Source organism: Puma concolor, chromosome D1, assembly GCF_028749965.1.
Source record: "Puma concolor isolate L17-30 chromosome D1, mPumCon1.1.hap2, whole genome shotgun sequence".
NCBI classification, from domain to species: Eukaryota; Metazoa; Chordata; class Mammalia; order Carnivora; family Felidae; genus Puma; species Puma concolor.
The window spans coordinates 58,676,828-58,748,738 of NC_141676.1; the positions used below are offsets into that span (position 1 = coordinate 58,676,828).

A 71,911-nucleotide genomic window follows, 5' to 3' on the forward strand; every position below is an offset into this window, starting at 1 on the left:
TTACAGTATCTTTGATCTATTTAAGTCAAATAATTTTTATTAAATAAACCATCTTTTTGTTACTACTTGAAATGTCATTTTATCAGATACTTAATTTCTGTATATATTTCCATTTCATTGATCTTTTTGTCCATTCATGTGTCTGTACCAACATGCTTAGAATACTGTATCTTTATAATATGCTGGGTTTTTTGGGGTGTGTGTGTAGTTCTATGCAGTTTTATGTGTATATTTGTGTAACCACCACCACATTCAACATACAAAACTGTTCCATAACCACAAAGGAACTCCCTAATGTTACTCCTTTATATTTCTGCGCCCACCCTGCTACCCTCTTGGCATCCACATCTTATAGTTTTGTCATCTTGAGAATATTATTAAATGGAGTCATGCAGTGAGTAGCCTTCTAAAATTAGCTTTTTTTCACTAAGCAAAATGTCCTTGGTATTCATCCAGATTATTGTGGGATTTTTGTTTTGTTTATTTACTTATTTTGAGAGAGAGAGAGCACATGCACACGAGGAGGGGAGGGGAGAGAGAGAGAATCTCGAGCAGCCTCTGTGCTGTCAGCTCAGAGTCCTACATGGGGCTCAAGCCCATGAATCCTGAGATAGATCATGACCTGAGACGAAATCAAGAGTCGGACACTTACCTGACTGAGCCACCCAGGTGCTCCAGATTATTGTGCTTAATATGAGTTTGTATCTTTTCATTGCTGACTAGTATTCCACTATATGGATGTGCCAATTTTGTTTAATCATTCACCAACTTCAGTTGGTGTTTTGGGGTTAGACATTTGCATTATTTTCAGTTTTTTGCTTTTACAAATGAAAAATTTTAATAATGTTATGAACATTATTCTTGGTGAAGAACATTGTTTTTCCTAAGTAGAGAGTATTGGATTAAATATAATCATCAGTTTATGATAGATACACTGTCATCATTGGTCCAGCGAAGAACCTTAGTTGTATTCATTTATTTTTCTGTACTAATAAAATGAAGATCATGAACCTACCACCTAAATTAAAAACAGATAACTTACATTTCCTAAGTTCTCCATCCCTATCCCATCCCCTTGCCTCCCCCTCAAAGACACCCACCCTCTCAAATTTTGTTTTTATGTTTGCTTTTGGGGAGGAGGTGTTTTATCACTTATATTGTTTTATTTACTTTTTATTTTTATAAAAAGATTTTAATGTCTATATTATCTTGTGGGATTTTCTGTGTTACCAAAATTTTGTTGGCACTATTTTCATTCCTGGTTAATATTCCATTGTGAGAACGTAAGAAAATTTAAGTTGTTTTTAGTTTTTACTGTTATGACCAAAAGTCCTTCTTCTAACCATTAAGCTACAGTTAGTAATAACAATTATAATAATACTTTGTTTTAGCAGTAATAAAAATACTGCCATAACCTAATAATAATAATAATAATAATAATAACAATAACAATAATAATGTGATTGCCCACCATAACACTGCTACACTGATCCGAGATGCTTATGTTAGTCCTAGGCTTGTATTTAACTTGCATCAATTAAAAAGGTCAGTGGAAAACCATGTAAGACCTGAATATTCTGCTCATTCATGGTGATATTTATGTTTTATAATAAACCTCTCCCTGATACACTCTTCCACAGAGTGTTTGTTGGGGGTAAGGAATTATTTATATGTTTACACAATTAATTCAAGAAGTTAGCCACTCTCCCAAGAAGGGCCAGACTCCTTTCACTGGTATTGACATTTAGATAACGTAAATAACTGCTCTGAGGACACCTGGTTGGCTTAGTTAGTAGGGCATGGGACTTGGGATCATGAATTTGAGCCCCACATTCGGCATAGAGATTACTTAATTTTAAAAAATGCTGTCATTCTGTAGAGGTTGCTAACTTTGTTGTACCGGATGTCTTCCATATGCCCCTCCAAGTCTGCCTTCCACCCTTCTACAGCCCACTGTGCCTCAGGAGGCTGACCTATATGGAGTGCCTCCACAGGCTTCTTTTCTTCTGCTTCTAGTCTGGTTGGCCAATGAGGAACACCAGCAGGTAACTGAAAGAAGGAGGAGATTGAAATTGGAATGCAATCTGACTTATCCTTTGATATAATTGATGTCAGGTGATTCTCTCCGCAAGCCCTTTTGATTTCTTTTTTTTTTTAATTTTTTAAAAAGGTTTATTCATTTTGAGAAAGACAGAGAGAGGGCGTGGGGGAGGGGCAGAGAGAGCAGGAGAGAGAATCCCAAGCAAGCTCCTCACTGTCAGCTTGAAGCCCAATGCGGGGCTTAAACTCACGAAACATAGGATCATGACCTGAGCTGAAACCGAGAGTCGGATGCTTAATGGACTAAGCCACCCAGGCACCTCTTGTTTCTGATTCCAGAAACTGCTACCTCCCTCATCCCTATAGGTTTTGCAGAAGTGACATCTCCTCATCAAGCAATTTCTAACTCTGGGGCCCTACGTTATCCTTTGTGGTATTTCTATCCATATCTTTGTGTATAATCTCTTCAATAGACTCTGCTCAGAGTATTCAATCTGAAAGGCCTCTCTTTCCTGTCAGCACACACACTCATATGCTGAGGTGACAGATTTACTTGCCACAGAGTGGAAGAGGCATGTCTGCAGTAGAGGAGAATGAGAGAGAAGGAGAATGCAAGATGAAGAGGAAAAGTCCTGGTGCCATGGAAATATCAATTCCAGTCCCCAAAGCCCTCATTTCTCAAACCCCTCCTTCCATTCTTTCAGTTACATTAATGTACTGCGTGGCAAACAGGCAAGTATCAGGAAGCCCATTCGTGTCTAGACCAATTTGAGTTGAGTTTTCTGTTACTTGCCATGAAGTATACTAAGGTAGCTCATGGCTTATGAAACTGCAAAGTCCAGAGATAGGTTGTGCTTCAGAATTAGTGTTTTTTTTTTTTTAATGTTTTACTATTTATTTTTGAGGGAGACAGAGACAGAGCATGAGTGTGAAAGGGGCAGAGAGAAAGGAGGACAGAGAATGTGAAGCAGGCTCCAGGCTGTGAGCTGTCAGCGCAGAGCCTGATGCAGGGCTCAAACTCGCGAGCAGTGAGATCATGACCTAAGCTGAAGTCAGACACTCAACCAGCTGAGCCACCCAGGCGCCCCTGGAATCAGTTGATCTAGTAGTTTAACAATGTACCATAGACCTTGTTTGCCATCCACAGTGCCATCCATATTCTAGGGTCTGAATATCTACATAGTTGTAAAAAGGCTTGTATCCATTCCCCTCACATCTGGTGGGAGGCAATTGCTTCCAAATACTTTCTTAGAAAATTCAGCAAATTCTTTTTCTGAAAACTCTCAACAAACCTCTCCTTGCTTCTCATTGGTCCACACAATATCACAGGCCCATCCTTGAACCAGTAACTATGGCCAGGAAGTGGGATTGTGCTGAGTGTAAACCTGAGCATAAATTTTTCTCTTCCAATCAAGAGTAGGTCAGTTTCCCCCAAAGCACATGGGTGCCACAGTAGGGATGGAGGGGGAGCATGGATAATGAAAACAAATAGGGGAGATACCGAGAGAAAAGGGAACAGATCTTGGGGGGAGATCATCGAAATATCTTCTATGCCTTCCTAACTATTATAAGCCAAAAGTTTATTTCCTTCTTAAACTGTTTTATGTCAAGTTTCTTTCCTGTCTTGAAAAGGCCCTGATTAATTCAACTAGGAATATCTTGGTACCTGTTCTAGCTGTGCCATTTCCTAGCTGTGTGACTTTGGGCATGTCATATAAGCCACCTATGCCCTAGCATCTGCTTCTGTAAAATTAAGATAAATAACATCTGCCTGATAAGGTTGCCAGGGGCTCAAGTGAGACGAGAGATATGAAAACATCTTGTAACCAATAAAGGGCTAAATAAATGTGAGGGCTATGTATTAGTATAGCTTTGTTGTTGCCACGCCCTGGAGCTGAAGTTGCTCTCTTTACTGAGCAAATTAGATGCTCCCACCTGACTCAGAAATGCTAAATTGCTAACAACTTCCCTAAGGTTTAATCCTCTTTCTTTTTCATAAGAGACTTCCCTCTGGGCGCCTAAGAGCCACAGTTGGATTAAATTCTCAGGTTTTCTCCACTGCTTCGGAAAAGAACCAAGATGTACAGGTCATTCTAGACAATCCAAAAGCACTTATTAAGCACCTTCTGGTGTCTCCTACTGTGGTAGATATAAATATAACCATAACAAACTGTTAGTGTGAATTATCACAGAGAGAGCAGTCCTTGATGCACTTGGAGATTAGTTAAGCAGCAAACGTTTTGCTATCTTCCAGGCATTCTGCAAACTCATATCATCGTAAGGACTTTTATGAGTTGATGGTGATAAGGAAGAAAAGCATTGAAGGAAATGATTACACGGTTAGGAAATTGGCAAGGTGGGTTTTTCAAATAGACTGTAGAGAGCTTATAATCCCTATGAATGTCTATATTTCCCTCTCCAGTCCCCTGGAGATGAGAAATCTACTTTGTGAAAACAGTAACTTGGTTCAATTTAATAAAAATAGCTCTCAGTAATCAGAATAATTGTGGAGATATAGAGAAAGGCTCTGTCTCCCTGCAACTGCACAAAGCTATTAAGATTTAACTACGCTGAATAAACTCAAAGTCTGGTGCTGTTGCAGTTCTCACCAAGAGAATGTAGTCCAAATTTATCTTTCTCTCTTGCCTTCCCATTCTAGGGTATATCAGTGAGTAAGAGAAGAGAAGGATCAGGCCTGTTCAGTTTGATAAAAAGTAACCTCCACACACACTTAGGACTCACTGGCCTAAGATATAATGAGTTTTGAGTACCCAAGGGCCCTCACTCTCTTCATCCAGTGTTTTCTGCCATTATACCAGAGAAGTTCAAGGGATAAGGGAGTAACTTCTTGGTCCAGAGCCCGAGAACTGGCACATAAACTTTGGAACCTGTGCTTGTACATCCAGTTTTTTTTCCCACTGTTCTAAGCCTCTTCCTGCTCATTGTTGACACAAACCTCAACAGCGAGTATATGACAAATATGCATTGCCCTTCTTTTATGTTTAATGCACTATGATAGAACTACAAGATAAATTAAGTATAAATGCATCTATTTATATGTGTGAATGTATATAAATCAAAGTCTTTGGTTTTATTACTGTTTTAAATCTAGTCAGGAAAACAGGATGTATCCTTTAAAAGATTTAAAAACAAAGGGTCATGTGCTTAGGGTCAAATGAGTGATTTAGACCAGTGAACCATTGCAAGTAATTTGTTTCTAATAATGAAGCAAATTTTATAAATTATTTGCCTTTATAAAATAAATTAGAGCAGATTATAAGGACAATAAAGACATCACATTTCGGTATGCTTCCTTAAGTTGGGGAAAAAAGGGTAGAATTATATCCAGCTAGCCAGAAATGATACATTGTGCATAACAATAAATCATTTCACATATAACTTTATTGTTTCTATGGGGATATGAAAAAAAGGCTGAGAACCGTTAATTTATGCACAGAACTTCGGAATTTACTAATATAGACAGTTATTGAAGGCTACTGATTTTGTAAATTTTTCTAAAGAAAGTTTGAGTAGCATTTAATTTTGATTGAACTATAGGATTTAAGCAGACTGGAAAGAGATTATGGGGAATGGGAGGAAGGCATGGGTTCACTCCATGCCCTAGAAATGTCAAATAACTAATGATTTAGAGCAAGGGAAACTAACATTGAATAAATAGTTGTTATATGGCAAGGAGTTTGTTAGGTACTTGACATGTATTATTTCATTTAATACTTAGGAGAACCTGAGACACCTGGGGTTAACTTTCACAGTTTCACAGATAAGGAAATTGATCTCAGGAGAGAAAAAGTAAATTGCCCAAGGTCAACCAACTAGGAAGTGAGGTAAATTAAATACGGCCACAAATTGTTTTCAGCTCCTGTCACCAAGACCACCATACATCTGGAGTGCGAGAGGCCATGTGGAAGGTGCCCAAGCAAACCCAGACATGTAAGTGAGATCATGACAAGCCTTCTAACCCCACAGACACTCCTGCTGAACGCAGGCCCATGAGTGAGCTCAGGTGCACCCAGCAGAGGAACTGCCCAGCTGACTCACATAACTGTGAGAAGTAGTAAATTGCTATTATGAAGTGATTTATTATATAGCCACAGATGACTGAGACAGCCAGGCTTTGGCTTTAGGTCCTCCTTGTTCCAATGCTGGTAATCTTTCTATGACACATACTACGACTTTGCTATTGATAACATAGGAGTATTTGATAAGATAATCTATCTTGAATTCTTAATAGAAGGATATTCTAGATGCATGGAGTTGGAAAGTCCAAGGTGTGTTTGGATAACAGGAACAGACCAGTGTAAATTAGGTTGTTGTCAGGAGGGTAAACAGTACAAAGAAAATCTTATAGCATAGTGATTAAGAGCAAAAGCTGGGTTTGAATCTTAGACCACTTTATAGCTTTGGGCAAGTCACAGAACCTTCCTGTGTCTTGAAATTCCCATTGTTAAAAGGTAATGAAAATAGAACCTTCTTCCTAGGGTTGTTATAAGAATTAAATGAGATGATACATGTAAAAAGTTAGAACAGGGACTGACTCATAGCAAGCACTCCATTTGTGGACACCAAGTAGACTAAGGAAGACACCAGAGGCAGGATGTCCTGACTACTCTTGAGGTGAGGGTAATGTCAAAAAGGTGGTTTTTGACTCTGGTGATGATGTTTGCCTGTAGCAATAGCAAACATTTTAAGAATCTTGGGAAGTTTTGTGCATGGACTGCTGATTTTTTTTTTCATTTCCATGTTATAAACAGAAAATTTTTATTATAGTGATAGCTGGTACAAAGGGTTCTTTTAACATAAGTCCTTGACATACACATAATGTGTTCAACTATGAAGTATTCACATCTTTTTGTCATTTGATCACTACTATGCAAATAATTAGGAACCATGGAGTCAGAGTTCTAGTCATTCATTCAGTAAATATTTATGCAGCATTTTCATGTGCTAGGCCCTTCGATGGGTCCTGGGGAAAATAATAGTATAGGGAAACTAGAATGGTTTCTGTTCTCATAGAATTACAATGGAGTGGGGAATTAGAGAGAAAGTAAGTAGGAAGTTACTGTCCAGGGAGATGAATGTTTTGTTGAGGGAAGTTTGGGATACAATGCTTATAGGAGGTACTTCTGATCCAGACTGAGGAGACAGACCAAATAAGATATATTTCACTTCCTGAAACAAAGTGATCTAAATGGATACCTGAGAGATAACTAAGAGTTTGCCAAGATGATGCCTGAAAATTTGCCACAAGGCAAGACTAGTTTGTTTAAATGGTGGGTTCACATTGAGGAATAGTGTAGAGAATACTGCATAATTAGGGGGGTGAAGGGTTCCCTCTGCTATTGGAATTTCCTTCCCGACAGTTAAGGATAAGACAACAGCAGTTGACTGGGACCTAGAGGTGACTGAATAGTAATATAGTAAAACTGACCTAGAGAAAGCATTGAATAGGTGACCCAGAGAGACAAAAGAATGGAAAAAGGGTGAGATTAAGGGATAGCTCATATTTCAGGTCATAAATGTTCAGAAAAACAAAAGGTGGTATATTGGGAAAAACAAAGGCTCCTGGGTGGCTCATTCGGTTGAACGTCTCTGACTCTTGATTTTGGCTCAGGTCATCATCTTGCAGTCGTGAGATCAAGCCCTGTGTTGGGTTCCGTGCTGAGTGTGGAGGCTGCTTGGGATTCTCTGTCTCTCCCTCTGCCCCTCTTTCTGGCTTGTGTATGCTCTCTCTCTCTTTCAAATTAATTAATTAAATAAATAAATATTTTATGTGAAAAGCAAGTGTCAGATGACATGGAGTCTGATCTTGGTTTGGCCATTAACTGCCTTGGTATATGGTGTTTGGTAAGAAATACCCCTCTCTGAGATGATTTCTCCATCTCCAGCCTGTGTGTGTTAGACTACAGTTGACTTGAACAGCACAGGTTTGAACAGCAAGGGTACAACTTATGTGCAGATTTTTTTCAGTAAATACAGTACAGTACTGCAAATGTAATTTTTCTTCCTTCCAATTTTCTTAATAATATATATTTTTGGGGGCGCCTGGGTGGCTCAGTCGGTTAAGCGTCTGACTTCAGCTCAGGTCATGATCTCACAGTTCGTGGGTTCAAGCCCCACATCGGGCTCTGTGCTGACAGCTCAGAGCCTGGAGCCTGTTTCAGATTCTGTGTCTCCCTCTCTCTCTGCCCCTCCCCCACTCGTGCTCTGTCTCCCTCTGTCTCAAAAATAAACATTAAAAAATATATATATATTTTTTTTCTGTAGCTTATTGTAAGAATAGAGTATATAATACATATAATGTACAAAAAATGTGTTAATTAATTGTTTATGTTATCAGTAAGGCTTCTGGTCAACAGTAGGCTTTTAGTAGTTAGAGATTTGGGGGGAGTCAAAGTTATACTCAGATCTTTGTGTAGAGAATGTCAGTGCCCCTAACTCCTGTGTTGTTCAAGGGTCAACTGTATTTGAAAAGAAACAAGAAAGGAATGCTGCAGAACAGAAAGTGAAAGTGGTCTGTGTGGCTGAATAGTATTCCATTTCAGTAACATTGTCATTTGAGCCCCAACCTGACCAAAGCACAGAGGATTTTAGGATCTGATGTTGAGCAGGTGAACTGAGTAGGATCAGTTCTATAAAGGGAACTAAGCTTGCTCCTCTGATTATTTATTGAATGTTTGTGAGGAGAGTGGACTCTAACTTTTCACTTAGTTGCCTGTCTCCCTGCTCTTGTCACCCTTCTGGTCTCCTTCTGTTGTAAGGAACTTGGAGAAGGTATATGAAAAAATAAGCCTAGAGGAGCAGAACCCAAACCAAAGCTAAGTGATTGCAAATGGTCACATTTCAGGTCTCAGGATGGGAATGATCTTTAGAAAACTGCAGTGGACATCTATTGTTTTGTCTGGCTGGCACCCACCTTCTCTTCTTGGAACGGTAGCCTCCCTTCTGCTTGAACACTGATTCCCCCACTCTAATCATGTGGTTCCCATAGGTGTGGAAATCATAGTACCCCTCACCCTTGGCACAGAGGCAATGTGTCACTCAAGCCAGGGCAAAGGGAGATTTTGCAAATTGGGATGAAGAGGAGGGGTTTATCCTTCTCAGAAAGTGTCCTTCTCAGATGTCAAAGCTGTGAGATGGAGTCAGGAGCTAGTGGTAGCCATGTCCTTTGCTGTACCCCTAAGGCTGACAAGAAAGAAAGGCAAAGGGCTGGGAGAGTAGGAGGGTAGGATGGGCAGAAGCGGGAGGAGAATGAGAATGCAGAGCACTTTGTGGCATTATTGTGCCTGTTTCCATTTGTCCTGAAAACCCAGTTACAACTTTCCCCTTGTATGAGGGAATAAATTTGCCTTTTGACATTTTTGGGTTTCTGTCCCCAGCAACCAAAAAAGTATTGCTTGACCCAGAAACTCTTGTTTTCTGTTGAAGGTGACTCCTTACTGTGTTCAGAGATAAGGCTACTCCTGGTCCTGAGCCCCTCATAGATCCAGCTTTCCTGAAACAGCCCCTTACTTCTCCTGCTTAGTATTTTTTTTTTATTTTATTTATTTATTTATTTATTTATTTTTTCCAACGTTTATTTATTTTTGGGACAGAGAGAGACAGAGCATGAACGGGGGAGGGGCAGAGAGAGAGGGAGACACAGAATCGGAAACGGGCTCCAGGCTCTGAGCCATCAGCCCAGAGCCTGACGCGGGGCTTGAACTCACGGACCGCGAGATCGTGACCTGGCTGAAGTCGGACGCTTAACCGACTGCGCCACCCAGGCGCCCCTCCTGCTTAGTATTTTTACAATTTACCAGGTGGTAATTTCAAATTGCTTCTCACAGTAATCCTCCATGGTGGAGAGGGTAGGGTTATCCCTGTTTTGCATTAAGGCTACCGGGGTGCAGTGACCTGCTGAAAGTCACATGGTTTGTAAGAGGTAGAGCAAGGTCTTGAATCCAGGATGTGGCTAGTACGGTTTCTGTTATGCCACACTTTCTGTGCACTGGGGCAAGAGCACTGGACTGGCTCAGAATATGTTGCTCATTAGTTCAATAAATACCACTAAGAGGCACCTGGGTGGCTCAGTCAGTTGAGTGTCCACCTTCAGCTCAGGTCATGATCTTACAGGTCATGAGTTCAAGCCCCACATTGGGCTTACTGCTGTCAACCTGTCAGCACAGAGCCCACTTCAGATCCTCTTCCCCCTCTCTTTGCCCCTCCCTTGTTTGCACTCTCCCCAGAATAAATAAATATAAGACAAACAAATACCATTGAGCCTGTGCTCGAGCCAAGCACCATTCTTAGGTCCAGGGTACAGTGTTGAACAAGACATAGTCTCTTCTCTCAGGAAGCTGATAAAACAGTGTGAATATAGACCAGTAAACAGGTAATTATAATAAAGTATGGTAAATGTGAACATAGAGAGAGTACAGGGTCCTTCTGAAGCAGGTAAGAGTGGCATTAAACCCGATCTGAGTTAGTAAAAGCTCCACAGAAGGGTCACTGACAGCTTATATGGTTACCTGTTTGGGACTCAGAAAAAAAAGGTGCCCTTTCCTCAAAATACTTAGCTGCCAACTGCCAGAAAATTGTAATAAAAATATATAAATCTGTAATAGCTATGCTGTAATTGGCATACCCTAAGTATGTGCAGTTTGCAACCTGCACAACTGTGTGTGGCACCCTGCTTCCCAGAAGAAATAATGTTTAAGCTGAGATCTAAAGGGCAAAAGTGAGTTAGCAGACTCCCTACCTGTAGGCCCCAGCATGTCCTAGAATTGGGTCTGCTGCCAAACAGGCCATTATTTATTTAGGCTGCATGGCCCTCCTGTGGCTGCTCTTGTATCCTCGTGGACAATATACCCTTTCCCTTCACTTTAGCCTGGTCTCTCAGGGAACCTAGAGCACTCTCTCCCTGCAGGTCATACAATCTCCCTAGACCTGTTTATCTTGCTGGAGACTAGGTTAAGAGTTTGTGTTTCTGGACTGTAGCCCTCAGTGGTGCTTAATTCAAAAAGGAAGAAACCCCAAGAGAAAACCCGATCCTCTCCGGGAGAAGCTAGTCTGGAAGGTACTATATCTGAAGGCCTGCGGATTATGGAGCCTTCTCCTGATTGGCTGCTAATTATGCCATTCCCTTGCCTGCAATTTTTTGTTTTTTATTTTAAACTGTGGTACTTAGCTCAGTAGGAGAAATAAATGAGAAGGGCACCTGGAACCCTGTTGCTCTTAGAATCCTAAAATACTGGACCTGAAAGAAATCCCACACTATGCTTTCCTCTCCCAGCATTCTTATCTAGGTGAAAATAAACAGCAAATGCAGACTTAAAGGGGAGTAGCATGGCTTGTTTTTATAAGAGAAAACTGAAGGTTCAGTAAAGGACAGGGACAGTTCCATCTCCTTGGCTTTGGCAACATTGGGGGTTTGTGTATTGTTGAAATGTACGGGAATATTAGATCTTTTAGAGCCAGCTGACTGGAGAACTATTTTCCTTCCCAGATCATCTGCACCTCTATATAAAGATAGAACAGAGTCACATTTCGATGCCCTGGATGTCTCGATCATGAATTTAGCTCCACTTTAGAGATGTTACTGGTCCTCTTTCCTACACTCTACTGCCTATCATAATGCTTGTTATGTTGTGTTGTTATAATAATTATTATATCATATCGTATCGTATCGTATCGTATCGTATCGTATCGTATCGTATCGTATCATATCATATCATATCATATCATTCTTGGCTTCGCTGGAAATTCTTTTCACTCTGTACCCCTTCTCTTTCATGCCTTTCTGCAGACTCTTCCAAGATTAATTTAGGGAAGCTGTTGGAATCTTAGACTGTTCAAATGGAAGAACATTAAAGAATGCCTGGCCTAGTTCTGCAGATTACAGCTAAGGAGCACAGGCCCAGAGGGGCATTGAATGACAAAGGTCAGCCAGGGAGTTAGAAACTGAGCTTAGATGTCAGGCCCAGTACTCTTCCCACCCCGACACTATCTGTTTTGCCAGGTGATTAGTTTGGGATGAGTTCTGGCATGGTTCTGAAAAGCCCCCCCCCCCCCCCCCCCGTCTTATCTTTCTAGCTATAATTTCCTCTTTCCCAGTTCTTTCCTCTTCCCTACCTTGTGTCTCTCAAATTTTGACTCTAATCCAGGAGCCACAACAGGTGTTGGGCCTGCCTTTCAGCAAATCCTGAATCTTGGCTGGCAGGGTCCTGAGGGTGGAGCATGCCCTTGTGCCACCTGGTAGGCTGCCAGATCAGTTTCAAGGTCTCTCTGGTAACCTCCAAGGCCAGTTCTACTAAAAGGATCCTTTGTCCTTGGAGCATCCAGTCATTAGCACGAGGAAAGTCTTCAAAAGGCTCCTCTGAGCTCCCCAGGGGTGAGGGATATTTGATTGCTAACCTACCTTGAGCTCTGTAAGGATTGTTCTCTTTTGCACTACGCTTGACACAGTATTAATATATAATATAGGCTATTAATACATGCCTATTGTTGACAATAAAGGTAATAAAAACCCACCCAATTATTTGAAATCTTCCCAGATTCAGTCATTCCACTGGAGAGGGCAGGGGTATTACAGTGTTGAGTGCAATATCTTGTATAGGTCCAATAAATATTTGTCATAAATATGTAAAATAGGCCTCAGTTTGAGCTTAAACTATGCCCATTTTTGAATTCACACAGGTGTGTGCATGTCCAGTGTGGCAGGCATAGGGAGTGCACTGCTCAGATTTCCCATACAGAGAGCCTCCTGGGAGGAGTGTAGTTAGCTGACAGCCTCTAGCTGTAGCATCTTTGGAATCTACCAGTGTTAATACACCAGTCCTGCTTTCCCTGTCCTTCTCCCTGTCAGTGACAGGGCACTGCAGATGTGCTAGAGCCAAGCCTTTCCTGCCCAATGTGGGGTTCCTCTAATGGGCAGTCTGCCCTGCAGCTTTCTCAGAGCTGCATTATTTATTATTATTATTATTATTATTATTATTATGCTCTCGGCCAATCTTCCTTCCTTCCTCCTCCATTCACCGGTGTCAGAACTGCATTGCAGTCTGAGGCTTTCCTCTTTCCTTTCCCCTTTATCTTTTACAAAGTGTTTCTCCCAGTAATTCTATTGCACTTTTTAATTTTATTTATTTTTAAAATTTTTAAAGTTTATTTATTTTGAGAGAGAGAGGGAGAGAGAGCAAGGAGAGGACAGAGAGAGAGAGAGAGAGAGAGAGGGGGAGAGAGAATCCCAAGCAGGCTCCGCACTGCCAGTGCACAGCTTGATGAGGGGCTTGATCTCATGAACCGTGAGATCCTGACCTGAGCGGAAGTCAAGAGTTGGACGCTTAACCGACTGAGCCACCCAAGCGCCCCTCTTGGACTGCTTACTCTGTCTTGCCATCTGCTTCCTGGAGGTCCCAAAAAAGCACTTTCAACCTAGTTGGGCCAACTCACCAAAGGTCTATTTTTCATGAGGGCTTTAGGTGTCTCCTGGGAGGGAACTTATCCCAAGGAAAGTGAGGATTATAGGCAATGTGGATCCAGTCACAGAATCTTCAGAATCAAAGAGGAGTCTAAGTTCAACATTAGGTTTATCACAGATTGGTTTCCTAGCCTCGATGCAGCCTTACCCCTACCATTGGCACATGCTTAGTAATTTGTGGAGGGGAATGGGGGTGAGGAGGAATCAGCAAAATATAGAAGAGATGCTTTAATAAAAGTCTGAGTCAAAGGGCATAAATAATACCTATTGGAAGCCCATGTGACAAAGTATAACATGATACGGGGAGAAAGGTGTTCTCTCCACTGCACAATCCGTATAATAGGTTCTGGGCACTGGGGACCCCAGAAGGGTCAGTGTCACCTGGCATCCCAACAACACAGCATGTGAGAATCACTCTCTGGGTCTCCCAGGAATTAAGAGGAACATTTCTCAAGGAGCTAGTGTCCTTTTTTAAGAGGTAGAGGCAAGAGCTTGCAAAACTATATAAAAATGTGAATAACAGAGTATCAGAGCTGAAAGGAACTATAGAGATCATCTAGTGTGCTGATTCTCAAACTATGTTTCATAGAGATTCTCAAAGGCCTGGGGAGAAGGAAGGAGTGTCACAGACAAAATACAAATGTGTGGTAGTTCAAAGAAGGGAGAAATTAATTTGATGCAAGAAGGTTTTCAATAAAAATAAGATGAGAAGATGAATTAACCATGTAGGTCAAATGGCTAATAATAAGTGGAGGGGCTAAGACAAGAAGCATGATTTCCCGGCTTCTTGGGTACCATCACGTGGGCCTTTAGCTGTTACTTTTAAAATGTGGTGGCTGTGAGCAAATTACTTATAATGGAAAGAATTTGGGGGTCATGTGTATGTTTTGTCTGTATATTCCTGCTCCTGGAGGAAGGGTAGAGTGGATGTGATGTCCCTTCGAATGCAGCTGGGTGACTCTAAACAAGTATGCTCTTCCTGGAGTCTGGTTTTCAGTATTTTTATAACCTCAGGCTTACAAATCAGCCAGGGCAGAGATGCCGACAGAAAGGCCTAATGGAAGGAATATATTTGTTCCTAATTTAGACTAAGAACAACCACACCCCACAGATCAAAATCCATGGAAACTTCCACTGCTCTGCAGCACTGGTTGAACAGCATTTCCAAAAGAGTTCCAATATGCTCTTGAGAAAGGATTCCATATTGATACTTTGAGGGAATGTTCCATATTATATCCTTGTCTTGAAGATTCATGTTGCTCATAGAAAAGTCTCTGAAGAGCTCTGCAAAAGATATCTGTTTAGCCTTAGTCCAATGTTTTTCAAACTTGCTTACAAATGGAAACTTTTATTCACGGAATATCTATTACCACACAGACCACACTTAGGAAATGCTGAGGTAAAGACTACTGACTGGGAACAGAGGAGGTCTGGATTGTGGTCACATCTTTGCCACTAATTTGCATTTTTCATCATTTTTGGACTTCAGTTTCTTCATCTGCAAAAGGAGAGGTTTGAAATCAATGATCTAGAGAGAAAAAAGGACTACCATTTATTGCACACTTACTCTGTGTCATGCACTGACATGCCATCAGGGTCCTGACTTTAGAAGGGCCCCATGCTTGACTTAATCAATGGTTACCATCTGCTGTCACCATCTTGACTCTTGACTCATCTTGATTCTTAGTAATATTTAAACAAGGAGCTCTGCATTTTCATTTTGCACTGGGCCCCATACATTATGTAGCTGATCCTGTGCATGTGTGTTTGTGTATCTAGAGAGAGAAAGAGAAAGGTTGTCTCTAATATTATTTCTCATCCTCACATCAGTCTAGTGAAAATATATGTGTACTATTATTTGTGATATACAAATACGGAAGCTGAGAATGAAAGAGGTCAAATAAATTACTCAAGGTCACATAGGGAGTGAATAGCCAGGATTCCAAGCTAGCCCACAGGGCTCTAAAGCTCTTGCTCTTCCCACTAGACCAGCTGCCAGTGCAAACATTCTATAACTCTAAGATTCTTTTGTTCTTCGAACTACTGGTAGATCTATCTCACTGTTCCAGTAACAGAAGCACTGCATTAATATCGTTTGTTGTCTAAGTGACTATCTGGCTAAATGAATTAGGGAGTGATGGATTAGATGTCAGTGAAAACATGGCTAGATGGCAGGGAATGAGTGGCTGTAGAAGTCAGACAGACATGGAATCCAACAAACCTGGTTCTGCCATTTACTAGCCATGTGACCTAGGGTGACCCACTGTGCTCCTCTGTCTCAGTCTACCTCATAGGTCATTGTGAGGATTAAATGAAATAATGCATTGCTTAACACATAGTAATCTCTCAAAGGATTATTACTATCCTTTTACTAAACCTGACCACACTAGATTTGCTATTGTGATATCAGAGGACCAACTATTGGAACTCATTTGATTTATTCAATAACGAGTGCAAGAACATTAGATTTCTTTACTTTTTTCTAAATCAAATCAAGTCAAATTTTAATTTCTCTAATTCAAATCTAATTAAATTTAGCTTCACTCTCACCTACCAGGTTAGTGGGACATAAAATTTCAGTGCTTTTATGGGGATGCCAAAATCTCAGGGCTTTCCCAACCTAGAAAACCTGGGGAAGTGTCTTTAGCCCATCATAGTTGTAGCTCACTGTTCAGGGAGGTGTGTTGTAGTCTGATGTATCTGGCCCAATTGGTCAAGGCATCTACTCTTTCTAATCTAAACTTGGCCGCCAAGAGTTCCTGTATGACTCCCAAAGCCATGGCATCCTTATAGTTACCACTGCCAAAAAATATTGGGAGAGAGCCAAGTGCAGGTCCCCACCACCCCTTCATCCTCTTGGCTTTGAGTCACCCTCCCAAATAATCCAGCTTTGCCCCTTCAAGAATATATATGTTGGAAAAGGACCTCTAAATGTTTTTCCCCTGAGGTAAAGAAAGCCTCCCAACCTACAGAGGACTAACTGTCCTTCCAAAAAGGGTACAGATGAAAATGTTCTATGTCTTTTTACTAAGCAGAAAAAAAAATTAATTGATTTAATTCATTCAATTACACCATATTCTCAAGCTTTTTATTTTTTTTTTAAAGTTAAAAACCATTTTTTTAATGTTTATTTTTGAGAGACAGAGACAGACAGAGCATGAGCAGGGAAGGGGCAGAGAAAGAGGGAGACACAAAATCTGAAGCAGGCTCCAGGCTCTGTGCTGTCAACACAGAGCCCAACACGGAGCTTGAACCCACGAACCACGAGATCATGACCTGAGCTGAAGTGGGATTCTTAACCAACTGAGCCACCCAGGTGCCCCTCTTTTTTCTTTTTTAAAAAATTTTTTATCTATTTATTTTGGGAGAGAGAGAGTGTGTGTGCACAAGCAGGGGAGGGGCAGAGAGAAAGGGAGAGAGAGAATCCCAAGTAGGCTCCATGTTGTCAGTGCAGAGCCCAATGCAGAGCTCCATCTCATGAATCGTGATGTCATGACCTGAGTTGAAATCAAGAGTCGGACGCTTAACCTCCTGAGCCGCCCAGGCACCTCAAACTTTTTTGTCTTCTGTGAAGTCTCCTGTAACCTGTTTCTCCCTTGGCCACTATATTTCACATCTAAGCTTGCAGGTCTTATCTTTACTCCAAACTGGGGAAGCAGAGGAGGTAGGGAAAGGACAATACTAGAGAGAATATGTTGCTGATTCTCCCAATTTGTGGGTGAGAATTTTCCAAACCAACCATTTGGAATTCTACATTTCAGATCTTCTGAACCCCTTGAGAACAATGAGCAGTGGGTGGAAAAAACACAGGCTTTCGAAGCCTTGATTTATAGGAGGAGTACGTTTATATGTAATGGAACAGAGGGCTTGGTAACGGTATTAGAACAGGCTAGGGCACTAATGTTCATGGACGAGGTAAAAGGACAGGAACTGTTCGGCCACTTAGTGCACATAGTGCACATAGTAATGCTGGGCATCTGCCAAGTGAAGGGCAAAATGAGAATTTTGCTTCTAACTTAGCAGCAGAGCTCTAGACCTGTAGTGCTGGGCCCTCTAGTGGCTAGTTCTTATTCAATGACCATAACGCTGTTTTCTCAAGTTCTCTAGTTCTTATTCAAAGAACTGATCACTGTCTCATCTTCTTTTTGGTTTTGTTAGAACCACTAACTGCCCCCATGTATATTCTGTCCTCTCATTCCTCTGTCATTTCTATCTCCAGGGAAAGATTCCCTTAGAACCAGACTGACATAGAGAGTGGCATGCAGGTTTTGGGGGGGCAGGTACCTCAGTAAGTGAGGACACAGGAGTAGACAGAGGGAGAAGCTAACTCACACAGTGGTTGCAACTGAAGCCTCATCTGATCCTAACGAGGAGGTCTGGAGTTGAGGTGGCAACTGAATTGTCCCAAACTGATGCCACGGAACCAGAACTTTATATATCCCTGCATCAGTCTGTCATTGGTTGTGAGTCACATCCAGGAGGGGTGGTGAAATAGTTATCTGTGGTCCAGGACAACACACAGAGATGCGGCTGGGAGCCGGGAGCAGCTCACATTCCCAGCAGCTGGGTGATGTGAAAGATCTGGGCACAGAACCCTGAATCCACTCGTGGGAGTTTGCATTCACATTCATGGGCTTCCTGAGTACTTTGTTCCTCTCTTTTTGTCAGTTTCCCCTTGATGCAGGAAGGAAAAGTCCAGAAATGAAAATCAGGAGACAGATTCTAGCATACACTCCTGCTACATGACGTTAAGTACGTCACCTAAATTATCCCAGCCTAAGGGCTAGCAAGAGAGCTCAACAACAATGCTTCACCGCTAAAGTTTGTTTTTTTTTTTTTTAATGTTTATTTATTTTTGAGAGAGCGTGCCCGCGTGCTCATGTGAGAGGGTTTGGGGGAGGGGCAGAGAGAGAATCCCAAGCAGGCTCTGCACTGTCAGAGCCTGATGCAGGGCTCGAACCCACGAACCGTGAGACCATACCCTGAGCCCAAATCAAGAGTCAGACACTCAGCTGACTGAGTCACCCAGATGCCCTGCTTCACCATTTAAATTTTACAAAGTGCTCTCATATTCACTTTCAATTGAAACCACTGAACAAAATTCTCTAAACCAAATGAGATAATGGAGAGAGAAATAGTTTGAAAGATTGGTAGTACATATACATGTGAGAGGTTATGTAGCACAATACTCATAATAATGTTAATCCATTCTAATATTTATTAAGCATCTACTTTGTGCCAGGCTTTATCCTAGTTGATGGGGCATAGAGATACATTAGACATGGTCCCTGTCTGCACCTTTGCATTGTTTCTTGGAGGGAAAAAGACGTGCCAAAAGAGTACAACGTGGTAAAAATGATCAGAGAATCATAAACCGGGCAGTAAAATGGGTGAAAGTAGCCTCAGTCTATGTTAGGGAGGGGCAGAGATGGGTTCAAAGTAAAACTTCATAGAAATAGAATGCTTTTATAGGTAGAAAACCTGAAGTGGTGAGCTAATCTTTGCCCCCATGAAGGCAGGGACCATGCCTACCTTATTTGTTGCTGTTCTCTTAGTACCAAACACTTTACCTACAACTAAGTACCTAATAAATATTTGTTGAATGAATGAATACATAATAAACCAAAAGCAGAACTGTCAGCCTGCAGTTGTCCCACAGAGCTCTTTTCAGATGTACTTAAATAATCCCATCCTGTCTCTGACTAAGGGAGATGCAGCAATGATTCACATTAGATGCTTTCTTGAGATTATCTCCTTCTAATCTCCCAGCAGATTCTGTGGCTGGTGTCTCTGTTCCCCTTGTCCCCAGTGTTTGGAGTCAATGTTGTAGGGACTCAGGGACCCTCACTCGAGAGCCGTCCCAGTTGGCTTATTATTCCCATAGAATCATGACAATGTCCTCTCTTCTCTTTGAGGCATCTTGATTGAGGATGGAAGAAGCTGGGCAGGGATGAGATTGTGATTGCTCTACTTGATCCCTGAAGGGGAACAGAGAGGCCAGCCACAGTCTGCTGGGAGATTAGAAGGGTTTACGTTCAAGAAAGGATCTAATGTGACTCTCAAAGGAACCAGCTATGGTGGGGATGATGTGGTTTAAGGTGTTGGAGTTAGAGCCAATGGCCAAGAAAGAATTCTTGAGACATCTTTGGTGCAAAAAGGTGGTTTTATTAAAGCATGGGGACAGGACCCCTGGGCAGAAAGAGCTGCACTGGGGTTGTGATGGGTGACTGATTATATACTTTCAAGTTGGGAGAGGATTTTAGGGATAGAGTAAGCCTCTAAGGAATTTTGGAAACAAGGTTTCCAGGACCTTGAAGGGCTAGCTGCTGTTAAGAAGAGATCATTTGTTATTGTTTAGTAAAAACTCAGTCATGAGACCCTTCACATGTATATCAGGGGGCTGTAAGCTTGGAGTATGATTGCCAACATATATCTTGTGGGATAGAGATAAAGGGAGTTTCCAAAGCAATTTTTATTTATTTATTTATTTTTAATAAAAAAATTTTAATGTTTATTTATTTTGGAGACAGAGAGAGAGAGAGAGAGACAGAGCATGAGCGGGGGAGGGGCAGAGAGAGAGGCAGACACAGAATCCAAAGCAGGCTCCAGGCTCTGAGCTGTCAGCACAGAGTCCGATGAGGGGCTCGAACTCAAAAACCATGAGTTCATGACCTGAGCTGAAGCCGGACGCTTAACCGACTTCACCCAGGCGCCCCTCCAAAGCAATTTTTATATGTTTAAGTAGACTTACAGGATCCTGGAGCTTGGGATAATGTTAAGATTGCCTTTGCCCTTAGCAAAGTGTCATCATCGAGGCAGCTGAGCTCCTAGAGGAAGGTCACTCTGCCTGTCCCAAGGACTTGTCAATGGGCTGTTAAGTTGTCAGGAAATTTAATTTTTTTTTCTTCTGCCATTGTTTCCCACATCAGAGACAACATGGGCTTTGAATGCAGGCAAGTCAGTGTTAAAATCTAGACAGCCTCACGCATTAAGTGAATGTTAAGCTATTTCACCTCTGAGCTTCTGTTTCCTCATCTATTAAATGAGGATTTAAAAAAGTTAAGAGATTTTGGGAAGGTGAAATAGGTAACATGCAAATTCTCAGCACAGTGCTTAGCAGAGATTGGCTGCACATCAAAAACTAGTTTTTCTTCACTTTTTCCTGGTCACTAATTTCTGACTCTCCTGCTCCCCAGGAGCTCATTCTCTATCAGTGTTTAACCACTGCCACGGATGGGTCCTCTGATTTCATCTAGGCAGATCATATTCTTGGTTTCTTAGTGGCACCTGAAACAGGATTCTTTTTCCTACACGAGGCTGGCTGAAAGCCTTGCTTTGTCTATTTCCCTTATACTTAAACCAACATCTTGGATATTACCATTACAAAGAGAGATGAGACAAGGTTCACCAATACCAGGGGAAAAAATGAGTAAAAGTCACACTGCCAGGACAGGCTTAGTTATACCCACAAGGTTCCAACCCCCGCACCCCCCAAAAAACATGACCAAATCAGAGTAACAGCACTTCTTTCTTCTTGACAAGGCTGTACATTTTTCTTTCATGGCCAGTCCTGGGGGAAAGAGTGAGGAGGGTAGGGTGAAGACCACTAGCTGTCCACCGCAATCCATTCTTCCCTTCCACAGTAATAGAGATTTGGTTAGGACATCGCTGCCCAGGCAGGAACCTCATTTGCCTACTTGCCTTGGAGCCAGTGGTGGTCATGTTACTAAGCTCTTGTCAAGTGCCCCTCCGAGATTAAGTACCCCCTCTAGCAGCCATCACCTGTCTCCAGAGAATTGCCCTCCATTGATGAGATCCTCCTTACAACCTTCCTCTTGTCCCCCCTCCCAACCAGAGTGGTCCACAACCAATGACTGACTATATGGGGGCATAAAGAGCCATCCCCCTTGCCTCAAGGGGGTGTAATTCTGCTGTGTGGTTTGTGCGCCTACCATGTAGAACAGTTCCCTGAGGATTAGGCCAGGGACATGAGAACACATTTTGGTTCTTTCCCTTTCCTATCTACTTCCCTCTCTCCCTTGAAGGATTTTCCTGAAAAGTGCCCCATCAATAAATGCCTGCCTCAAATTCTGTTTCTAGGGCACCCAACCTCAACCTATCAGTGTCAGTGCCCTGCTACCATTTCCCCAGATCACTTTCCCATTCATTTCAAGGGACAATTCAGATCCACACCCTGGGTTGGATGTACCATGGTGCCAAAGTTGGATTGAATGTGGTACAGCAGTCAGATGAAGAACTAGTGGGCTCTACTGAAGTAATTATAAGGAACACCTACTAATAAGCGTTGTTATATGGGTTATTACAAGCTGAATGAGTTAATGTATATACAATGCTTAGACCACTACCTGACATATAATAAATGCTCTTAAGTGTTAGAGCAGAGGTTTCTTTGATCTTTTTTACTTATGTATTCCAAGAGTGCCTAGATGAGTGCTTGGCACATAGTGGGCCCTCAATAAATGTCTGGCAAATGAGGGATTGTTGAAGTTTTGCTTTGAGGGCTCAAGGTGACGTTCTGGGATCTGGACAGCAGAGGGCAGAACCGGTGCCGATAAAAAATCCTATGTGCTGAGAGGGTATTGCCACTTAACTCACAAACATTTGGGGTGGGGTAGAGCTGGAGGGTGGGGAGGGTAGTAATGAGGTATGTAGAGCCCTTACTTTGTGAATTCAGGCAAATAAGTAGTTCTAGGCTCAGGAGTTGCCCTGGTGCTCAGGAGTTGCCCTGGTGCTCAGGAGTTGCCCTGGTGCTACTCAGGAGTAACTCTTCTTTTGAACTTGTGACTGACTGCTCCATGCTCCCTTCAACAAATCCTCTTTCCTGTTAATGCTAATATACACTGGGTTTCTGCAACTTGCAAGCAAAAGAATTCATATTATTCTATTATTTAATCCTGTAAGCATAAGGACTCTGTGAAGGAGAGCCACTACCATGGTTAGGGACACTGAAGTCCCAGAGTTGCCACACTGGGTCTGCTTCCTGCCCAATTTCCCAGCCAACCACTCTCTTTAGGCGTGTGGTTTCACCACATTTCTACCCTCAAGCTTCCCTTGGTTTGTTTTCTTCTTTTGCTGTGCCCACTTAGATCAGTCCTATCTTTTCAAAACCCAGTTCAAATTCTACCTTTGTCTGACTCCTCAAAATCTACCCAATCTCATTTCTTAAAACCCTTCTAGCCTGACCATTCATTCCTATTCTTGATTCTATTTCCTATTTGGGACTTTGGACTGGGTGGTCTCTAAAGTCTCATTCAACTGTAGACTTCTGAATCGTTTTCTTCCCATATGTCAAATCTTCTTAACTAGGTCTCTACCTTCTCCTTCAAGAAGAACTAAGGAAAGCTATGCCTGGGTGGCTTAGTCAGTTAAGCATCTGACTCTTGATTTCAGCTCAGGTGTGATCTCAGGGTGTGGGACTGAGTCCCACGTCGGGCTCTGCACTGACAGCATGGAGCCTGCTTGGGATTTTCTCTCCCTCTCTCTGCCCCTCCCCTGCTCATGCTCACTCTCTCAAAATAAATAAATAAACATTAAAAAAAAAAAAAAGAAAAACTAAGGAAAGGCTTGAGCACATATGGGGCTCAGCACAGATTTGCAGGGAGTTAACACAACTGACTGCTCATGGGAATGAATGTGTTCTGTATTTCCATTCAAGAAACACACAAGCATTTATTTTTATTTTTTCAAGGTGGAAGTAGCTTCCCCCCCCCCCCCCCGATTATACAAGTAGCATACTTATGGTCAGATAAATCAAATATTACATAATTTTTTAAGTAAAAAAGGGAAAATCACAATCCTTATTTTTCAGAGATAATTACTATCAAAATATTCTTTCAGGGTTTTTGCTATATACAAATATGTATGTTTCAATAGGGCTTTCTGGAGACCCTTTGTACATCCCTTAAACAGAAATCAAACAGAACAGTGCGAGGTTCCAGCTGGGGATTTGTAGCTTGTAAGGTATTCACTCGTCACATTGCACATATTAGGCTGAACCATATGAAAACTACTGATATTCAGCTGCTTTTGACCTACAAACACAATTTTATGGTTTTAATCTAATGTATGTGAAAACCAGAATGTCAGAACTAGTAGAGCTCTTACAGACTTTCAAGTTGAACTGTTTCATTGTGAGGAAGTGGGAAAAGGATCAGAGAAAGGCATGACCACTCAGTTCATGTACCAGAATCCTTCCACTGAAACAGGTACCTGCCTTGCATGCTCTCCTTCTTTTAATATGGTAATCTTCTAGGTGTGATAATAACCTTCTAGAAGCAGATTTCAGTTTGGTGTCAGAAAATTCTTCCCAGAGTTTAATCAAATCAGAAGAGGCTGTGTTAGAGGTAGTGACTGGAGATGTGGCTCGGAAGGGCACTGTGACCTGGCTGGAGAAGTGCACGAATCATGGAACTAAAGAGCCTTAACATTCAGGGCCCTGCACTTGCATGGCTCCTTAGGGTCTTGGGAGGGGTCCTAGTAATGTATTGACATGGCAATACGTTTTTGTAATATTTGCAAAAGCAAAATTATTTTGAATTCTTTTTCTTAAGGGGACCCCCAGAATTGTGTAAGTTTCAGGCCTGGATCCTGTCCCGTGTTTAAAAAGCACTAGGCAAGGAAACCAGAGCTCCTACGTTCCAGCTATGGCACTACTCTGGCCCAGATGGGCAGAATGGTACTTAATTTGCTTCCTTCACAGGGGGTAAACTCACAAATGTTAAATGTCTGGAAAAATATAAAATGTGAACAAATATAAATAAGTAACGTTACTCATTTCTTATCTGTGATATGGTAATCACTGCTGCTTTTCATGGTCGATGAAGATAGCGCATCAAAAAACATGTCCTCCGTGCATCTTCCCGTTTCATTTGCTTCTGCTACAACTTCCTTTTCTCCTTCCTCCAGCCTCCAGCTCCTAGCTCCCAGTACTCCAGCCACTGGACCAGTAGTGGTTACTATCTTTTGCTACTTCTATATATTTGTTCATGGGGCTCCCAAAAGTCTGCTTTTGCTGGAAAAAAAAATCTTTATCCGCAAGGCCCAGGTCTCCCAGCCCCTCTCCTCCCACCCTAATGATGACTTCTTCTGGCCCTTTCTCTTGTTGATCTTATAGATGGGGACACTGAGGCCTGATGTGGTCCAGCACTGAGTTCTGGTGTCTTGATATTCTGCCATTCCTGGCCCCCTAGCATCAGATCATAGACACACGGTTCTTGATGTACACGTGATAAGGGTCACTGCGCTTGTCCACTTTGCGGGAGCGGGTATATCCCAGGATGAGGCTGCCCACAGTGACAGCAAATAGAAACATGACAAAGAGAATGTACATGTAGGAGTTGTCATCACGGCCAGGTAGGCTGGCCCGCCGCTTCTCTGTCAGGTTGTCTGGCCCTGGCCGGCAGAGCAGGTTGCTGTGAATAGTGGCATTTAGAGCCTTCAGCACAGCGTGCAGGCTTTTGTACCAAGTCTCAGTCCCGTTGGTGGTCTCCATAGCAATAGGGATTGCAGTGGGCAAAGAACTGGAGGATGCTCTGTTGGTGACAGAAAAGAGAAAGGGGATAGCTTCTGTCATCTGCAGCTTGAATTCCATCCCGACTCCCTCAAACCCCAGCGAAAATCCCAACATCACAGTTTATTCTACCTATTTGTTTACTTGTCTGTCTTCTCCACTAGACTGCCAGGTCAATGAAGGCAGGGACTATGTCTGTTTTACTAACTGCTATATGCAAGCACTTAAGACAGCACCCAGTAGGTCCTCAATAAATACTTGTGGAATAAAGCCTTCCTCAACCATTGTAACCCATATTAATCTTTCTTTCTTTTTTTTTTTTTTGATTCTATAAATCACCGAGCTTTAGGCTACAAGGGCTTTAGGGATTATTTACTCTAATTCCTTCCATTTTTATACAAAGGGAAGCTGATGCCCAGAGAGAATTAAGTGGCCTGTCCATGATCACAGAGAATATTGGAAGTAGAGCCAAGACAGAGTCCCTCTCTGTGATGGCCGGCTTACAGCTCCTTTGGCTCCTGGGCCAGCTCTCGGCAGGACTGTGTGGCACCATCAGAAGACATTACCCAGAGCCCTCCTTCAGCACAGTTTTTTTTTATATTCCATGGACAGCATTTACAAGAAGTTTGGGGATGGCTTAAATTTCACCTTACCTGGAGGCCAGAGGCTGGGTCATTTATCTCTTAAGCACATTATGTCCCAAATGCTCTAGGTATTGCTAGCTATTTAGGGGAAATTCTGTTGGAAAAGAGGCGGTGGGGGAAACAGGGAGAGGCTGATAACCACTGCAGACACCAGGGCAAAGGACAGGGTTGAACCTGAGGGTAGGGGTGTGAAAGGAACACTCAGTCTGGTTTGGAGTTTTCCTACCCCAGAGAGGGAAGAGAGGCACCTCAACTCTCCTGCCTTCTGACACAAAGTCTGTGTACCTGGTGTATAATAAATGTCCCTTCCCCTTCTTCTTAGAGATCCTTAGTCCATAATATAGAAAAACATCCAAAGACAACCTTGTATCCTAATCTCTGAAAAATCCTGTCATTCTCTTTAAGCAAGGCTCCATCCACACTCACTTCTTTCAGGAAGACTTCATTGAGTCCTCTCTATCCTTTAACCATATTCCACAAGCTTTATTGTTGCAGCCCTCCCTTTTGACCAGCACTTACATGTAAGGCACTGTGTGGCTATTCTCTTGTTATTGATAAGGGTATTAGCAGACCACATGCTCCTGGTCAGCAGGACTGTATCTCTCCCTCAAGTCTAGGGGATTACCCTGAGACTGGCTGGGTGTTGTGTTTCCCCAGGGGTCTACCTAGTAACTGGCTGGCTGTTCTTCCTTCAATAGTCTCCAGTAAAAATGGCTATTTTAGGGACTTTTCCACAGGCCAATCACTCAGAGTTCACTAACTGGTTCCAAAGCCCTCCTTTATCTAGGTAGATCTGTCAACCTAACTGAAACTAACAAACTTGAATATTACATATGGTCTCTTCTAAACAAAAGATGACTGTTATGACCATGATCAATATTCATGAACAACTCTATGAATGAAGAAGTTAGGGGGAAGAATTTAAATAATACAGCAATCACCCAGGACTGGCCTACATTTCGTGCAAGGCCTTTGGGGCTTCCTGGTAAGTAGTACTTGAACTACCTTGTCTGGACGGAGGAGGGAAAGAGAACAAGGGCTCGTGGAGTTAAGATCCAGAAGGCAGAGATTCTCATCTACTACCTCAATTGTCAGGTAAGAAATTTGTGCCTTCTTCTTCCCTTGTATGGACCAATGGAAAGCAGGAGCAGCACAATGAAATTAATGGCTCAACTCATCATTCAGCCAGTCATCATGTATGGAGGCCCACTGTTAGGCAGGCCTCATGCTGGGAACTTGGGGAGGCTCAAACCCAGTCCCTGAACTTAGGGACATTGCCAGCTGATGTATTATGAAGGCAACAAGCCAAGGGCTACTGGGGCTTAGAGAAAGAAGGGACAAATTCTGATCAAGACTCAGAGAGTATTCAGTGACGGAGGCATTTGAATTGGACCTTGAAGGGCTTTTAGGAAGTAGAGAAGGCAAGAAAAGCAAAGAGGTAAACAAGCATGACAACAAGAATGTTTAGAAGAGGGGCACCTGGGTGGCTCGGTCGGTTAAGCAGCTCACTTCAGCTCAGGTCACAGTCTCATGGTTCATGAGCTCAAGCCCCACGTTGAGCTCTGTGCTGACAGCTTAGAGCCTGGAGCCTGCTTTGGATTCTGTGTCTCCCTCTCTCTCTGTCCCTCCCCTGCTCAAGTTCTGTCTCTTTCTCTCAAAAACAAACATTAAAATTTAAATTAAAAAAAAAAAACAAAAAACAATGTAGACCGTGGGATAGAGAGAGACTTCTCTGAAGTAGATCATGGAGAGCCTTGAGTGCCAGGCTGCAGAGCTGGAACTTTATCCTGTAGTTGGGGAAGAGCCATGGAACAGTATTTTAAAAGGGAATACAGTGGTGAGATCTATGCTTTGAAAGGACAGTCGGGCTGCCATATGGACTGGAGGAGGCAAGAATTGAGGCAGAGAGCCTAATGACAAGGGTCCTGAAATAGTTCAGGCAGAAGACACTGAGTCCTGAGCTGGGACCATGGGGATGACAAGGTAGGGGCAGGAGTTAAGATCTCACAGATGTGATTTGTGAGAGGTATGTGGGGAATGGCTTAGGGAAGAAGGGGCCTTGGACAGTTTTACAGGCAGATAACAGATAGATGGAGTGCCTGGAGAATCCCACTTTGAATTTTTTTTTAACGTTTATTTATTTTTGAGACAGAGAGAGACAAAGCATGAATGGGGGAGGGGCAGAGAGAGAGGGAGACACAGAATCGGAAGCAGCCTCCAGGCTCCGAGCCGTCAGCCCAGAGCCCGACGCGGGGCTCTAACTCACGGACCACGAGATCGTGACCTGAGCTGAAGTTGGACACTTAACCGACTGAGCCACACAGACGCGAGGATCCCACTTGGAAAGAAATGGGCTTCTTGCCATGTTCTGGCTCTAGTTTTCTCATCTGTCAAAATGATTATCATCGGGAGTTATTCAATGGGTTGAGTTTCAATTTTGCAAGATGAAAAAGTTCTAGAGACCTGTTGCACAATGATGTGAATACAGTTAATGATACTGAGCTGTATACTTAAAAATAGTTAAAATGGTAAATTTCATGTATTTTTTAAACCATGATTAAAAACAACAACAAAAGACTATTATCCCTGTCCTGCCTCCCTCCAGGCTTGCTTGAGCATACACTTTTATTATGGTGAAAAAAATGTTTCAATCTAGTAAGTATGTATACACAGTACATACAGTGAAGACGAAGTCTCCCTATTCCCAGTGGTCCAGGACTCTTTCCCGGAGCAGTCACTGTTACCAGTTTTCTTAGAAATCCTTTGCAAAGTAGTTTTAACTGACAGGGCAGAGGAAGGGGAACCTATATCTGGATGACTCACCAAATAGTAGGCAAATTCTCTGGCTCTGAATCAGCTTCAGAAATCTCCCTGTAGGTGCCCTAAGGCTCCCCTGCCCCTCAGCTTCTTCAGGGTGTCTCTGGACACATCTGGGGTCTCAGTGTTGACACTGAGAGCTGAGAAGGAAAGGCCCAGTGCTGGAAAACAGGGGAGGAGGCAGGGAAGGAAGAAATCAGACACACAGAAAAATCTTCAGAACCAGGGTGGATCTCCTAAGGCTGGGGCCCCAAGGGTTGTGCAATAGCTTTGCTGTGCACCCCCCCCCCACTTCCCCTCCCCTTTATGCAGCAGCTGGGTCAGACCAGCCTAGGGTTGCAGTTACAGGAACTGTGCAGTGGCTAAGGGACATCTGATTGCTATCCCCCAACCCCAGGCCCGCGATGTCTCTACTGGGTGACTTTGTGATAAAACCTCAGTTTAACATGTGGACTCCTGCTCAGGGAGCTGCCAATAGTGCAGACTAAAATATTCCCTTTCCTAAGGGTACAGGTATCTTAACAGAAGTCTCTAAAAGGTTCAAAGAGCCTGAGCCCCAAGGGAATGATGTGTGTGGCAGGGTGGCAGCTGGCAGTGGGTTGATATTTTACATAGACACAAATGATGTTTCCAATGAACCTATTTGGAGAGACTGGGTAATACATGGTCACAGCATCAGCACTATCTGTAGCAAAACTCATTGTGAAAATTAAAGAAGAAAATTGCAGCGTCTGGTACCAGGTGCCGCACAGGGGTGGTGACAGTTTTATTTTTGCAGAGCAGAGGCTGGCAGGACCTTCAGAGGCCATTTAGTCTAACCTTTAGTTAACCTCCCTCATCTTACAGTTAAGGAAATGGAAACCCAAGGAGCTGTCTTGGTTCAGTTGTTACTTGTGTGACTTTGGGCATGTGACTTCCCTTTTCTGGGCCTCAGCTTCTGTCTGCATCTATAAAATGAAGGTACTTTAACTATGTAATCTGGCAAGGTTGCAGTAAACTCTAACATCCCACAAAGGTACAAATCACAAAACCACACTGTGAGATTATGGGAGATTGGACAGGTTGGTGGGAGAGGTATTTTGGGGTCTTTTTAGAGCCCCTGAATCACAAGATAAGGAAGGCTGCAGACTTTTTTCTCACAGATTAAAGATGTACCTGAGACAAGGACTAAGTTACACTGAATATTCCTGCCTAGATAAACTGAGAGTCAAATCAGTTGACTTTGGCTTTTTTTCTTAACAGTTCATCTGTCCAGGTGATCTAGCCAGGGAAGGAGGGAGACTCTGTGCAGAAAATGAGGGTGGACGGACAGTGTGGGGGATGGGGTGGGCTCCAATGCAGGGTCCAGTGAGGGCAGTAAAAGTTCATGAAATCATTGATCCCTCAGATCCTCCTTCTGGGGCCTCTGGATAGACCTGGAAGTTTGTGGTTCTGACAGGGGAAGCAAAGAAGTCACTCTTACATTATCTTTAGGTACTGGGTTGGGGTAGGAATGAGGGCCTGGGTGCAAGGGCATTGCTGGGTCAGGAGAGACAGAAAGCTGATAAAGAATGGGTTGGTTCTCTGTGAACTGCCTCTAGGTCCAAGGATTGGTAGTTGGCAACAATGAGAATTTTGTTCCTCTTTCTGAGCTCCTTGGCTTCCCTTGTCAAGATAGTCACTGATTATAAAGTTCATAATGGGGCAGATAGAGCTCTGCTCCGGAGAGTTCTTAACTTGAAACAGAAGATAGACCAGTTAATAGGAACTGACCATGCTGAAAGAGATTGTAAAGATTATTTAGAATCTAGATTCTAGGCCAACGACTCCATTTTGTAGATGGGGAAATGGAAGCTCTGAGAGGGAGGGTGACTTGCCCAAAATGACACGACTAGTGACAGGCAGAGCTCTGATGAGGACCGAGGTCTTTGGGGGCATGTGCTGTTAAGGTGCTCTTTCCACTACCAATGGCAACATTCCCTGGCATCTGAGTTGTGCATCATATGGAACACAGTCTTCTCGTGTCCTGTAGCATCATATCCTCTAACTCCATACTTTTTCCTGTACTGCAGATTCTCACCAATCGAGGATCTAGTAGGGATGGGGGGGGGGGGTGGATGTTGGCATGTTTTGGATGAGGAGTTAACCTTCTTTTATAATCTCATCTCCTATGGTCCTTTCTGCTCTAGACCCACTCCTGATCCCCCAAAACACCAGGCTCACTCTCTTCTTCCACACTCTATTGCTATTTCTATTTCCTGCACCTTAACAGATTCTTCCTAAATGTTTTTGTTTTGTTTTGTTTTGTTTTTTGTTTTTTAAGTAAGCTCTATGCCCAACATGGGGCTTGAACTCGAGTCACATGCTCCAACTGAGCCAGCCAGGTACCTCATCCCCCAACTCCCCATCCCTGTGAGTTAGAACTCAAAGGTGTCTAACCTGGGGGTGGAGCTGTAAAGCTGTTATCTGAAGGATGAACTGGGCATCTTAGGTTTTCTTTCAGGTTTCTCTGGGGAAAAATGAAACTCCGCCATTGGTTCTTTTGGTTTTCCCACTGCTCTGTTTTAGCTACTCTTTCAGAGTGAACATCTTAAGTGTTTAGAAATGTGGTAAAGAGAGGTGAGGGGGAAAAAGTCACACAAAGCAGATGGAGATCCAAAGGCAATCCCTGGGACCACACAATTTTGCCATTGGTCCCTCTGTAATCTTATCACCACATGGACTGGGGAGCCAGTGGAGTGGGAGGAGGAGTTCAAGGTATGGACCTTAACAAAAAGTTGGAAGGAGACAGAGATAGAATCTGAGCTGAAAGGGATCTTAATAATTATGTTGTTAGTACAATCCCCATCCAAACAGGAAAACAGAGCACGCCTTCCCTGAGGAAACCACTTGCACAAGGTCTCACAGCCCCATGAACTGGGATCACAAATTGGTATCGCATCACGGACCTTTCTAGTATCAGTTCCCCGTTGCCTGTAGGAAAGTCTAACCTTCTCAGATTGTCATTGAAGCTTCTTTGGATATGACCCTGCCTCTCCCCAGTTCCCTGTGCCAACTGGTACTGAGTTACAGACCATTCTCCAAACATTCCTCACATTTGCACACCTCTTTCCTTTCCTTATGCTGTTTTCTTAGGCAGAGGAGTTTCCTTCCTCTTTTTATCTTCCTGGTGAACTCCTACTCATCCTTAAAGGCCCAGCTCTAATGTCACCTCTATAGACCCCCTCCTGAGAGACCCCCTTCCCCACTCCCTAGCCAATTGGTCTTTCCCTCTTGTCTGTTCCTAAAGTGCTTTGCATAAAACCCTATTAGAGCACTATGCTGTACTGAAAGTGTATGTGTGTATAGGTATCAATATATGTAGATATGTATGCTAAACTATGTGCTGTGAGGTGTGAGGGCAGGGACCTGTGCCTCACATACTTCTTTATGCCCTGGGCCCAAGCACATAGTAGGCACTCAAGAATAAATGAATCAGGGGCACCTGGGTGGCTCAGTTGGTTAAGCATCTGACTCTTGATTTCGGCTCAGGTCATGATCTCATGGTTTGTGGGTTCGAGCCCTGCATCAGGCTCTGCACTGACAGTGTGGAGCCTGCTTGGGATTTTCTCTTTCCCTTTCTCTCTGTCCCTCCCCTGCTTGTGTTCTCTCTCCCTTTATCTCTCAAAACAAATAACTAAACATTTTAAAAATTGATTAAAAAAAATGAATCAATGCCATTTCTTATTAGACCATCCCCTACCCAGTACACACATAGACATTCATGAAAACAGCTTACAGTACTTAAAAAGCAAGAGCAGGCCAAAACATATTTGATTTGGTCTGGGGAAGGGGTGGCTCAAAGAAAAGAAGGTGTCTCAGTCAGGTGGGGAAGTGACTCAGAGGAGAAGGAATTCTAAGACTTCTTTGAAAGCCCAGATGTTCCCTGCACCTGAATCCCATTCAATCCAAAGGGCAAACATTCTTGGCCCCAAAACACTAGCAGTGGCTTTGCCACCCTCTTCCCTGTGTACCTACTCAGGGTGTGGCCACACACACCCAACCACTGCACACACACAGTCCAATTTCCAGTCACCCAGCCTGTGATTTTGCCTTTCATGTGTGCGTTTCATGGTTCCAATCTTGGCTGTATGCTTGGGTATGTGACCTTGAGCACTGCATTTATTTCCTCTGAAACTCATGTATGAGATGGGGATAATTATCCCTGCCCTATTTACCTCACATGGGAACTGGAGGAGACAACAGAGGAAGGTGTTTTAGAAATTGCCAAGTATTATAGAAACATAAGAGACAATTATGGGGCAGTCGGGTCACCTGGTTTTCTTTTCTGTTTTTCTACCCCCACCTCCAGATTACCAAGTGTTGCCCCACGCCCGCTGCCTTAGTTCTCTATCTTCTGAAGAAGCCAACAGGTTCTTATTACTCTTCTTGATTCTTGACACACTTTCCTCCTTCAGAAGCCTTCCTTGTTTCTCATACTCTGATCAGCCCTGTAGTCCCTTTCCATTGAGGGGTACCATTTGGTAGTCCTATAGTTAATGGAGAACACACAGGAATTGGAATCAAGAGACCTGCCCCTATTTGGCTGTGTCTAGCTGTGTGTCTCAGTGAAGTCACGGCTCCACTCTGGGCCTCATGTTCCCCATCAGTAAGATGGGGGTTTTGCCTTAATTCCCTCTCAGTAGGTATTTGAGCACCTGCTCATTCAGTGTATGGATAGAAATGTGTTTTGAGATGTATGAAGTGAGTGAGGGATGAAGAACATTGTTGGTTATCATCTTGAGGAATCAAGAAAATATGAAAGCAGTTTCCATGCCTCAGGCAGGGGTCTCCTCCATTTGGAACCACCAAAGTTGATAGATGGCATTACAAAATGAGGACCTTACACTTTTACAATGCACGTTTGTAGGTGAAGTGGAGAGAGCCCTGGATTAGAAGTAATGGGGGCTTGGGTTTTGCTTCTCTCTGGTCCTGGTATGTTCCTAGGCAAGCTATCTCCCTGCTGCCTCAGTTTCCCCATATGCAAATTGGTGAAGATGGGGAGGAGGGAAAGGAGGAGATACTCTTCATGGGCCTTCATACAAGGGTCTGTCTGAACTCATCTACTTTCTAGGTAAGAGAATCCCACCCAGGTCCAGACCTCTTTCCCCTCATGTCACACGGAGTGTGGGGCAACAAGACGGAGAGGCCCATTCTACAGGTAGTGACCCAGGAAAAGAAAGCACAAGGCATGGGAATGCAAGCTGGTGCAGCCAATATGGAAAACAGTATGGAGGTTCCTCAAAAAACTAAAAATAGAACTACCCTACGACCCAGCAATTGCACTACTAGACATTTATCCAAGGGATACAGGTGTGCTGTTTCAAAGGGACACATGCACCCCCATGTTTATAGCAGCACTATCAACAATAGCCAAAGTATGGGAAGAGCCCAAATGTCCATCGATGGATGAATGGATAAAGATGTGCTATACATATACAATGGAGTGTTACTCGGCAATCAAAAAGAATGAAATCGTGCCATTTGCAAGTACGTGGATACAACTGGAGGGTATTATGCTCAGTGAAATTAGTCAGAGAAAGACAAAAATCATATGACTTCACTCATATGAGGACTTTAAGACAAAACAGAGGAACATAAGGGAAGGGAAACAAAACTAATATAAAAACAGGGAGGGGGACAAAACAGAAGAGACTCATAAATACGGAGAACAAACAGGGTTACTGCAGGGGTTGTGGGAAGGGGGGTGGGCTAAATGGGTAAGGGGCACTAAGGAATCTACTCCTGAAATCATTGTTGCACTATATGCTAACTAATTTGGATGTAAGTTTAAAAAAATAAAAAATAAAACAAGTTAAAAAAAAAAAAAAAAAGACAGCACAAGGCATACAGCCGGTAGGGGACTTGCACAGGTTTACACAACCTGTAAACTGGAACTCCAGTCTCCTGACTCCCAACCTAGACCTCTGTTATTAGCAACAGAAGGTGTGCCTTTGAAAGTCCCCAGGCGCAGGACACAATGCAGTAGCAAATGGGCAAGTCAGCTCCGGCAGAGCAAAAAGACCACGCAGGGTCCCCGAAGGGTGTTTCTGCGTGTGCTCTCGCTGCGGACCAGCCGGTGTTCGCACGCACATTTGTGGACGTGGAAAGAGCTTTCGAGCCGCGGTCCGGGGGCCTGTGAGTGCCGGTGCAAGCCCCCATGGTTTTCAGGCTGGGTGTGCCAGGGGCCCAGCTCCGCGCCACGTGGGGCCCCGGGATCCCTGCAGCTCGGGTCTGGGGAGGATCAGCTCCGTCCGTGAGCCGTTCCGCACCTCGGGTCGGCGTTCTCCCGGGAAGCGGGAAGACTCCTCACTTCTACCCTCAGCTGCAACCCAGCTTTCCCGACCCTGCTAGTGCGCCTTACCTGCCTCTCGGCAAGCCTCTGAGGGGCGCCCGTCCGTCGGTAGGACACCGCACTCTGTGCTCCCCAGTGCCTCCGCACAGCACCCCTTGGCGCTCGGGTGGCCAGTTAGCACACAGCGCGCCCCCTCGGCTCTGCGCCCCGACCCGCGCTCTGCTCCCTTTAACCTTCCCCAGGGCGCCTCCTCCCCCAGCCCCGCCCGGCCCCAGCACACCCACTTCTACTCTGGCTGACTTAGGGCGCCCCCGCCCAGCTGCTTGGCCTTACACAGCCGAGGGCTCCGATCCTTCCGTCTCTTGCAGCGCCTGCTTCCTGGACGGGAGACCAATGCCTCTCACTTTGCTTCAGTTTGTCCAGCCTGAGACTGATCAAAAGGTGAAGCTGAACATTGGGTGCTGGGGGAATAAGGCTTTGCTCCTAAGTGGCTGTGTGGTGGTGGACAAGTCACTGCCCCGCGCTGGGCCATAGCTTCCTCGCTGTAAAATGGGTACGGTTCCTGGCATGCATTCTTCACCATACGGTGGTGCTTGGGGTCAGATGAGATTGTAGCATCCAAAATATTAAAGCCATTGGTCACTGGAGAAATCATCTCACACAAACCGTCTCTTCCAGGCAGGAATGCAGAGGCCAGCTTGGGGAAGGAACTTGCCCAGGCTCACAGAGAAGCCAGCAGCGGAGCTCAGATTTAGAATCTACTACGCCACTTTCTCTCCTTCACCCCAGCTTATGCTCCTCCTTCCACGTGTCGACAGCTCCCCACATGCCCACACAACTGTTTCCAGCTGTACCTCATGTCCCAGAACACCCTGCACTTGTGGCCACCAGGCCCTCCCTCACACTATTACTTTCTTGCTGATGACACTGCAGGCTCCAGAAAAGATAAGCAGCCAGGGGCAGCTGGAAAATGAGGACCAGGAGGCTATGGGCAGCAGAGTGGACAGTGGCAGAGAATAGCTTCTCAGGGACTCTGTGGGAGTCCTTATCAGAGCCCTCTTTAACAGCCTCCCACCTTGGACTAATTAATAATAAACTGAGGCCAGCTCTTGCTCCCTTGTAAACAAAGATCTGTTCCAGGATATCTGAGGCCCTCATCACAGAATCTCAGGTTGTATTTAAGAAGTGCTATCATTTTGAAAAGATCTACCACATGGAGGGAATGCTGTACAAAACTGCTATTCTTTATCAAAACACAGTACTGCCATTTTATTTCTGTGGTTACGTATTTTGACCCAGCTACTTCTTTTCCTCAGTCCGATTATCACCTCTCAGAAAAGTCATCCTGACTCTGGGCATGCAGTACCAAATTTCAGTCTGCCTAAGAATCACCTAGGAGCTCATTCTTATAAAGTAGACTTGGATGCCACACCAGAAGTTCCAATCCAGGAGATCTGGAATGGAGCTCAGAAATAAACATTAAAAAAAAAAAAAAAAAAAGATTCCCAATGATTTTGACGTGAGTGGTTCTTAAGATCAGCCTCAAGGAAACAGTCCTGGTTCCTTCCCCATTCTGCCAGGGCCTTGCATTTACTCTATAGGACTTTTTATTACGCTTATCAAAAGTAACTATTTGCCCACCTCATCTACTAGATTGCAAGTTCTTTGAAGATAAGGATTATCTCGTTTTAATAAAATTCTAGAATCATAGACTTAAAATCACACCATCTTAGAGTTCTAGAATCATTTAGTGATAGAACCTAACTTGGAAGGACCCTTGGAGTTATCTGGTCAAATCCTTCACCTAAGAATCCCCTATATTTTATTAAAATTTTTTTAATGTTTATTTATTATTTTGAGAGACAGAGAGAGACTGAGCGCGAATGGGTGAAGGGTGGAGAGAGAGGGAGACACAGAATCTGAAGCAGGCTCCAGGCTCTGAGCTGTCAGCACAGAGCCCAGCGTGGGGCTGGAACCCATGGACTGCGAGATCATGACCTGAGCTGAAGTCAGCTGCTTAATGGACTGAGGCACCCAGGTGCCCCACCTACATTTCATTTTTGACATGAGATTGTCCAGCTTCTCTGGCACACCATTAGTGACAAGGAGCTCATTGTTTCTGAGGCAGTCAAAGTTCTGATTGTTAGGATGTTTTCACGTTTTGACAAAAACTGCCTCCTAGTTACTTCTACCCTTTGGTCCTTGTGCCCACTGGAGACATAAAGTGTATGCCTAGTTTTCGTTCCCTTTTTTGGTCCTTCAGAAATTTAAGGTCTGTCCTCCACTTCCCCTGCTCTGGAGTGAGAATGGAGCAGGAACCGTGTTAGAGAAGCCAGGTGCCTAAGGGGTTCTTGGAAAGGGGACTGAGATGCCTCATTTTCTTTTTCTGTGCCTTGCAGTTTTGCAACGAAGCTTAGATGACCCAATGTGTGTAACGGGCCCAGAGCTGGGTCCAGCGTGATGCATGTGCTTAATAGGTGGCAGCTCCTATTGTTATTAGATGAGAAAAGAAAGGATGGAACAGAGTTTCTGTCTCAGGGAGATCATAGTCTGAAAACAGCCTTCAGGGGACTCTCAAATCCAAAGAAATTGGAGACAAGGCCCTGACCTGAGGACAGGTTGGGCAGGGGAGTGGGGTGGGATGATTGAAGGGGTCAGGGAAAGACTCACCTGGAGATAACACCTCCTTTAAGTCTTTGCTCAAGTGCCACCTTCTGGCTGAGGTCTTCCCTGACCATCCCATATAAAATCCTAGTCCCTCCTTACCGCTGTCCTCCCTAACCCCCTTCTCTGCCTGGTTTTTCAGTAACATTTAACATCATCTGATATATTTAACTTAAAAAAAAATCTTTTGCTGTTGTTTCTCTTGCTGCATTCCTCAGCTGAAGCTCCCAGCTTCTGTCAGCCCTATCTCAGAGCTCTACTTGTTTCCGCGTTCCTGTAACCACCCTCTTCCCTCTCCCCTGCAGGCCTGGGGAGGTAATGATGCCCAAATGTTTCAAGCCCCAGGGTACTTCATGATCCTTGTGGTTTCCCTACTCCCTGCCCACCTCTTTGAATAGAGCCTCCTCAAATTGCTGACCTGAGATGGCCATTTGCTTCCTGCAGGACCTGGCTGATACACAGGCCCATTCTCCTGCAGCCCCTTGCACTTCCCTTGAACACAGGACTTACCAGTCTGTCTTATAATTGTCCACTTTATATGTTGACTCCACACTTAGAACATACACTCCTTGAGGGCAGTAGCCAACACTGAGTCTACACAGAGTAGATCTTACTGAGAATTTGTTGAATCAATGAATCGATGAATCAATGTCATGAAGGGGAGATCACTAGGAATTACGTTATCAGGGAAAACTTCCAAGAAGAGATAGAACCTGAGAAAGCCTGGAAGGATAATAGGATGCTTTTTAAACCTCTAGACTAGACTTCTCCTCTGAGCACTAGACTCCTATATCTGACTACCTACTTGACATCTCTGGATGACATATTGGGGTTGGAACCCTTGACTTCCTTCCCTGGCTCCCCTCAGTCTTCATTCTCTCAGTAAATGGAACGATTATCAATCCAGTTTCCTGTTTGTTTTCTTCAGAGAACTCAACCTAGTCTCCTATTTAGCTGTGTACTGACATGGGGTCTGCCTTCCCCATCAGACTGTAGGCACTACAAGAATACAGTCCAGGTGTGTCTTTTTCTTTCTTTCTTTCTTTTTAAAAAATTTTTAAATTTACATCCAGGTTAGTTAGCATGGAGTGCTATAATGATTTTAGGAGTAGAATCCAGTGGTTCATCCCCTATGTATAATACCCAGTACTCATCCCAACAAGTGTCCTCCTTAATGCCCCTTACCCATTTAGCCCATCCCCCCTCCCACAACTCCTCCAGTAACCCTCAGTTTGTTCTCCATATTTATGAGTCTCTTATGTTTTGTCCCCCTCCTTGTTTTTATATTATTTTTGCTTCCCTTCCCTTATGTTCATCTGTTTTCTATCTTAAATTCCACATATGAGTAAAGCCATATGATATTTGTCTTTCTCTGACTAATTTCACTTAGCATAATACCCTCTAGTTCTATCCACGTAGTTGCAAATGGCAAAATTTCGTTCCTTTTGATTGCTGAGTAATACTCCATTGTAGTATATATCACTCTTCTTTATCCATTCATCCATCGATGGACATCTGGGCTCTTTCCATACTTTGGCTATTGTTGATAGCTCTGTTATAAACATTCGAGTGCATGTGCCCCTTCAGAACCAGGTGTGTCTTTTTCACCATAGAATACACAGGATATAACTCAATGTCTGTCTAGTAGGTTGGGGGAGAAGGGTTCAGAGGTAGGGTGAGCACAGATTGTATCTGTCAACAGTGCTAAAAGCCTGGGTTACCAGGGAAAATACAGCATGAAACACAGAGGAAGCTTAATGGTCACATCAAGTTATTTTATGCCATTACCCATCAGCAGCCCATACTTCTGTGAGTTGTCTCCTCTTGGCCTGTCAGTTTGACCCTCAGAACACTTTGTCTCCTTGTTCCGAGCATCACTTTTCTCCTGCCTCTGCAAGCAGCACAGAGCAGTGAAAAGAGCACTGGAAGAGGTACAGCAAGGGTGGGATGGTGTGGTGTCAGGAAACTAAAGATCTCTGTAGCATCTTCTCCCCACCTCACCCTCACACATGCTATGTCCTGGGAAGAAACTGGTCCAGAACACTGCCTCTGGGGTCCAACAGAGCTGGGTTTGAATCCTAGCCCTGACACTTATTGGCTGTGAGAGTTTAACCTCTCTGAGTCTTAGTTTCCTTATCTGTAGAATGGGGATAAAAGTAGTTACATCTGTGAATTGCAGTAAGATATTATTTCTAAAGTGCTTTAGCTGGTACCTGGCACATAGCAAGTGTTACATAAAGAATAACTATTAATGAGGGCATGTTGTTCATAGTGGTATGAATATGGACGTTTAAATCTTATGATTTAAACAATAAAAGAAGGCAGAAGAAAGTAGGATAAGTTAGGACTGAGATGTACAGAGGAAGTGAGTGTCTCAGTCAGGAGTCATAATTGCAACAGACAGAAAATGCAGCTCAAACGGACTTAAGTAGAAAATGGTATTTATTGGCTCATGTAATTACAACAATCAGAGGACTGACTTCAGGCATGGCTAGATCCAGGAGCTCAGATGATGTCTTCATGAAGCTATTTGAATCTTTTGGCTCTGCTTCTCTCACTATTGCTCCCTTCTCAGGCAGGATCCCACTTTGTGGTGACAGGATGGCTGTCTGCAGTTCCATGTATACACTCTGTTCTGTCTGCAAAGCCAGTAGGAAGAGCTCCTTTCCCCCACAACCCTCCTGGCAGAAGTCTGGGTCTGACTTGTATTGTCCTAAAAGAGGCCCAGTGCCCATCTCTGCACCAGTCACAGAAAGCCAGGGAAAGAGGCTGGCAGGGTGTCACCTTTACTCAAACCACATAAACTTGGGTGGGAGAAATGGGTGAAGGTGTTCAGAAGGTGCAAATTCCAGTTATCAAGTAAACAAGTCACAGGGACACAATGTACAGCACGGTGACTATAGTCACTAATACTGTGTTGCATATTTGAAAGTTGCTGAGAGTAGTTCTTAAAATTTCTCATCACTGGAAAAAAAAAGTTTGGAACACTGTAAGGTGTTAACTAGACTTAGAGTGGTGATCAAGTTGCAATGCATATAAAGAGCAAATCATTATTTGTACACCTGAAACCATGATGTTCTATGCCAATTACACCTTAATAAAAAATAACACATAAACATAAAGTCGGTGGGAGTACAATTCCTAAGGAAGATATGGGTGTTATTAGGGGAAGTAGGGTAAATGGACATTTAAGTGAGCAGACAGGGAGGAGGGAGGAGGACACCCAGAGATTCACAGCCATGCAAAAGTGAGAAGAGGGGATTAAGTGTGCTGTGAGCACAGCTCACACATCTGGGGCAGAGGGAGCGGACATGTTCTATGGATCCCAGAGAGAAGACCCAGAACTGTGCTTAGGGACGGGGGAGTCACAGGACCCAGATCTCCGCTCACTGGGAACAACAAACAGGCTGCCTCTGGCCAGAATACGCTTCCCATCACTGGAGAGGTGTGCAAGCAGGGTTTCCTTTTCAGAGTTGCTATCGGGGAAATTTTCTAGATGGGCTCTGACATGCCTTGCATTCCCCAAATCTGAAATCCTATAGTCCAGAAACCAGCTCCTCCCCACCCCGCCATCCTAATCTCCACTGTTTTTCTCTCTTCTGAACTCTTCTCTGAGGGGAATGCTACATCCTTCTTGCTGATGTGTTTACGGGATGTCTGCAGACAGTCTGGATTCGAATTCTGATTCCTGCAGGAATGTGGGACCTAAGAGGAACCACTTGTCCTTTTTGGGGTTGTTTCCTCCTGGGCATAGGAGGGGATGAGGTTGTCTGATCTCTGGGTCCCCTGCCAGCTCTGACCTTCCAGTGCTCCATCAAAAACTCAGCCTGGCCTTCTTGGGAGGGATGCGACATAGCACAGTTCTCAGGCCAACCAGGTGTGTTGGCTTTTCAGCATCTCAAAAGCACCAACTGTCTCATTTGGTTCTTTCCCTTGACCTATGAGGAAAGCGGAGTGGGGGTCATAGGAGTGCAGGCCTTTGGAGTCCAGACTTGACTTCAAACTATGGACTGCCTCTAACTAACTGTGAACTTGGGCAAAGCTTTCCTCTTTGTAAAACAGTCAGTAATTCAACCTTGTGGGTTTGTTATTTGCTGTGAAGTTGACATAAAGCGTGTAAAATGCTTAGCACAGCCTTGGATCCCTGTGGGTCAGGCTGGAGAGAGGCGTCTGTGGTGGAATGGAGTTGACCTGAGTAATGCTATCCCCTCACAGGAACCCAGTACTTCACAGGGCCCAGCATGCCCCCAGCCCACCTCTGGCTGCAGGTGAGAGCTGGGTGTCAGCATTCTGGTAGGAAACAGACGGCTCCCTGAAACTGGGTAATTTGAAGAGAGTATGAGGAAGGTTCAGGAAACCAGCAAGCAATGGTGCCACCCCCCTGGCTAGCCAGGGTGGAGAGAGAGACACAGTGGCTAGGCTCAGAGAGCAGGGGAGGAAGGGGTTACAGGAAACCGCAGAGGGCAGCAGGCTGGAGCTGTGGCTTTTGGTAGAGGCTGTACCCAACCCATGCTGACCCAGCAGGGAGAGAGCTGAGGAAATAAATATCCTTCTCTGCCCCTACTCCTTCCCTTCCTTATAGTCATCTACCACTGTCTCCCTTTGCTCTAATGCAGATGGGAGCTCCAGAGCAAGGAGGCCTGTGGTAGTGGAGAAGGGTGGTGAGCACCTAGAAGGGCGAGTGGGAGAGAGTACAGGCAGTGGCAGCAGTCTGATGGGTGGGAGCCTGCCCCATTCCTCTTTATCCTGCTCTACACGCAGGGGGCAGAGGGAGGGAGTAGGAGAATGAAGGAATATGGGGGAGGCTGTGAACGCAGGCTGTTCACCCTAGAAAGAGGCAGGAAGACAACCTGCATTTCCTCAAATACCCACCTGCTCTCTATCCTCTCCAGGCCTTTGCTGTGCTAGTCTCTCTGCCTGGAGCACCTTCCTCCGGGGGCTGGCTAACTCCCCCCTTACATGCTACCTCCTCCTGGATCAATCTGTGCCTGAAGCTAGCCCCAGACTTGTTTAGTTTTGAGTTCTAAAATACTCTTCATTTGAGCTAGTTTGAGCTGGGTTTTTTCTTACTTAGAACCTAGAATTCTAATTCAATGTCACCTTGAGCCTTTTCTGCCCCCCTCCTCCCTTATAAAATCTGTCACTTCTTTTATGTTTCTACAGTACCCTGTGCAAACTTCTCTCATGGTACTTGTGACAGTTTATTGTGAATTGTTTTTACAGGTGTGTCTCCTCCACAAAGCTATGAGCTCCCTGAAGACAGGAACCAAGTCGGATCCATCCTCCTCAAGGCCCAGCACAGGCTGACAGACCTCACACTGGCCAGACCATACCAGCCATGTTATCTTCAATTCCAAGCAACACAGATTAAAGGCACATTAGCCAATTAAAGCCTATTGAGATAAGGGCAGGGGTGTGGAATCTGGAAGCCATGTTCTGTGAAGAACAGAAGAATCAGGAAAGAAAACATGAAGAAGAGACCATTCCCAGGATAGAATTCATTTGCTGACTCAACAGGCCATTTCTGGGCACCTCTTCTGCATGAGGCCCTGGGCAGGTCCCCAGGAGGCCACAGAGGATGCAACTACAGTCCCTGCCTGGAGAGCTCACAGTCAGACATGGAAACAAGTAACTATAACACGCTGTGGTTACTGCCTTTTGAGGGGGATGTAGAATGAGGCCAGGAAAGGACTCTCAGAGGAGGCCTTGCAGGGGGTAGAATTATGACAGTGTCAGAGGTAAGTTTCAGTTTAGAGTGACGACTAACTTTCTCACAATCAGAATTAGGAATGGAAGCTGCCTGCTCCATATCTGAAAGAGCTGGAAGCTGTGAGCATGGCCACTGTGACTGCTTCACAGACCTGATATCCATATCCATCAACAAAAGAACCAAATGTGGAGGCTGTAGGAAATTCTTCACAGTAACATAGACATTAAACCTGCTTCCTTTTACATGCCAGGTACTCAGGTACAAACACGAACAAACAGTCTCTGGATTAGAAAACCTCACAATTTAGGTAAACTGCAAAAAACATTAACACTTTAGTCTTATACCTGTGTCTCTTGAATTTGAATAATGTATGGATCCCCCCAAAATTATTGAGGCAGTCAGTGTTGGCAATCTAAATATGTTCAGATTTAGGGGTGCCTGGGTGGCGCAGTCGGTTAAGCGTCCGACTTCAGCCAGGTCACGATCTCGCGGTCCGTGAGTTCGAGCCCCACGTCGGGCTCTGGGCTGATGGCTCAGAGCCTGGAGCCTGTTTCCGATTCTGTGTCTCCCTCTCTCTCTGACCCTCTCCCGTTCATGTTTCTCTCTGTCCCAAAAATAAATAAACGTTGAAAAAAAAAATTTTTTTTTAAAAAATAAATATGTTCAGATTTAAACTCGGTAAAAACTAATGCAACCATAAAAGTAAATCTTTTAGGGGCACCTGGGTGGCTCAGTCGATTAAGCGGCCGACTTCAGCTCAGGTCATGATCTCGTGGTCCGTGAGCTCGAGCCCCGCGTCGGGCTCTGTGCTGACAGCTCAGAGCCTGGAGCCTGTTTCCGATTCTGTGTCTCCCTCTCTCTGACCCTCCCCTGTTCATGCTGTATCTCTCCCTGTCTCAAAAATAAATAAAACGTTAAAAAAAAGTAAATCTTTTATATATAATTTTGTATTCAATACAGACTGTTAGTGAATATGAAAAGAACTAAAAAACTAATAAAATGCCAGTAACAACACTAATGCCACTGATCTTGTTGAGTTCTATAACCATACTCCAGCTAGTAAGTGAAGGCATGACAGAATCAGAGTATTACATTTTATAAACTCCTAACAAATTAATGGATCTAGGGAATGATCATCACAAAAAAAGGAAAAACATACTGTGTGCCTTAAGAACACTCCACCACCCATGAAGCCAACTTGCCCAAAAGAAACCATACCTGAATCAGATCAAATGTCTGGTTTCACCTTTCAATCTTCAGGAAACACAGGAGAAAAAGATTTTTTTTAAGTTGTGGGAGTAATCTATAGGTGAAAAGAGACTAAAGAGACACTTATGAGACATGACAAATGCAGTGTGCAGACCTTGTTTGAATCCTGATTTGAACAAACCAAGTGTAAAAAAAAAAAAAGCAAACAATTGGGGAAATCTGAGTATTAATCGAATATTTGTTGATACTGAAGGATTTTTCCTGTGTAATAATGCTATTGTGGGTTGTTTTTTTGTTTGTTTTTTGTGTTTGGTTTTTTTTTTTTTTTGAGTCCTTATCTTTGGGGAATACATACTGAAATATTTATGGGTGAAATAATATGGTATCTATGATTTGCTTCACAATAATCCAGGGAGAAAGCAGGAAGTAGGTACTAGTTTAGACAAACTAAGACTGGCCATGAGTTGATGACTGCTTTAGGGGCATGATGGGTATGTGGGGGTTCATTGTTGTATGCTAAAAAGATTTTATACCAAAAAAATTTCAAAAAGGAGAAAAAACCTAAGATGCTAGAACATTTAACCTTCAATTTATTTATTTATTTTGAGAGAGAGAGACAGTGCAAGTGGGGGAGGGGCAAAGAGAGAGAGAGAAAGAGAATTTGATAGCACAGAGCCTGATGCAGGACTTCATCTCACCACGGCGATAACACAACCTGAGCCGCTGTCAAGAGTCGGAGGCTTAACTGACTGAGCCACTCAGGTGCCCCTAAAATGCTGGAACATTTAAAATTCAGGCATCTCCCTTGTACATTATTGGAGTATAAATTGGTATAACTTTTATGGAAGGCAATATGACAATATCTATTAAAATAAAAACACACATATCCTTTGATTCAGAAAATCACTTCTAAAAATGCAACCCATGTACTCACCATGTGTGATGTAACACATACACACAGACAGAAGGACAGACAGGCGCGCACACACACACACACACACACACACACACTTTTATAAGGATTTTCACTGCAGCCTTGTTTGTAAAAGCAAAAGATTAGCAATAACCTAAACGTCCTCAATAGGATCCTAGCTAAATAAGTCATAGGAAATCCACTGAATGGAATACTCTGTAGTCACTTTTAAAAATGAGATTCCTCTTTATATATTGATCTGAAACAGTCTGCAAAGTGCAATACTGTGTCTATAGTATGTTACTATATGAAAAAGAATGTATATATATAAGCATGCACACTTACAGATTGCATAAAATATCTCTGAAGTATATAAAAAAGAATTTACCACCATTTGGGCCTCCAGGAAAGAAACTGAGTTTACAGGGGAAAAGAATAAGAGCAAGACTTACATTTCAGTGCTACCATTTTGTACCTTTTAAATTTTGTCCCATGTGCATGCATTACCTATATTTTAAAAAACATTAAATTCTAAGTTTTAAGCAAAATGAAAACAAAATTAAGACATTCAAAAATATAACTATAAAGATTATGTAGCAATGTGGGAAAATGTATGTAATGTTTGGTTACATTTGGTACATAATTGTACCCACATAATTACAAGTACATAATTACAAGTACATAAAATACAAGTACATAAAATGTCTGTTCATGATAAAGTACTAGAGACACGCAAATGGACGGGATATGTTGTCAGGTGGGAGTGCAAGTATTGTTTTCTTTTTCAATTTTATAGGTGTTACAATACGGTAGGGTTATATGTATGGCAAATTGTAATTTGGCAAAAAGGAAAATCAGACTGAGATTGCAAAGATCTGATTTCCATAGGGCTTTCAGAGAGAGGCTTTCCCCAAGAAGTAAGGTGTACTGGGTCACAGTGCCAAGAGCTGGTTTGATTTGGTTTCTTGCCAGCCTCACTGGAGGAACAAGATGTTGAACCAGACACAGCAGCTGGTCACAACCTTATGTTTAACACTCATTTACCAGACCCTGAACAATCTCTTTATGGGGAAAAGATTCTGCACAAACAAGAAGAGGCCTTCTGGAGGTGCTAAATATCCTTCTTCATACGCTCAGCTTCCTTCCTGGAGGAAGGGCCCCTGTGGGAAACCGGAGGTGGGCTCTGTCCAGGCAGGAAGAAGAGCCAGGAACCCACAGCAGTGGCTTGGCCTGATCCCACAGGCCTGGCCTCAATCCTCTCTGACCTTTTGCTCTGCATCCTCTTGGCTCTGCTGACCCACAGCCCACCTGTTCTTGAAGGCTTGGCTCTTCCAGGATGCCTGGCATGCTCACCCTTCAGAGGCTACTGTGGAAGAGTGGAGAGACCCAGCCTGGGAGCCGGGGACTGACTGCTTCTTACTAACTGCATAGCCTCAAACAAGTCACTTAGCCTTGCTGAGCCTTGGTTTTCTCACCCTTAAAATAATCCTACCTAGGGGCGCCTGGGTGGCTCACTTGGTTAAGCGGCCGACTTCGGCTCAGGTCATGATCTCGAGGTCCATGAGTTTGAGCCCCGCGTCGGGCTCTGTGCTGACAGCTCAGAGCCTGGAGCCTGTTTCAGATTCTGTGTCTCCCTCTCTCTGACCCTCCCCTGTTCATGCTCTGTCTCTCCCTGTCTCAAAAATAAATAAAACGTTAACAAAAATTAAAAAAAATAAAAATAAAAAATAAAAAATCATCCTACCTAGACTGCTCTGCTGCCAGAGGAGTGAATGAGATTGCCTGTTGTTTCATTCTGGGCCCCCAACTATTTCTCTGCCTGCTGCCTTTGTGCCTCCTTGCCTGCCCCTCCTCGCCCATGCCTCACATTTGTCAGTCTTCTGTCCTCTTCTGTCTCCAGACCTAAAACATAACTCATCACACCATGCTCCAGATCCACAAATCCACTGCCTCTTGGTCCTCTCCACTTGCATCTCCCAAAAGTGTTTCAAACTTGATTTACCTAAAACTGAACGAGTTATCTTCCTCTCTAAACTCAGTCCCCACCCAGTGTTTCCCATCCCAGCAATACCTCTAGCATCCACCTTGTTGCTCAAGCCAGAAACCTGGGGGTTTTCCTTGACTACTCCAATATTAATGGATGACAGCAGCAGCAGCAGCCATCTTCCACCATGCAGCCTGGGAAACAGAGAAAGCTGGACTGAAGCCAGATAGAAGGAAGCAGACACCAAAAAGCCTGGCAGGGAATAGGAGAGAAAAGACTGTCTGGGCTCCTAAAGGGCTACGTGCTCCAGTTCTGTTCTTGAGCCCAGTGGCAGACCTACCCTTGCATTTTATGAGGCCCTCCCCAGTACCTTTTCCAATAATGCCTCCATTGTCACTCTTTATTTATTTATTTATTTATTTATTTATTTATTTATTTATTTATTTATTCGTTCATTCATCTATCTATCTATCTATCTATCTATTTTTGCATAAGTGAACTTGAGTGGGGTTTCTACATTTGCAAATACAAGACTCCTAATTACTATATACGTATTGTATCAGTCAGAATAGGCTAGATTATGCTGTGGTAATGAACAACGCCTGCATTTCAGTGGCTTAACCATACCACCTGTCCAGCAGCAGCAGGGGCCTCTGCTCATTGCAGTCCCTCCGGAAGCAGCCGCTATCCTGAATGTTGTTGGTCACCGTTCCAGAGGGAAAGAGAAACCCCAAGGGTCTGACACCAGCAATTCAATGCTCCAGCTCAGAAGTGGCATGTCCCCTCCATTCATAACTCATTGATCAGAACAAGTTACTTGGCCCCACCCAACCACAAGGGAGCCACAAAGTACCATCCTGCCTGAAATGTTTTTTAAAAAAATTTTTTAATGTTTATTTTATTTTTGAGAGAGACAGAGACAGAATGCGAGTGGGTTAGGGGGAGACAGAGAGGGAGACACAGAATCTGAAGCAGGCTCCAGGCTCTGAGCTGTCAGCACAGAGCCCAATGCAGGGCTCGAACTCACAAGCTGTGAGATCATGACCTGAGCTGAAGTCGGACGCTCAACTGAGTCACCCAGGTGCCCCCTGCCTGAAATATTTGGTGAACATTAATAATTACCATACATTTCCCGCTGCCTATTCTGTGCCAAGCCTTGAGCCTAATGAAACAGAGGCTCAGGAAGGCCAGGTAACTCAGTCACTACACCATGCAGAACGATTCCCAGTGATCCAGTTGCTAAATGAGAGAATGTACTTAAGAGGGCTAACACAGTACCTGGTACCAAAAATAAATGGAGTGAATGTTTCTTTACCAGTCTCAGCCAAGATCAGGCTTTATGGTCAGTTGCTAGGGTTGCTAGAGAGGGGAGTCGAGTACTAGATGGGGAGCAACACTATGCACAGCCTTCCAACCATGAGAACCTAACTCCACTTTTCCCGGGAATAATTGTTTTCCTTCTTTGCAGTAATACTACAAAGTAATTATCAACTACTACTCACCTCCCACATTCCTACAACAGTACTGTTGGCTCCATGGAGGGAAATAAAAGGCCTAGAAAGAATATAGGTTAATGACAGGTGGACAAACTAGCAATCCACGAATACTGACCAAGTGTCCATGACGGAAAGCATATTACCCTGAGCTCTAAGTCAGTATGCAGAGCAGGAAAAGAGCATGAGAAATGGGCTTATATTTGGGACCCAGTCCTAGCTTTGTGATTAACTCACTGTGTGGTCTTGAGCAAGTTTTTTCCAAAGTCTTGGTTTCATCTCTGTACAATGAGGAGACAGGAACATACCTCCAAATTCTCTTCCAGCTTCAATAACTGATATAAACTATGTGCCCCAGAAGTGGGAGAACTCCTCTTTCTTCTCCAAGGCAGTGGGGCCACAGGATACTGGAAGCTCAAAAAAGGACTTTAGATACCATATTACCTAAAGCTGAACTTTACCGTGTGGTAGCCTCTAGCCACATGTGACTACTGAAGAGCCGAAGTGTGATGACTCCAAAATGAGATGTGCTATAAAGCGGAAAATACACACTGAATATCTGGATATAGTATGGAGAAAAGGAATGTAAAACATTTTTATACTGACAATATCTGGGGTCTGTTAGGTTAATTAAAGTATTATTAATGTCACCTGTTTATTTTTCCTTTTTAATGTGGCTACTAGAAAACATAAAATTACAATGTGGCTCACGTTGTATTTCTATTGAATAGTGCTTGTGTAGGGCAAACTGAAGTGCAGAGAGGGTAAACGACTTGCTCAAAAAGCAACCTGGATCACCTGTCTTCTCATTCAAGGATCTTTCCACCCTAACTGCCTGTGGTAGCCAGTCTCTAAGGTAGTCCTAAAGATCTTTACTTCCCATCACCCTGTGCAGTCCCTTCCACACTGAGTAGGGTTCCCGTATTAGGAGACTGTAGAAATGACTCTGTAACTTCCAAGGCTGGGTCATAAGACATTTTGGCTTCCACCTTGTCTCTTTCAGGCATCACTTGCTCCAGGAGAAAAAGCAGCTCTATGGGGCAGCTCACATGGTGAAGAACCCAGGCCCCCTGTCAACAACCAGTACCAATGAATCAGAGTGAACCATCTTTGAAAGTGATCCTCCAATCCCAGTCAAGCCTTCAGATGATGGCTGCCCCAGCTGACATCTTGACTATACCTCATAAGAGATCTCCACCCAGAACCACCCAGCTAAGCTTCTCCCAAATTCCTGACCCACAGAATATATATGAGACAATGTTTATTGTTTTAAGCCATTACATTTTGGGGTGATTTGTTGCATAGCAATGAATAATTACACAGCTTTATAAATTTAGGGATCTCACTTAAGGAAAACTTACTTCTACCTTTGACATTTGTATAATGTAAGATATTCCTCTGGTCTTTTCCCTGGCTCTGGTCTAGCTCAGGTTACCTAACTAAAAATAGCTATGGGGCTTGGAGAATCCAACCCAGGAAGGCAAAATCTCATTTTGTTCTTTGAAGATCCCTTCCCTTTTTTCCTTCCATTGCAGAAAGCACCTAGATCTCTTGAGAATGAAAAAGCACCCCACCACATTACCTTCACCTGGGCTATCCAGAGGTATGATTCCTATAAAGTCAAAGGAACTGGATCTCAGAATTGTCCAATTAAATACAGTATTTAGGAAGCAATAAATATTTGAGAACTGATTACGTCTGAGTTTCTCTAAGTTGAGAAAATGTCAATACCAGTGCTAATGTCTTACATTTATATAGCATGTGTTGCTTTTCAGAATGTTTTCAAATCTACTATATCTGAGGTAGATGAGAAGATATAAATAGGGGCGCCTGGGTGGCGCAGTCGGTTAAGCGTCCGACTTCAGCCAGGTCACGATCTCGCGCTCCGTGAGTTCGAGCCCCGCGTCGGGCTCTGGGCTGATGGCTCAGAGCCTGGAGCCTGTTTCCGATTCTGTGTCTCCCTCTCTCTCTGCCCCTCCCCCGTTCATGCTCTGTCTCTCTCTGTCCCAAAAAATAAAATAAACGTTGAAAAAAAAAAAAAATTAAAAAAAAAAAAAAAAAAAAAGAAGATATAAATAAACCAGGACACATATGGAAACAAGGCTAAGGGCTCATAATTTGTTCATAGTCTCATGGTGAGTGAATGACAGGGCCAGGTCTAGAATCTGGGTTTCAGTGACTCCAAGTCAGGCTTGGTGCTTTTCAAGCACAACCTCCCAGCTGTGATAACATGAACATCCTTTAGTTGGGGCTGTCCTCTGAGATAAATGTGCATTTGTAGGTCTCCCTAAAGGCCTCAAGGAAAGGTGGTATTACTTCATCCACACTGACGCGCCGTTGGAGTTCCTCACTCAGAGAGGTGACGCCTGTCCCAACCAGCCCGCAGGGGACGATGTGCTCAAACCACACGAGGTCTGTACAACAGTTCAGAGCCAGGCCGTGGGACGTGATGTGCCTTCCACAGCGGACTCCTGCAAGACAAGTCAAAGGGTCTCAGAGTAGATACCTTTCCTCCCTGGGCTTCAAGATCCCCCTCGGTACAATGAAGGAACTGGACTGGATCACTGGTTTTCCAGCTTTGTTTTTGAGCATTCAAGGGGTTGTGCACAGATCGGGGGAGGGGGACAAAGCTGGAGAGGAGTGTGTGGCTCCACAGCTGCTGCAATTATGGAAATTCCAGAAAATGTCTTTTAACAGAGTAAGTTGTTTAAAAAAAAAGTTTGAAAACTACTAAGCTTCATTATTGTCCCGACATTGTGATTCATTGGAAGTAACATGGCAATTCACTTCTCAAAAAGATGAATATTGGAAATGACCATTGAAGGCCCTCCTGAGAGCTGCGAAAATGAGATCCGTGAGAAGGCTTAAAAACTCAAACGCAGCGGGCAATTTTGATTTATTAAAGCCCGCGCCAGATCCACTTCCTCCCAGCCCGCGCTTGCCCTCACCTCCATTGGTCCAGTTCTGCCAAGCCCCGCCCCCAGCCCCGCCCCAGCCCATAGCACTAACCGATCGCGCAGACTTTGCGCTCCCCCAGCCAGACGCCGGTGTAGGGTGGGGGCCGCGCGCGGGCTCCATGCAAGCCCTGGAGCTCGCACACGCGCACCGCGCACGACTCCAGCGCAGCCACGTGGGTGCGCAGGCGCAGGCCCAGGCGTCGCAGATCTAGCACCAAGTGGCAGAGCAGCTGGCCCGGCCCATGGAAAGTGGCCAGGCCACCGCGGCCTGTCGCGCGTACCTCGGCGCCCAAGGCCCGCAGCCGCGCAGTTTCCTCCGGCGTCAGGCCGCCGCGCAGCCCAGATGTGTATACGGGCCCCGCGGGCTCGCAGAGCAGGAGCGCGCCCGCCTCAGCCGCCGACAGGGCCTCACTGCCTGGTTCGGCCTGCAGCCGTCGCAACCAGCGCTCCTGCAGGGCCAGCAGCTCGGCGTAGGGCAGCCGATTTAGCCGCACCAGCCGTACCACGGGCTGCAACATAGCGTCAGCAGCGCCTTCTGCGAGGTCCCGCCCCCTGTCTAGGCCGGCGGGCGGGGAAGGGGGGGCGTGCCAGGAGGGGCGGGGACTCGGGGCCCCTCCCCGGTTGCCGCTCCCCTAGCTCTAGAGAGATTGTGAGCCCAAGACCCAGCATCAGGTGTGTTTCTTCCATTCATTTATTTCAACAACCAGTACTTAGGGTCTGCTTGTGTTCTGTAGGCCCTGCTCTAGGCGCCTGATACAGTGGTGCACAGTGTATGGGGAAAAAAGTCTGTCCTGGGTGGAGTTGCCTGATTTACAGTCTTAAATAAGCAAGTATTAAAGCATCGAATAAACAAGGTTATTTCACACATTGATAAGTGCTAGGAAAAAAATATAAAATAGGCTAGTGTGTGTCCTGGGTGGAGATGCCCGATGAAGAGACTCTGAAAAGCAGGTGAACGTGCAGAAATTTTATGGCGGGGAGGAGGTGGGGATTACTGTCAAGACCCCGCCTGCGAGAGAGTGATGGAAGCAGGATAGCAGAGGGAGAAAAACTGAAACAATCGCTTTAGAGGCCTCAGCCAACCTCAAAGAATACTCTGAGCCTAGGATGACCTTTAAGAGTTGTTCCAAATTAAAGAACAGGGGCCAGTAGTTTATATCCTATCATTGACCAGTGATAGAGGCTATCTGTAACTTTTGGCAAGTTTCATTCCTTCTGTGGAAGGCAATTCCCAGAGAAGAATTATGAACCATAAGCAGCCTACTTCCAGAAGCTGGGGAAATGACTGGCTAGATCCTGAGAGTGGGTCTGGACCACAGCATCCATTATGTTGTATTGGATTGTTATTTATTTTATTTATTATTTTTTTAAAATGTTTATTTTTGAGAGAGAGAGCATGAGCGGGTGAGGGGCAGAGAGAGAGAGGGAGACACAGAATCCGAAGCAGGCTCCAGGCTCTGAGCTGTCAGCTCAGAGCCCGACGCGGCACTCGAACTAAAGCACTGTGAGATCATGGAGAGCCTGGGTGGCTCAGTCGGTTAAGTGTCCGATTGCAGCTCAGTCCATGATCTTATAGTTCGTGAGTTCAAGCCCTGCATCAGGCTCTGTGCTGACAGCTCAGAGCCTGGAGCCTGTTTCAGGTTCCGTGTATCCCTCTCTCTCTGCCCCTCCCCTGCTCATACTCTGTCTTTCTCTCTCTCTCAAAAATAAATACTGCCTGGGTGGCGCAGTCGGTTAAGCATCCGACTTCAGCCAGGTCAAGATCTCGCGGTCCGTGAGTTCGAGCCCCGCGTCAGGCTCTGGGCTGATGGCTCAGAGCCTGGAGCCTGTTTCCGATTCTGTGTCTCCCTCTCTCTCTGCCCCTCCCCCGTTCGTGCTCTGTCTCTCTCTGTCGCAAAAATAAATAAACGTTGAAAAAAAAAATTAAAAAAAAAAAAATAAATAAACACTAAAAAAAAAAAAAAAAAGAACTGTGAGATCATGACCTGAGTGAAGTCGGATGCTGAACCAATTAAGCCACCCAAGATGCCCCTGTATTGGATTGCCATTTAAATAAACTTGGACTCCTTCAATAAACTTTTACTAAGTAGCAACTATGTGCTGTTAGGCCCATTGCTAGAGAAACAGGATTCATAAGGCTATCCCATCCCTGCATTCCTAATAGCATAAAGAACCCAGTTTTTATGTCCTCAATCTATCATCTGAATCTATCTTACAAGCTGCAGCCAAGGACTGTTCAATAGAAAAAAAAAAAAACAAAAATAAGAAAGCAGGAAAGTGTAGACAATAATGTAACAAATTATTGTTTACCACCCTCCAGCCTTGTGAAATTTTAATATTTTTAATAATTTTTAATAATTTTAATATTTTTCCCAGGTATCTTAATATTTTTAATAATTTTTAATAATTTTAATATTTTTTCCCAGGTATCTTTTTAATTTTAGAAACTAATAACATTGCTCCCTTAGGTATCTGAAAGACATTTCCTAATATGGACATTAAAATCCCAAGCAAATATTAGCAAATTGAATCCAGCAATGTATAAAGGGATTATTACATCATGATAAAGTAATGTGTCCCAGGAATGCAAGGTTGGTTTAACGTTATAAAATCAGTATAATTCACCATAAAAGAGAAAAACTATATAATTGTTTTCAGTAGATGCAAAAAAAGCAGTTGGCAAAAATCAACATATACCCTGACTAAAACTCCCAGCAAACTGGAGTGAACTAGGAAGAGAAGAGAAATTCCCCAGTGTGATGAATTGCATCAATTGGGGTTCAGACAAGAGAGAAACCACAAAGGTAATATTTTTATATATATTTAATTTTTTATTTTAAGAAAATTGTAGACTCACATGCAGTTGTGAGGAGTAATACAGAGAGATCTTGTGGACCCTTTACCCAATGGTAATGCCTTGCCAATGTCATAATTAGGTTATTGACATTGAACAGTCAGGATATAGAATATTTCCATCACCACAAGGATCCCTCATGATCTGCTTTTTTATCTGCACTATTTAACTCCTGTGAAACACAAATCTGTGTTATATAAATGGAATGATACAATGTATAAATTTTTGGAATTTCCTCTTTTTTTTTGTCAGCATAATTTTCTGATTGTTGTTGCATGTAATAATAGGTCGTTTCTTTTTATTGATGAGTATTTTATCATGGTAGGGATGTACCACAATTTGTTTATCCATTCCCCTGTTGAAGAATGGCTAGGTTATTTCCAGTTTTCAGATATTCTGAATAAAACTGCTACAAACATTTGTGTACAGGTGTGTGTGTGTGTGTGTGTGTGTGTGTGTGTGTGTGTGTACATAAGTTTTCATTTATCTGGAATAAATGGCTAGGAGTAAAATTGCTGTCATATGTACTTGCATGTTTAGTTTTTCAAAAAACTGCCAAACTTCTTTCCAGACTAGTTGTTCCATTTTACATTCCCACCAGCAATATATCTGTGAGTGATCTAATTTCTCTGTATCCTTGCCAGCATTTGACATTGTCACTATTTTTATTTTAAACATTCTGATGGGTGTGTAGTGGTATTTTTTGTGACTTTAATTTGTATTTCCTTAATGGCTAATGATGAACATCTTTACATGTGTTTATTTTCAACTTGAATATCCTATTCAATGAAATGTCTGTTCGTGTATTTTGCCTATTTCCTAATTGTGTTTTTTTACTGTTCAGTTTTTAGAATTCTTTATATATTCTAAATACTAGTCCTTTTTGATTTGTAAATGGTTTGTAAATAGCTTCTCCCACTCTATGGCTTATATTTTCATCCTCTTAATAAGGTCTTTTGAAGAGCAGATGGTTGTAATTGTGATGAGGTCCAATTTATCTACTTTTCACTTCATGGATTGTGGTTTTGGTCTAATCTTTGCCTACCTCTAGATCCTGATCACCTTCTCCTGTGTTTTTCCTAAGTTTTGAAACTTTGGTCATTATTTTTAAATTTTGTTTTGCCTATGGATATTCCAGGCTCCAGCACCATTTGTTCAAAGGGCTGTTTCCAACATTTATTGCTCTTACATCTTTGTCAAAAACCAGTTGGCATAAATCCCTATCAAATACCAATAACATTTTTCACAGAACTAGAACAAATAATACTAAAATTTGTTTGAAACCACAAAAGCCAAAATAGCCAAAACAATCTTGAAAAAGAAAAAAAAAACTGGAGGTACCACAATCCCAGATTTCAAGATATACTACAAAGCTGTAGTAGTCAAAACAGTATGGTAATGGCAAAAAACAAAAAATTAGACACATGGATCAACAGAACAGAATTGGAAACCCAGAAGTAAACCCTTGGTTATATAGTCAATTAATCTATGACAAAGGAGGCAAGAATATGCAATGGGAAAAAGATAATCTCTTCAACAGATGGTGTTGGGAAAACCGGACATTTACATGCAAAAGAATGAAACTGGACCACTTTCTTACACTATACACAAAACTAAAATATATTTAAGACATAAATGTGAGACCTGAAACCATAAAATTCCTAGAAGAAAAAATACACAGTAATCTCTTTGATATCAGCTGTAGAAACATTTTTCTAGACCTGTCTCCTTTGGAAAGGGAAACCAAAGTGAAAATAAACTATTGGGACCACACCAAAATAAAAAGCTTCTGCAAAGTGAAGGAAACCACCAACAAAACAAAAAGACAACCCACTGAATGGGAGAAGATAATTGCAAATTATATATCTAATAAGGGGTAAATATCCAAAATATATAAAGAACTAATACAACTCAACACCAAAAAAACCACAAATAATCCAATTAAATGTGGGCAGAAGACATGAACAGAAGTTTTTCCAAAGGAGACATCCAGATGGCCATCACACACATGAAAACATGCTCAATATCACTCATCAGCAGGGAAGTGCAAATCAAAACAACAATGAGGTATCACCTCACACCTGTCAGAATGTATAAAATCAAAAACAAGAAACAACAAGTGTTGGTGAGGATGTGAAGAAAAAGGAACCCTCATGCACTGTTGGTGGGAATGCAAACAGGTGCAGCCACTGTGGAAAATAGTATGGAGTTTCATCAAAAAATTAATAAAATTGCCATATGGTCCAGTAATTCCACTACTTGGTATTTACCCAAAGAAAATGAAAATACTAATTTGAAAAGATATATGCTCCCCTACGTTCATCACAGCATAATTTACAATAACCAAGATATGTAAGCAACCCAGATGTCCATTGATTGATGAATGGACAAAGAATATGTGGTCTATCTATATATACAATGGAATATTACTCAGTCATAAAAATAAGAATGAACTCTTGTCATTTGCAACAACATGGATGGATCTAGAGGGTATAATGCTAAGTGAAATAAGTCAGAGAAAGACAGATACCATATGGTTTCACTCATATGTGGAGTGAATGAGTGAAGAAATGAATGAGGAAAAAAACAGACAAACCAAAAAGCAGGCTTGTAACTATAGAGAACAAACTGATAGTTACCAGAAGGGAGGTGGGGCTGGGGGTGGAGGATGTGTGAAATAAGGTCAAGGGGACTAAGAGCACCAAGTATTGCATAGAATTGTTGAATCACTATATTGTACATCTGAAACTACTATAACACTCTATGTTAACTATACTGGAATTTAAAAAATAAATAATTTAAAAATTATTTTAATCATGTTTTGTTTATTTCAGTCATTATACTAAAGACTGTTTTATGTTAAAAAAAAAAAAACCCACAGGGGTGCCTGGCTGGCTCAGTTGGAAGAGCATGCAACTCTTGATCTTGGGGTCATGAATTTGAGCCCCACGTTGGGTGTAGAGATTGCAAAAAAACCCAAAACAAAACAAAACAAAACAAAACAAAACCCACAAAAAAGAGTTGGGCACATTTGTATGGGCTGATGTCAGGATTCTATGATTGATCCCCACACTAACTGAACTATGTGTCTTTCCCCACACCAATACCATATATTATTGATTGCTGTAACTATATAATAAGTTTTAAAATCAAATATTCTCATTCCTCCCACTTTATTCTTCTTTTTTCCAAAATTGTTTTAGTTATTCTAAATTGTTTTAGTTTTTTGCATTTTCCTATAAACTTTAGAATAACCTTGTATATATCTGAAAAATCTTGATGGAATTGCATTGAACGTGTATATCAATTCAGGAAGAATTGCCATATTTGCTATATTGGGTCTTCCAGTCTATGAATGTGGTATGTCTCACTATTTATTTAGATCTTCTTTGACTTCTTTCATCAGCATTTTGTACTTTTCAGCATACAAATCTGTATGTGTTTTGTTAGATTTATACCTAAATATTTCTCTTTTGAGTAATTCTAAATGGTATTGTATTTTTAATTTCTGTGTCCATGTGTTCATTGCAAATATATAGAAATGCAATTGAGTTTTGTATGTTTATTTTGCATCCTGCAAGATACCTTGCTGAACTCACTTATTAACCCTAGGAATTGTAGGTAGATTCTTTAGGATTTTCTATGTAGATAAGTAGATAATTTTGTCATCTGCAAATAGACAGTTCTATATTCTTCCTTTCTGATGGGTATGCATTTAATTGATTTGTTTTGCCTTTGAATAAGAGTAGTAAGAACAGACCTCCTTGCCTTTTTCCAGTTTTGGGGGAAAAGCATTTATCTTTCACTGTTAAATAAACGGTTAGTTGTAGGCTTGTTGTAGATGGTCTTTATTAAGTTGAGGAAGTTTCCCTCTATTCATGTTTTCCTAAGAGGTTTATTTTTTTTATTTTTATTTTATTTTTTATCATGAAGGGTGTTGAATCCTGTTAAAAGCTTTTTTTTTTTTTTTTTTTTTTTTTTGCAATGATACATTATCTTGTGGCTTTTTTCTTCTTTAACCTGTTAATGTGGTAGATATCATTGATTGAATTTTGGATGTTGACTAGCTTTGCATAGCTGGAATAAATCCCACTTGGTTATGGTGAATAATTTTTTTTATACATCATTCTATTTGGTTTGCTAATATTTTGCTGAGGATTTTTGCATCTAAGTTTATGACAGATATTGGTTTCAAGTTTTCCCTTTTTGTGCTTCTTTGGTTTTGTATAGGGTAATACTAGATTCATAAAATAAATTGTGAAGTATTTTTCCTTTTCTGTTTTCTGGAAGGGATTGTGTAGATTGTCTTCATTCTTTTTTTAAACATTTGGTAGAATCTCTGTGAAACCATCTGGGTCTGGAGATTTGGGAAGTTTTAAAATTACAAATTCAATTTTATTAATAATTATAGGTCTGTTAAAATTATCTATTTCAGGGGCGCCTGGGTGGCTCAGTTGGTTGAGCGTCCGACTTCAGTTCAGGTCATGATCTCACGGTCTGTGAGTCCAAGCCCCGCTTCGGGCTCTGTGCTGAGAGCTCAGAGCCTGGAGACTGTTTTGGATTCTGTGTCTCCCTCTCTCTGACCCTCCCCCGTTCATGCTCTGTCTCTCTCTGTCTCAAAAAAATAAATAAAGTTAAAAAAAATTTTTTTTAATTATCTATTTCATATGGGTGAATTATAGTAGTTTATGTTTTTTAAGGAATTGGTCTATTTCATCTAAGTTTTCAAATTATGTATGTAGAATTGTTTGTGGTACTCACTTATTATCCTATTAATGCTTATGTTGTCTGTAATGATGTCCGTTTTGTCATTTCTGATACTGGTAATTTGTGTTCTCTCTCTCTTCTTTGTTTGTCTTTTTAGAAATTTGTCAATTTTATTATTTTTCCAAAGAATTGGCTTTTTGTTTCATTGTTTCCATTGTTTTTGTGTTTCTAATTTCATTGATTTCTGCTCTTTATTATTTCCCTCTTTCCGCTTGCTCTGGATTTATTTTGTTTTTCTTTTCCAAATAATTTCCATGTGGGAGCTCAGAGAATTGATATTAGATTTTTCCTCTTTTCCAGTGTATGGATGTAATGCTACAAATTTTTCCTTCTCAGTGTGACTTTAGCTATATCCCACAAAATTTGATATATTGTATGATCTTTTTCATTCAGTTTAATGTATCCTTTTTTATTTCCTTTGAGACTTCCTTTGTGACTTATGTATTATTTCTAAGTATACTGTATTCCTGTTATCTTTCTGTTACTGATTTCTAGTTTGAGTCCACTGGGACAGAGAACACACTATTTGATTCGAATTCTTAAAAAAAAAAGTTTCTTTAAAAAAATTTTTTTTAATGTTTTTATTTATTTTTGAAGGAGAGAGAGAGAGACAGAGCACAAGCGGGTAGGAGCAGAGAGAGAGGGAGACACAGATTCCGAAGCAGGCTCTAGGCTCTGAGCTGTCAGCACAGAGCCTGATGTGGGGCTTGAACCCATGAACTGCGAGATCATGACCTGAGCTGAAGCCAGATGCTCAACCGGCTGAGCCACCCAGGTGCCCCTAAAAAAAAAAGTTTCTTAATGGCCTAGCATGTGGTCTATCTTGGTATACATTCTGTGGGCAGCTTAAAAAATGTATATTCTGTGGGGCATCTGAGTGGCCCAGTTGGTTGAGTGTCTGACTTCAGCTCAGGTCATGATCTCACAGCTCCTGAATTCAAGCCCCTGCATCAGGCTCTGTACTGACAGCTCAGAGCCTGGAGCCTTCTTCAGATTCTGTGTCTCCCTCTTTCTGTCCCCTCCCCCGCTAACACTCTGTCTCTCTGTCTCTCTCTCTCTCAAAAACAAAGATTTAAAAAAAAAATGTATATTCTGCTGTTGTTGGGTGCAATATTCTTTAAATTTTAATTAACATCTTTTGGTAGATGGTGTTGGTGAGTTCTACATCCTTGTTGATTTTCTATCTAGTTATTCTACCAATTGTTCAGAGAAGGGTGTTGAAATCTCCAAATATAATTGTGTTTACCTATTTCTCACTTAAGTTCTATTAGTTTTTGCCTCACATATTTTGTAGCTTTGTTGTTTGGTGTATATCCATTTAATATTGCTATGTCTTCTTGGCAAAGTGATCCTTTTTTCATTTTATAATGTTCTGCTCTGTCTCTGATAATTTTCTTTGCTCTGAAGTTTACTTTGTCCGATATTATTGTAGTCACTCCTGCTTTCCTTTGATTAATCTTGCATGATATATCTTTTTCCATCCTTTTACTTTCAATCTGCCTTTATCATTATATTTAAAGTGAATTTCTTATTGACAGCATATAGTTGGGTCATGCTTTAACCCCTGTACTCTACCAATCTCTCTCTTTTAATTGGTATATTTAACCCATTTAGATTTAATGTAATTATTGATATATTAAAGGTTAAGCCTGACATTTTATCTTTCTGCTTGTTCTCTTTATTATTTCTTTGTTTTGTTTTGTTTTGTTTACTGTTTCCTGTGCTTGACATCACTAATCATCAGGAAATGTAAGTTAAAACCACAACAAAATGATATTACACATTCACTAGGATGGATAAAATGAAAACCGCTGAAAACATCAAGTGTTGACATAGTTGCAGAGCAACCAGAAATTTCATACAATGTTGTTGGCAGTATAAAATGATATAAACACTTTTAGTAAAAGTCTGGCATTTCTTATGAAACTAAATATACACCTATGCTATGACCCAATTTTTTCCTAGGAATTTACCCATTATAAATGAAAACATTTAGGGGCGCCTGGGTGGCGCAGTCGGTTAAGCGTCCGACTTCAGCCAGGTCACGATCTCGTGGTCCGTGAGTTCGAGCCCCGCGTTGGGCTCTGGGCTGATGGCTCAGAGCCTGGAGCCTGTTTCGGATTCTGTGTCTCCCTCTCTCTCTGCCCCTCCCCCGTTCATGCTCTGTCTCTCTCTGTCCCAAAAATAAATAAACGTTGAAAAAAAAAATTAAAAAAAAAAAATAAATGAAAACATTTATACCACAAAAAGATTTGTATAACTACATTCACTGCAACTTTATTCATCATACTCCCAAACTAGAAGTTGTTCATGTGTCTATCAATAAGAGAATGGATATTTGGTGGTATTTTTATATAATGGAATGCTGCTCAGCAATTAAAATGGACAAACTATCTTCCATGAGTAGCATAATGTATGGTTCACAAGAGTCTCAAGTACTATGACTATGAAGATGAAGATAAGCCCACATCTACCAAAAGTAGTATCACTTGTACTTACTAGTAAGTAAGTACTTACTAGTAGTATCACTACTTTTGGCACAACCAAAAGTAGTAAGTATCACTTGTACTTACATGTCCAGAACTTTCCCACCTGACCACATCTAGCTTTAAGAGGGTTTGGAAATATAGTCTTTTGCTGGGTCACCTTTTGCCTAGCTAAATTTTGGGCACTCTATTAAAGAAAGAATGGGATATGTGGCAGTCACTGTCACAATTAAATTGAAAAGCTAACAAAGATGATATAAATTTACATTTGTAGACATTTGTTAAATATTTATTGCTTTCCATTTCATAGTTTTTATATTTTGGATTCTGTAAAAAAAAAAAATAAATAAATAAAATAAAAAAAGGGCGGGGGGAGAAGAATGGTCCTAAACATTTTTCTGGACCCTTGAGAAGCTTGTCAGCTTCAAGTGCTGGGCTTGTGGTACCTAATGGATACAAGATATCTGAGAATGATGAGAGAGGGAAGGTGTGATCTGTCTCTGCCCCAGGCCCTGTCCTAGATAAGAAAGTAGACTTTCAAAGTGTTTGGGGCCAGATTCAGCATGCAAGTTGTGGGACTAAGGAAGTATAGACACTCAGACCAAAAAATCAACGAATCCTTGTGTAGTTGGAGAATAATCCATAGGGGTAGGGGAGGAGGAAGTGGAAGGTAGCCAGAATGAGGCTCAGGCTAATAAATTGGGAAGGGAGACAGTATAACATGGACAGATATATACAATGGTAGGTTTCAGAGCAGATTATAAAAGTCTTTGTGAGTCATCAATGGCAGTGCTGTTGTTTAAAAATAAACATAGCATTCAGATAGCTCCAGGCTCTGAGGGGAAAATAGAGGCTGGATTTTAAAAGCCCAGTCCCAGGGAACCTACAGTCTATAAATAAATATGTATGGTGTGGGGAAAATAACTCATGAGTTTGTTCTTGGAAAAGATGAACTCAGTGTTCTAGTCTGAGAAAGGTTCTGATGGGAATTGGAAGGAGCCCTGGGCTGGAAGGCTGGGATCTGGATTCCTGTTCTGTGCCTATCACTATTTGAGAATATGAACTCCTTTGGGGTAGGTCATGCATACTTTGATCCCTAGATCCCCACCTACCCTAATGCCTGGCACACAGTTCTTAGTGAATATTTGTAGAATGAATGAGTGATTTATTAATAAATAACTAGCTGTATGTCTTTGAACTGGGACCTTTTATCAGAGGTCTTGACCACTAAAGGAAACAGTCCAGGTGGCCTTCAAGTCCCTATTGACCCTAAATTTTCAGGACATGAGAATGGATGTTTGACTACTATCACCCTAAAACATGTGCATCTCATAGCATGCTGAATCAAACGTAGACTCAACCCACAAGCCTCAGCTCAAAGACTGCCTGCTCCATAATGCCTTCCCAGCCTCTTCCTCAATAACTTTGCCTGTACATCTGCTAATACCTAGTCTGCCTAGATTCTTGTGGGTTCAGTTGATCACCCTCCCTCCCCCATTTGACCTATGACCTGAGAATACAAAAGTAAAGCTAAAAACATGTGCAGGGAACTCTAAAAGCTTTAAAATCATCAATGCATTTAATATTTTAACAACCTATAAAGTAGGTACTATCATTTTCCTCATTTTACAGATGAAGAGACAGAGGCACAGGGTGAGTACCTTGCTTACTATTAAGCTGCTAGTAAGTGCTAGCAATAGGATTCAAATCTGGGTAGTCAGGCTATAGAATCCTTGCCCTTACCCAGGATTCATATACCCTATAGCATGCATCTCATAGTGTGGCACATAATAGGTGCTCAACAAAAATGTTTGTTGAATGAATAAACAAAAGCAATAAACTGAAAGCTGGGTGTTTCCTGCAGTTCCCTGAGTACCCATCTGCCTACTGAGACTTTCCTCCACATATGGGGTTAGTGTGTTATTCCATCTGTCCATTCATCCATCCCTCCCTTTATCCATCCATTCAATGAATAATTACTGCCTACCCCACTCCACAGTGAGTACCAGTGATACAAAATGGATTGGCACAGAAGTAGAGACAGAAGTGTCCACAGACAATGGCAGTACAACATTTAATGAGCAACACAAAAGAGAGAGCCACACTAACTCTACCTGGGTGGGGTCAGGGAACACTTCTTGGTCTTTGGGAGAAAACTCAATCTGGGGTTTTTAAAATCTGCTCCAGGTCCCTGTTGGACCAGGGTCCTGCCTGATTCCAGTCCATGTAACTGGAGACAGAAGAGCCGCTTCCTGGCTGCTGGATGCAATCTTTCCCTGAGGATCCATAGCACTGTCTGTGGTCTGAATCCTGATGTTTTGGTTGGCTACTGTGCCCCTAGATTGAGCCATACCCCTTTGGATCCTTATTCTGACTGTTGGGCCCCTTTAGCTCCAGGGTCACAGCCAACCATGGCGCCCTTGCCAGTTCCCATCAGCTCCCTCCCTTTCCTGATTGGCAATGGCCAGGGGCCCAGCATGACCCTAAGCATGTGATGATACAGATCTGGGACCTCTCAGTTTCCTGATCTCTAGTTTGTTGATCCTCTTCTCAGCTTCTAAGGAGTCACAGGTAAAACGAAGCAAGGACTCGAGCCAGAGCAGGCCTATAAGGGCTCTGTCATGCTTGTGTAGACTCTACTTGTTAGTGCTGCACTGACCTCAGAAATCATTCAGATCCTTGCCCTTCATAAGGTTTGGGAAAGGCAAGGGACTTACCAAAGAGCATATGGGGAAGGAAACAGGACTGGAATTCAGGGATCCTAACTACCAGCCTGGTGTGTTCTTTCTGTTATACTATGGGTTCTGAAATCCATTTTTAGTAATGGAGACTTCTTATTAAAATTTTACATAGATCCCCATTGTATAAAGCAGAATGCCTTTGCTTCTTGGCCTCTCCCTCCCTGTCTCAGCCTTTTAAGTCCCTCCTCCTCCTCTTCCTCCTCCTCCTCCAACTTCTTCTTCTTCCTCTTCCTCCTCCTCCTCCTCTTCTTCTTCTTCTCCTTCTCCTTCTTCTTTTCTTCTCCTTCTCCTTCTTCTTGTGTCTCATTGTGGTTTTAATTTTAATTTCTTTAATGCCAAAGGATGTTGAGCATCTTTTCATATGTTTATTTGCCATCCATACATCTTCATCTATGAAAAGACTGATTAGATCTTTGCCCATTTTCTTTCTTTTTGTCTTTTATTTTCAAGTTAGTTAACATACAGTGTAGTCTTGGCTTCAGGAGGAGAACCCAGTGATTCAATATCTCTTACATATGACACCCAGTGCTCATCCTGAAAAGTGCCCTCCTTAATGTCCATCACCAAACTAACCCACCTCCATCAACCCTCTGTTTGTTCTCTGTATTTAAGAGTCTCTTATGGTTTGCCTCCGTCTCTGTTTTTATCTTACTTTCCTTTCCTTTTCTTTTTTTTTTTTTTTTTGTCATTAGCTCTTAACAGTGGAAGTTGAAGTTGGTCCGGTGAGATCTTAAGCCCGTACACAGATGGCAGCTATCACCCTCCAGCCTGTTTCTGTCTATCTAACCTTCCACACTACATTCAGAGACGTTTCAAAAACCCAGACTTGTCTGTGCCACTCCCCAGTTTTAAAAAGTCCATTCATCTATTTGGCCAACAGTATTTGTTAAATGCTTTTGTTGTGCCAGGTAGCAGTGTGATGAACAAAACAGTCCCAGCCTGCTTTGGGTGGGTGGGGGAGACAAAAAAAAAAAAAAAATCTGTGGGCAATCCCACAAATCACTAAACAGTGCTGATTGAGAATAAATCAGGAGGATGGCTTGAAGCCAGAGTGCTGCATAGGGACCAGTTCTGGAGAGCCTTAAATGTCACTAAAATTACTGGTTTTTATCTTAAGAGCAAAGGGAATGCAGTTGAATGCTTTCAGCAAGATAGCAATTCTGATGCTATTTATGTTTAATATTCTGCTGGTTGCTGGAGCAGATAGAAGGAAGGCAAGAGTGGAAGCAGAGAGGCCTGTTAAGAAGAGATTGTTATGTGGGGCACCTGGGTGGCTCAGTTGGTTAAGCGTCCAACCCTTGATTTCTGTTCAGGTCATGATCTCACGGTTGGTGATGTTGGACATCACCATGAGTGCTGTGCTGACAGCATGAGTACAGACCCTGCTTAGGATTCTCTCTCTCCCTCTCTCTCTGCCTCTCCCCTGCTCTCTCTCTCTAAGTAAATAAATAAACTTTTTTTCTTAAAAAAGAAAAGATTGTTGTAACCCAAGAGAGAGATGATGGTGGCATGGGCCGGATGGGGGCAGCAGAGATGGGAGAGAGGAGAGACTTAAGATACATTCTGGAGGCAGAATCCACAGGACCAGCTGATGATTGGGTATGTGGGGAGTGAGGAAAAAGGAGGAATCAAGGATTCAATACCTCCCCTGGACCAGTGCAAGAGGAGTCTCTTCCTTGAGCCTCATATTTTAGAGGCATTAAGTACCACCTCCCTCCCTGGCATACGCACAGCCCACCCCCCAGAGTTTAGTAAAGAATGCATGATTGACTTGACACTCAAGAGCTCGTGCTTAGCGCTGGCACTGCATGTCCTGTACACCAAACATTCCTTTTCGTGCTTAACCTCAGTCAGGCCTCGGGAAAACACTTCACATGTCTTGCTTTACATCCTAAATACAAAAAAAAATGCATGTTATACATACAATAAAGTGCACCCATTTAAGTGCACAGTTTGGAGAGGTGAATGTACCCATCTGTGTAACCACCATCTCACTCAATCATGAATGTAGACCATTCTCATTACATGGCGGAAGTTCTGCAGCTTGTGCTGCTGCCCAGATCCGAGCTGGACACTGCTTTGGAGTATGGGGAGCCTGCGAGTGGCAGAGCTCTTGGGTAGAAGAAGAGATAAACACATGAACAGGTCCTGTGGAATTGTTTCTCTCAAATAGCATGAGTACATAATGAGACATCATTTCCCAGAGGAACAGAGTTCATTTGCTTGTTTCTCTTTGTGTTCCAATTTGTGGCCCAGGAGGAACCCAAGAATAGCTTGGTATTTGTAACAGTTGCACATGACAGTTAATAAATATTTTGAATATTAAAAAATTCATACAACTTTTACATGTGTTTATATGTAAACATATGGACATAGGGTCTGTTTATAACATGTTTGAGCATGATACTGATTCTTTTTTTTTTTTTTTTTGAGAAAGAGAGAGAAAGAGAGGAGTGGGGAGCAGCAGAGGGAGAGAGAGAATCTTTTTTTAAAAAATATTTTAGGGGCGCCTGGGTGGCGCAGTCGGTTAAGCGTCCGACTTCAGCCAGGTCACGATCTCGCGGTCCGTGAGTTCGAGCCCCGCGTCGGGCTCTGGGCTGATGGCTCAGAGCCTGGAGCCTGTTTCCGATTCTGTGTCTCCCTCTCTCTCTGCCCCTCCCCCGTTCATGCTCTGTCTCTCTCTGTCCCAAAAATAAATAAACGTTGAAAAAAAAAAAATTAAAAAAAAAAATATTTTAATTATTTTTGAGAGAAAGAGAGAGAGTGAGCAGGGGAGGGGCAGAGAGAGAGAGAGGGACAGAAACAGGCTCTGTGCTGACAGCAGAGAGCCTGATGTGGGGCTCTAACTCATGAACCTCGAGATCATGACCTGAGCTGAAGTCGGAGGTCCAACCCACTGAGCCACCCAGGCACCCCATGGGAGAGAATCTTAAGCAAGCTCTATACCCAGTACAGAGCTCCACATGGGACTGAATCTCACAACCCTGAGGTCATGACCAGAGCCTAAATCAAGAGTTGGACCCTTAACTGACTGAGCCACTCAGGCACCCCAACATGATACTGATTTTTTTAAATTAATTAATTAATTAATTAATTAATTTTTAAAATTTACATCCAAGTTAGTTAGCATATAGTGCAACAACGGTTTCAGGAGTAGATTCCTTAATGCCCCTCACCCATTTAGCCCATCCGCCCTCCCACAACACCTCCAGTAACCTTCTGTTTGTTCTCCATATTTAAGAGTCTCTTATGTTTTGTCCCCCTCCCTGTTTTTATATTAGTTTTGCTTACCTTCCCTTATATTCATCTGTTTTGTATCTTAAAGTCCTCATACAAGTGAAGTCATATGATATTTGTCTTTCTCTGACTAATTTCACTTAGCATAATACCCTCTAGTTCCATCCACGTAATTGCAAATGGCAAGATTTCATTCTTTTTGATTGCCAAGTAATATTCCATTATTATATATGTACCATATCTTCTTTATCCATTCATCTGTCGATGGACATTTAGGCTTTTTCCATACTTTGGCTATTGTTGATAGTGCTGCTGTAAACATTGGGGTGCATGTGCCTCTTTGAAACAGCACACCTCTATCTCCTGGATAAATACCTAGTAGTACAATTGCTGGGTCATAGAGTAGTTCTATTTTCAATTTTTTGAGGAACCTCCATACTGTTTTCCAGAGTGGCTGCACCAGCTTGCATTCCCACCAATGATGCAAAAGAGATCCTCTTTATCCACATCCTCACCAACATCTGTTGTTGCCTGACTTGTTAATGTTAGCCATTCTGACAGGTATGAGGTGGTATCTCCTTGTGGTTTTGATCTGTATTTCCCTGATTATGAGTGATGTTGAGAGTTTTCATATGTCGGTTGGCCATATGGATATCTTCTTTGGAGAAGTGTCTATTTATGTCTTTTGCCCATTTCTTCACTGGATTATTTGTATGTTTGTTTGTTTGGGTGTTGAGTTTGATAAGAGGGATACTAACCCTTTATCTGATAGGTCATTTGCAAATATCTTTTCCCATTCCGTCGGTTTCCTTTAGTTTCGCTGATTGTTTCCTTCGCTGTGCAGAAGCTTTTTATTTTGATGAGGTCTCAATAGTTCATTTTTGCTTTTGTTCCCTTGCCTCTGGAGACGTGTTGAGTAAGAAGTTGCCGTGGCCAAGGTCAAAGAGGTTTTTGCCTGCTTTCTCCTCGAGGATTTTGATGGCTTCCTGTCTTACATTGATGTCTTTCATCCACGTTGAATTTATTTTTGTGTATGGTGTAAGAAAGTGGTCCAGGTTAATTTTTCTGCATGTTGCTGTCCAGTTTTCCCAGCACGATTTGCTAAAGAGACTGTCTTTATTCCATTGGCTATTCTTTCCTGCTTTGTCAAAGATTCGTTGGCCATACGTCTGTGGGTCCCTCTCTGGGTTCTCTATTCTGTTCCATTGATCTGAGTGTCTGTTTTTGTGCCAGTACCATACTGTTTTGATGATTACAACTTTGTAATACAGCTTGAAGTCTGGGATTGTGATGCCTCCTGCTTTGGTTTTCTTTTTCAAGATTGCTTTGGCTATTCAGCGTCTTTTCTGGTTCCATGCAAATTTTAGGATTGTTTGTTCTAGCACTGTGAAGAATGCTGGTGGTATTTTGAAAAGGATTGCATTGAATATGTAGATTGCTTTGGGTAGTATTGACATTTTAACAATATTTGTTCTTCCTATCCAGGAGCTTGGAATATTTTTCATTTTTTTGTGTCTTCTTCAGTTTCTTTTTTTTTCTTTATTTTGATATACTCCGAGTGGAGACACATTGTATTCAATTTCTTTCATAAGCTTTCTATAGTTTTTAGATTTATTCCTAGGTATTTTATGGGTTTTGGTGTAATTATAAATGAGATCGATTCCTTGATTTCTCTTTCTGTTGCTTTGTTATTGGTATATAGGAATACAACCAATTTCTATGCATTGATTTTTATATCCTGCAACTTTGCCGAATTCATGGGGCACTTCTAGCAAATTTTTGGTGGAATCTTTTGGGTTTTCCATGTAGAGTATCACGTTGTCTGTGAAGAGTGAAAGTTTGACCTCCTCCTGGCTGATTTGGATGCCTTTTATTCCTATGTGTTTTCTGCTGAGGCTGACTTCCAATACTATGTTGAATAACAGTGGTGAGAGTGGACATCCCTGTCTTATTCCTGACTTTAGGGGGAAATTTCTCAGTTTTTCCCCATTGAGGATGATATTAGTGTTGGTTCGTTCATATATGGCTTTTATGATCTCCAGATATGACCCTTCTATCCCTACTTTCTTAAGGGTTTTTATCAAGAAAGGATGCTGTATTTTGTCAAATGTTTTCTCTGCGTCTATTGAGAGGATCATGTGGTTCTTGTCCTTTCTTTTATTGATGTGAATAATCACATTGATTGTTTTGCAGATATTGAACCAGCCCTGCATCCCAGGTATAAATCCCACTTGGTTGTGGTGAATAATTTTTTTAATGTATGGTTGGATCCGGTTGGCTAATATCTTGTTGAAGATTTTTGCATCCATGTTCATCAGGGAAGATACTGATTCTTTATGGACTTAAATATTTCTTTAAGGAACAATGAAAATCACAATATAACTGTTGATGATTTATATAATACAATTAAAATATTTTGGGTTATTTCTTGTTATAATTTATTACATATGTTAATTTTTATAAATTTATCTATTCCCCCCCCCCCCAGTCTCCTCCCCTCTGGGAACCATCTGCTTGTTCTCTATAGTTGAGAGTCTGTTTCTTGGTTTCTCTCTCTCTCTCTCTCTCTCTATTTTTCCTTCGCTCATTTTTTTTATTTCTTAAATTCCACATGTAAATGAAATTGTATGGTATTTATCTTTCTCTAACTGCCTTATTTCACTTAGCATTATGGTCTCTAACTCAATCCATGTTGTTGCAAATGACAAGATTTCATTCCTTTTTATGACTGAATAATATTCATATATGTATGTATATTCCTTTATATATATATATTCCTATATATATATATGTATATATATATATATATGTATATATAATTTATACACCACCTCTTCTTTGCCCATTTATCTATCAGTGGACATTTGGGCTGCTTCCATTATTTGGCTATTGTATGTAATGCTGCTGTAAACATAGGGTTCCAATGTATCCCTTTGAATTATTGGTTTTTTTGGGAGGGGAGGGGTAAATGCCCAGTAGTGTGATTACAAGATTAAAGGGTAGTTCTATTTTTAAATTTTTGAGGACTCTCCATACTACTTTTCACAGTGGCTGCACCAGTTTGTATTTCTACCAACAGTGCATGAGGATTCCTTTTTCTGCACATCCTTACCAACACTTGTTGTTTTTTGTGTTTTTGATACTAGCCACTCTGACAGGTGTGAGGTGATACCTCATTGTGGTTTTGATTTGCATTTTCTTGATGATGAGTGATGTTGAGCATCTATTCATGTGTCTGTTGGCCACCTGTATGTCTTCTTTGGAGAATTGTCTGTGCATGTTTTCTGCCCATTTTAAAATCAGATTATTTGTTTTTTAGCTTTTGAATTGTATAAGTTCTTTGTATATTTTGGATACTAACCCTTTATCAAATATGTCATTTGGAAATATCTCCTCCCATTCAGTCGGTTTCCTTTTAGTTTTGTTGATTATTTCCTTTGATGTGCAAAAGCTATTTATTTTGATGTAGTCCCAATGGTTTATTTTTGCTTTTATTTCCTTTGCCTCAGGAGACAGATCTAGAAAAATTTTGCTACTGCCGATGTCAGAGAGATTATTTCCTGTGCTCTCTTCAAGGATTTTTATGGTTTCAGGTCTCACATTTAAGCCTTCAATCCATTTTGAATTTATTGTGTGTATGGTGTAAGAAAGCGGTCCAGTTTCTTTTTTTTCCCATGTTGCTGCCCAGTTTTCCCAATACCATTTGTTGAAGAGACTGCTGTCCCATTGGAAAATCTTTCCTGCTTTGTCAAAGATCAATTGACCATATCATTGTGGGTTTATTTCTGGTTTTCTATTCTGTTCTATTGATTCTATGTGTCTTTTTTGGTGCCAGTACCATATTGTTTTGATTACTACAGCTTTGAATGTAACTTAAAGTCCAGAACTGTCTCTGGCTTTTTTTCTTTTTCATGATTGCTTTGACTATTCAGGTCCATACAAATTTTAGGATTGCTTATTCAAGCTCTGTGAAAAATGCTGTTGGTATTTTGATAGGGATTACATTACATCTGTAGATTGCTTTAGGTAGTATAGACATTTTAACAATATTTGTTCTTCCAACCCATGAGCATGGA

General features: G+C 42.4%; 2 protein-coding genes across 5 annotated transcripts; both read right to left on the minus strand.

Annotated features, from left to right (window-relative positions):
* Positions 1 to 23,186: 23,186 nt before the first annotated feature.
* On the minus strand, positions 23,187 to 50,610 carry KCNE3 (potassium voltage-gated channel subfamily E regulatory subunit 3). 4 transcript variants are annotated; one of them, XM_086678300.1, is made up of 5 exons: positions 34,890 to 35,017; positions 30,926 to 30,995; positions 28,514 to 28,668; positions 27,170 to 27,477; positions 23,187 to 25,068 (listed from the first exon to the last, which is right to left on the minus strand). In XM_086678300.1, exon 5 carries the CDS (start codon positions 25,026 to 25,028, stop codon positions 24,729 to 24,731), a length of 300 nt encoding a protein of 99 aa, XP_086534426.1. In that variant the 5' UTR covers positions 25,029 to 25,068; positions 27,170 to 27,477; positions 28,514 to 28,668; positions 30,926 to 30,995; positions 34,890 to 35,017; the 3' UTR covers positions 23,187 to 24,728. The 4 variants fall into 4 exon arrangements, with proteins under 4 accessions (XP_086534426.1, XP_086534424.1, XP_086534425.1 ...); XM_086678298.1 differs by lacking the exon at positions 27,170 to 27,477; XM_086678299.1 differs by lacking the exons at positions 27,170 to 27,477; positions 30,926 to 30,995; positions 34,890 to 35,017 and adding an exon at positions 47,388 to 50,610.
* Positions 50,611 to 50,889: 279 nt separating this feature from the next.
* LIPT2 (lipoyl(octanoyl) transferase 2) lies at positions 50,890 to 52,293 on the minus strand. The gene is made up of 2 exons (XM_025929091.2): positions 51,803 to 52,293; positions 50,890 to 51,264 (listed from the first exon to the last, which is right to left on the minus strand). The coding sequence occupies exons 1-2, from the start codon at positions 52,266 to 52,268 to the stop codon at positions 51,035 to 51,037; spliced, it is 696 nt and encodes a 231-aa protein (XP_025784876.1). The 5' UTR covers positions 52,269 to 52,293; the 3' UTR covers positions 50,890 to 51,034.
* Between the last annotated feature and the right edge of the window lie 19,618 nt (positions 52,294 to 71,911).

Bases quoted from the DNA above. Each gene is read 5' to 3' on its own strand.
- KCNE3 (XM_086678299.1), bottom strand. From the start codon at position 25,028: ATGGAGACCACCAACGGGACTGAGACTTGGTACAAAAGCCTGCACGCT.
- LIPT2 (XM_025929091.2), bottom strand. From the start codon at position 52,268: ATGTTGCAGCCCGTGGTACGGCTGGTGCGGCTAAATCGGCTGCCCTAC. The intron at 51,265-51,802 runs GTTAGTGCTATG...CTTGTCTTGCAG, and splicing joins GCGCAAAGTCTGCGCGATCG to GAGTCCGCTGTGGAAGGCAC.